General features: G+C 45.5%; 6 protein-coding genes across 6 annotated transcripts; 4 read left to right on the top strand and 2 right to left on the bottom strand.

Moving 5' to 3' along the window:
* Positions 1-15614: 15614 nt before the first annotated feature.
* LOC139836009 (zinc finger BED domain-containing protein RICESLEEPER 2-like) lies at positions 15615-19593 on the bottom strand. Its single transcript, XM_071826036.1, has 6 exons — positions 19258-19593; positions 18548-18860; positions 16624-18456; positions 16475-16550; positions 16238-16307; positions 15615-16021 (listed from the first exon to the last, which is right to left on the bottom strand). Exons 2-5 carry the CDS (start codon positions 18837-18839, stop codon positions 16274-16276), a joined length of 2235 nt encoding a protein of 744 aa, XP_071682137.1. The 5' UTR covers positions 18840-18860; positions 19258-19593; the 3' UTR covers positions 15615-16021; positions 16238-16273.
* A 507-nt stretch (positions 19594-20100) lies between these two features.
* Positions 20101-42935, top strand: LOC127332781 (uncharacterized). Its single transcript, XM_051359123.2, has 25 exons — positions 20101-20532; positions 21733-22056; positions 22441-22573; positions 23535-23710; positions 24015-24088; positions 24453-24488; positions 24565-24655; positions 24903-24962; positions 25781-25988; positions 26406-26584; positions 27229-27330; positions 27767-27877; positions 28209-28274; positions 28352-28450; positions 29685-29772; positions 29899-30002; positions 30118-30231; positions 30326-30418; positions 40038-40346; positions 40871-41055; positions 41132-41234; positions 41399-41544; positions 41823-41902; positions 41975-42117; positions 42480-42935. The coding sequence occupies exons 1-25, from the start codon at positions 20188-20190 to the stop codon at positions 42561-42563; spliced, it is 3453 nt and encodes a 1150-aa protein (XP_051215083.1). The 5' UTR covers positions 20101-20187; the 3' UTR covers positions 42564-42935.
* A 985-nt stretch (positions 42936-43920) lies between these two features.
* LOC127332780 (heparanase-like protein 2) lies at positions 43921-46202 on the bottom strand. Its single transcript, XM_051359122.2, has 5 exons — positions 45860-46202; positions 45722-45758; positions 45454-45637; positions 44966-45360; positions 43921-44873 (listed from the first exon to the last, which is right to left on the bottom strand). The coding sequence occupies exons 1-5, from the start codon at positions 46082-46084 to the stop codon at positions 44101-44103; spliced, it is 1614 nt and encodes a 537-aa protein (XP_051215082.1). The 5' UTR covers positions 46085-46202; the 3' UTR covers positions 43921-44100.
* A 12280-nt stretch (positions 46203-58482) lies between these two features.
* Positions 58483-59418, top strand: LOC127328607 (uncharacterized). Its single transcript, XM_051355196.1, has 2 exons — positions 58483-58964; positions 59286-59418. The coding sequence occupies exons 1-2, from the start codon at positions 58483-58485 to the stop codon at positions 59416-59418; spliced, it is 615 nt and encodes a 204-aa protein (XP_051211156.1).
* Positions 59419-63543: 4125 nt separating this feature from the next.
* Positions 63544-65295, top strand: LOC127332779 (uncharacterized). The gene is made up of 4 exons (XM_051359121.2): positions 63544-64047; positions 64219-64386; positions 64595-64705; positions 64807-65295. The coding sequence occupies exons 1-4, from the start codon at positions 63556-63558 to the stop codon at positions 65011-65013; spliced, it is 978 nt and encodes a 325-aa protein (XP_051215081.1). The 5' UTR covers positions 63544-63555; the 3' UTR covers positions 65014-65295.
* A 324-nt stretch (positions 65296-65619) lies between these two features.
* LOC127332778 (SNAP25 homologous protein SNAP33) lies at positions 65620-68522 on the top strand. The gene is made up of 7 exons (XM_051359119.2): positions 65620-65725; positions 65838-65971; positions 66598-66971; positions 67038-67134; positions 67213-67340; positions 67416-67513; positions 68283-68522. The coding sequence occupies exons 3-7, from the start codon at positions 66603-66605 to the stop codon at positions 68380-68382; spliced, it is 792 nt and encodes a 263-aa protein (XP_051215079.1). The 5' UTR covers positions 65620-65725; positions 65838-65971; positions 66598-66602; the 3' UTR covers positions 68383-68522.
* Positions 68523-69630: the final 1108 nt, after the last annotated feature.

Raw genomic sequence — 69630 nt, 5'->3', positions numbered from 1 at the left:
GAACAGCTGTTAAACAAAAAGATGCGTAAATATCTGTTATCACCAGAATTTGACCGAGTCAGAGGTGGGCCGCGATCAAGATGGACTTGAAGATTATATACGGAAGAAATACGTGAATCGGCCTGTTATGCAAAGTTTGGGCTAGTTTGCCCGTGTATCTGTAATATAGTAGATCACATCTTAGATTAAGAGATAGAGTTTTACCTGTGCACGGTTAGGTGCACGCCTAAATTAGAAAGTCCCCTGGACTATAAATATGTATCTAGGGTTTATGAAATAAACAACAACCAACGTTCAACCAACAAATCAATCTCGGCGCATCGCCAACTCCTTCGTCTAGAGGGTTTCTACCAGTAAGCATCATGCTGCCTAGATCGCATCTTGCGATCTAGGCAGCAGAAGCTTTATGTTGTTCATGCGTTGCTCGTACTGAAGCCTTTTTGATGGCGAGCAACGTAGTTATCATAGATGTGTTAGGGTTAGCATAGTTCTTCGTATAACATGCTATCGTAGTGCGACCCTTGCATATCTAGCCGCCCTCACACCTATCTTAGGTGTGGGGGCGGCACCCCGCTTGATCATTATTTAGTAGATCCGATCCGTTACGGTTGCTCCTTGTTCTTCAAGGATTAGTTTAATATCTGCAATAGTTAGGCCTTACAAAGGGTTGGAGGATCCAGCGGCACGTAGGGTGTCGTTTGCTAGTCCTAGATAGGATGTTCCGGGGATCAACCTCGTGTTGGTTTTTAGGCCTTGTCTAGGATCGGCTTACGATCACCGTGCGTGGCCGCGAGGCCCAATCGTGAGTAGGATGATCCGATTATGCGGTGAAAACCCTAAATCGTCGTAGATCGTTTTAGCTTTATCTTGATCAAGCAGGACCACCATATATTCGTGCACCTCGTACGAATCATGGGTGGATCGGCTCCTTGAGCCGATTCACAGGATAACCTGAGAGCCGATCGAGGCTCGTATTTAATGTTTACGTATATGCCATGCAGGAAACTAAGCGAGGCATCTCCATCACCTTCCTGACCAGGTATAGGTCAGGTGGCATGCCCTTGCATCAGCATCGGACGTGTGTACCAGAGGCTTTGCGGGCCGTCGCTCGGAGGGACCAGGGCCAGCCGCAGCCCTAAGTTGTTCCCGGCTCTACTGTGTTGCCCGTCGCTGCCCGCCGGTGGGTTTTGACCGCAACACATTCTGGCACGCCCGGTGGGACCAACGTGGCAAGGCCGATCCTTGGGATCGGCCCCAAAGATCTATGAAGGAACATTGCAAAAACCTTCATTGAGCGATTCAGTCAGCGTGGAGGCCGATTCCAGCAATCGGCCAAAATTATCCTCACCACACGTTCTGCCTGTGTTCAACGTCGATCTAATGAGCAGCGGTTTTACGTCGGCTGATGAGAGTCAACATTAGTCCTAACGGAGCCGACGTTCAAACACAATGCCTTGGCTAACTACAGAGCCGATATCCGCAGTTACCTGACAGATTCGGCTCGGGGGGCACCTAATCAGATGAACATGTGCAGTGAAGTATTGGGGGCCGATAGAAAAATCGGCCAGTAAAAAAAAATTTACTCATTAGGCCGTTGGTGTTTCGTCTGCAATATCGGCTTTCAAAGGAAGAAAAGGTGATCGGCTCCGGTGTATCTACCGTCGGCCTGGCTAAGTTGGCCACCTTCTCAGCTACGCTCGTAGGAATGGCTAGGACCTCTGCATGATGGCTGTCTCAATTGCCTGAGTTCAAGGCCCTTGGACTGAACTGTGTGTCCTCGCCACTGTTCTCACCTTAACTGAGGCTCGGGGGACAGCTGATTTGGTAGACACTCTATTTTTGGAAGCCGATTGGAGTGTCATCGGCTGACCCTGCATCATAACCTTCTTCGAAAGCGGCGAGTTGTTACAGAAGAAGACTACTAGAGCTGCGGAAAGGTGCCTGAAAGGGAAGCCGTCGTCATCTATAGGGTCTGGACCGTCCTGTTGCTGCAAGAAGATGAAGGAGACTGGATTCTCAAAACAGCCGATGAACAGCCATCGGCTATAGGATTGCAAAGTATTATGGTCAGATGTCAACATGGCAGGGTCTGTTTACCGCCATGGCAAAGACAAAGAAGAGAGCAGTCACTCTGGTGGCAAGGACAAAGAGGAGGCCGGTTCAAGCGATCGGTTTCGATATAATGATAAAAGGTACAACAATGAAGACGGTATAGAGTCTTATAATGCTTTCAATATGTCTTTTATGTGAGTTTTGCTGTACCGGTTCATACTTGTGTTTGCTTTAAACAACCTTGCTAGCCTAAACCTTGTATCGAGAGGGAATACTTCTCATGCATCCAAAATCCTTGAGCCAAACACTATGCCACTTGTGTCCACCATACCTACCTACTACATAGTATTTCTCCGCTATTCCAAAGTAAATTGCTTGAGTGCTACCTTTGAAATTTCTATTCTTTATCTTTGCAATATATAGCTCATGGGACAAATAGATTAAAACCTATTGTGGTATTAAATATGTACTTATGCATATTATTTCTTATTAAGTTGCTTGTTGGGCGATAACCATGTTCCTGGGGACGCCATCAACTATTTCTTTGTTGAATATCATGTGAGTTGCTATGCATGTTCGTCTTGTCTGAAGTAAGGGTGATTTATCATGATCAAATGGTTTGAGTATGCATATTGTTAGAGAAGAATATTGGGCCGCTAACTAAAGCCATGATCCATGGTGGAAGTTTCAATTTGGACAACAAACCTCAATCTCTTATGAGAATTTTATCTGTTGTTGAATGCTTATGCATTAAAGAGGAGTCCACTATTTGTTGTGTATGTTGTCCCGGTATGGATGTCTAAGTTGAGAATAATCAAAAGCGAGAAATCCAATGCGAGCTTTCTCCTTAGACCTTTGTACATGCGGCATAGAGGTACCCCTTTGTGACACTTGGTTAAAACGTATGCTATGCTATGATAATCCATGTAAATCCAAGCTAATTAGGACAAGGTGCGGGCACTATTGGTATACTATGCATGAGGCTTGCAACTTGTAGGATATAATTTACATAACTCATATGCTTTATTACTACCGTTGACAAAGTTGTTTCTTATTTTCAAAATAAAAGCTCTAGCACAAATATAGCAATCCATGCTTCCCTCTGCGAAGGGCCTTTCTTCTACTTTTATTGTTGAGTCAGTTTACCCATTTCCTTCTATCTAAAAAAGCAAACACTTGTGTTAACTGTGCATTGATTCCTACATACTTGCATATTGCACTTGTTATATTACTTTATATTGACAATATCCAGAATATATACACAAGACTGCATTCAGAGTACCAGGTTCAGTGGGCTTGTTTGAATATGTAGTCATGACATTTGGACTGAAGAACACCGGTGCAACGTACCAAAGAGCCATGAACTACATATTTCATGATCTGATCGGCAAACTGGTTGAGATCTACATTGACGACGTGGTGGTCAAGTCTGTCTCCGTAGAGGGACACTTGGAGGATTTACGACGCAACCGGGACCGAACTAGGAAATTCGGACTAAGGATGAATCCAAAGAAGTGTGCATTTGGAGTGACGGCTGGTCAATTCTTGGGCTTCTTGGTTCATGAACGCGGAATTAAGATCGGCCTAAAAAAGTCAGGAGGCAGTGCGCACAATGAAGCCGCCTACCATGGAAAAGGAACTACAGTGTCAAATCGTGCAGAGAAGTTGAGAAGGCAAGGCATCATGATGAAGGATACTGCGATGGTTCTGCCACGACATGACCCGACGAAGAAAAAGCAGAGTGATTTTAGAATTATCAATTCCAGAACCAGGGGGGCATGTGTTATCACCAGAATTTGACCGAGTCAGAGGTGGGCCGCGATCAAGATGGACTTGAAGATTATATACGGAAGAAATACGTGAATCGGCCTGTTATGCAAAGTTTGGGCTAGTTTGCCCGTGTATCTGTAATATAGTAGATCACATCTTAGATTAAGAGATAGAGTTTTACCTGTGCACGGTTAGGTGCACGCCTAAATTAGAAAGTCCCCTGGACTATAAATATGTATCTAGGGTTTATGAAATAAACAACAACCAATGTTCAACCAACAAATCAATCTCGGCGCATCGCCAACTCCTTCGTCTCGAGGGTTTCTACCAGTAAGCATCATGCTGCCTAGATCGCATCTTGCGATCTAGGCAGCAGAAGCTTTATGTTGTTCATGCGTTGCTCGTACTGAAGCCTTTTTGATGGCGAGCAACGTAGTTATCATAGATGTGTTAGGGTTAGCATAGTTCTTCGTATAACATGCTATCGTAGTGCGACCCTTGCATATCTAGCCGCCCTCACACCTATCTTAGGTGTGGGGGTGGCACCCCGCTTGATCATTATTTAGTAGATCCGATCCGTTACGGTTGCTCCTTGTTCTTCAAGGATTAGTTTAATATCTGCAATAGTTAGGCCTTACAAAGGGTTGGAGGATCCAGCGGCACGTAGGGTGTCGTTTGCTAGTCCTAGACAGGATGTTCCGGGGATCAACCTCGTGTTGGTTTTTAGGCCTTGTCTAGGATCGGCTTACGATCACCGTGCGTGGCCGCGAGGCCCAATCGTGAGTAGGATGATCCGATTATGCGGTGAAAACCCTAAATCGTCGTAGATCGTTTTAGCTTTATCTTGATCAAGCAGGACCACCATATATTCGTGCACCTCGTACGAATCATGGGTGGATCGGCTCCTTGAGCCGATTCACAGGATAACCTGAGAGCCGATCGAGGCTCGTATTTAATGTTTACGTGTATGCCATGCAGGAAACTAAGCGAGGCATCTCCATCACCTTCCTGACCAGGTATAGGTCAGGTGGCACGCCCTTGCATCAGCATCGGACGTGTGTACCAGAGGCTTTGCGGGCCGACGCTCGGAGGGACCAGGGCCAGCCGCAGCCCTAAGTTGTTCCCGGCTCTACTGTGTTGCCCGTCGCTGCCCGCCGGTGGGTTTTGACCGCAACAATATCAAAGAAGAAAACATTCCGGTGAAAAGATGCCGGAGGAGAAGAAAGAAAACAAACCTTGGCAGTGGCTGTGGGCCTCGGCAAGGTCCCGATGCTCCCACAGAAGCTCCTCAAAGAGCTGCTTCCGGGCATCCGCGGTACTCTGTTCAAAGGAAGATGGTTATGAGAAAGAAAGAAACAAAGATCTTAACCCGAAACTCGGGGACTGGCTATGCCGGTTTCGCGCGTTTCTAGTTAAAGTTTCGCGCTAAAAGCTACGCTCTCAACACGAAACTCGGGGACTGGGAGGATAGACAAGATCCGGAAAGAAAAGAAACCGGCATCAACAAAAATTACAAGAGGGTTGGCGAAACTTACCACCACGTTGCTGGTGACATCGTACCACGCACTGTCAAACTCCTTTACGGCGCGTTTAAGCCGCATGAAGTGTTCTTTAGTGGACCGAGGCCCAGCAGGGTCTGGCGCTGGAAGGCGGTCCTTCCCCAAGCCGTGGGTAGATGCAGAGATATCCGCATCATTCCACTTTTGGGCATAGGGGAGAAGGTGCCCCAGGTCCTTACCCGCGCGATTCAGCTCAACGATCCGGCCTAGGAGGCCGGAAGGTTTTTCCTGGACAGCAGCAGCAGCAGGGCCGACGTGCAGCACCACGGACCGCGAGCCGCCTGAGGCGTCGCCCTCCACGGCCTTGCCCCGAGAAGCCCCGGGCTTGAGGAACTTGGTGATCTTGGGGGTCTCTGGCGGCGGCATTCGCTTGGCCGCGGAAGGCCCTTGGCTTGGCGACGGTGTCGGCGTGGTCCCGGTAGGCTCGAGGATAAGAGCTTCCGGGTGAGGAGCAGAAGATACCGGCGCGGAAGTATCCGGCGCGGTGGAGGAAGAGCTGGGCTGCTTCTTCTTTTTCTTCTTCGGGGAAGGAGGAACCAGAGGTTCCGCCTGCCCGGCATCTGTCTCGTCGGCGCCGATGTCGCTGGCGCCGGTGTCTTGAATTTCAGGAGGGGGGGTGAAATCCTCCTCCGCGCGGTGATCAGGAGGTGTAGGGGCCGCGCACCCCGAACTTGTAGTACCTCCCGGAGGGGAGGCAGAGGTGTTGCCGGCACCAGATGGTGCCGAACTTGAGTGAGGAGGAGGAGTTGAGGTCCTTGCGGAGCCGGCAGAGCCCTCTGGCTTGGAACCAAGCTCAAGCGCAGGGCTGAAAGAGAGGAAAAAGAGCGAATTGGAAAAAAGCAACCGGAAAGGAACTTGGTGAAAACGGAGAGAACATAAAAAAGAAATGAAGAACTTACCCGGAAGAAACTGGCATCCGCTTTTGCTTGTAGCGCTTCGTGCTTACCTGCTTCCCTCCAAGGACTTCTGTCCGAGGGCGTTTGGCAGGAGGAGCATGGCTAGGGCCGGCGCCAGCAGCTGGAGCATTATTCTTCTGGCCTTCGGCCATAAGTTTGTCCAGGAACTCATCCCCAACCTCGGCCTGCAGGGGAGCCACGTGCTCATGAACCTGTGGGTTGACGTTGGCTGAGGGAATGTCTACAGAACAACAATAACAAAAGAATATGAGAGATCAAACAGAAAAGCTACCTCAAGCAAGGTCAGGTCGTCAGACGAACCAGCTGGTTCCGGCGGAGACTTGCCGAGGCGTGAGGCTGGAGTCCGGCCCATCCTCAGATCCAGCCAGTGAATGAAAGGGTCCGGGTCGTACTTGTCCAAAGGTCGCTTCCGGCAAGGGCCTCGCGGATCTGAGTCAATACGGGGGAAGCGGTCCCTGGCCTGAAAACAAAGGAAAAAAGGGGATTAGTCGCAAGTATGAAAGTTACCGGTAAAACGACCCGAGCCGCATGAATTCTTACTTCTTGGGACGGAGGATTTCTGGAGCTGAGAGGGCAAAGGCCCCACTCCCAGTCATCCGGCATGTCCGTTTGGCATATTTGGTTAGCCTTCAGGACCACGTCCGCTTTGCTCAAGGGCAGGTCGGTGATCTTGGTGGGATCACCGGGGCCGTACATCTCGCTAATCTTGTGAGCGCGGTGCTTAAGGGGGAGCACCCGGCGGCAGATGAAGGTGCGGATGATATCATCGGAGCAAATGTTGGTGTTCTTCATCAGCTTCAACATGAAGCGTACTACCCGGTTCATCTCTATGTGATCCGTACCAGGGTTGTAGTTCCAGTTGATCTTGGCGGGCGGCGTCGGATTGAACGCCGGCAAGTTAATGAGGTTGGTGGCGCTCTTGTTCTTCACGTAGAAGAACGTTGTCTGCCATAACCGGCAAGACTCGAGGCCGTTGAACTTAAAAAAGGGGCTCCCTTGGCGGGAGCCGATGATACAAGACCCGCATTGTACGGGGGGTTTGGGCTTGGGAATGTCCTTGCCCTGGACCGAATTGATCCGGAGAGAGAAGAAGCGGGCAAACGTCTCGCGAGCGGGACGGATGCCGATGTAGCCCTCCATGAAGGCCACAAAACAAGAAAGGTAAAAAAAGGCATTGCCGGGGAGGTGGTGAGGTTGGAGTCGGTAGAAATCGAGGAATTGGCGGAAGAAATCGGAGGCAGGAAGGCCGAAGCCACGCTCAAAATGAGCAAGGAAAACAACGACCTCACCGGGTTTGAGCACCGGTTCGATCTCGTCACCTGGAAGCCGGCAGATGACTCCTTCCGGAATTCTCCTGGACCGGTAAAGCCAGTCGATCTCATACTGAGTCACGTCGGAACCCCTCCAGGCTCCGCGTGTTTTACCGGAAAGATCCTTTCCGGAGGCCCGGCTGGATGTGCCGGCCTCTTGATCTTGGCGAGACGCCAAATCCATCCGGGCGAGATCTTCAGTTAGCCCGTCGGAAGTACTACTGCCTTGATTACTAGAGGTGGCGGCGGGGAGAGACTCTTCGCTAGACATATAGATCTGAGCGACACCGGAATCTACCGAAAAACAGTTTTCCCCAGAAAGACCCTCGCGCGAAGATCTACGAGTAAGAGAAAAAGCAAAATAAAGAGGGGATAAATACTCTACCGCCCCAAGATCTGGAAAGCAAGAAGAAAAGAGGTAAAGGCGCGTCGGGCCTAACCTGAGGCGGTGAAGCTGCAGAAGAAGGGGTTTGCTGGAGAAATGGTGAGCCTGCGGCCGACGAAGAGGTCCGTCGATGGCGAGGTGAGGAAGAACTCGAGGAAGCGCTAATGCAGCAACTACGACAGGAGTGCTGCAGAGGTCCTTCACGCGGCGAAGTTCGGCAGCGTCCGGCGGAATAGCAGCGGAAGTCCGTCGGGCGGGGGAGCTTGAACGGCGAACGGAGAGGCGGAGGCGCAGAGGGCAAAGGCACTAAGCGCGAAGAAGTGGAGAATGCGAGGAGAGGAAGGAGAAGGAGCGGTTTCGCTTTATAAAGGAAGAGGGTGATCTGGGCCAGAAAACCGCTGGGCCTTGGTGGTTCAGATCGTGGGCCGCGACGGTTCACCCCACGGGCTACCACATGGCGCGCAAACACGCATGCGGAAAACAGTTTGTCACAAGAAGGCCACACGGATCTGGAACGGCCACGAGGATCCGGTGTGCCGCCATAAATGCTGGCGCAGAAGCCGAAGGGAAGTGACCCCTGACACTGGCACGTCAGTCACAGTGCGCATGTCTCTGTCAGGCGCGGGGCCCAAGATATTCTCGACTTCGCCGAGGAGGTGTTTAATGGCTAAGATGCCGGAGGATAAGATACCGGAGAATGATTTGCAAAGAAAGATAATGAAAATCCGGGCAAAGATGCCGGATCCGAGCCCAACGCCGGATGGATTAAACCGGTATCCAAAGACGTGAGAACCTGGCATGGTCTGTTGGATAGGATCCGCCAGACTATACCAGCTTCGGGGACTAATGTTGGGGGGATGACCCCCGGTATGCCAAAGGCATGCCAAACCGGATGGTTTGAGCCATCAGGATACCGGTTAAATGTTCATACCGGAGCATAAGATAGGCGTTTGGCTGAGCAGGGCTAAGCCGGTATCCTCAGGAGAGGAATACCGGAACCGGATAGAAAAGGTACCGGGCCACCGGAAGGAAGAGCATGTCGGCAAGACTGGTCAAAGATCCTCTCCGGAGCTAGAAGACAAAAATGAGCTAAGCGGAGTAGCTTTAAACGAAGGGCTGACGATAAAGAAGAGGATGACGGAGAAAGAAGCCGGAGGACGTCAGCCTCCCTGACTAAAGAAGACCCCGGTGTCATCTATGATTAAAGTAGCTTTGTAAAGTAGCTTTGTAAAGTAGTTTGTCCAGTCAAAGATACCATTAGGGTTTCTTGCATTGTAAGCCATCCTCTCCCCTATATAAGGAGAGGGGGCAGCCCTCCTCACGGGCACGCACGGAAGTAGCGAGGCACGAAGCACAAACCTGTAACCTGTGAGAATCAATGAAGAAAGTGATCTAGAGCGAGTTCTTCCTTGTGTCTTTCTTCTTCAACCTCTGGCCTTGGCCAAGTTCTTGAGGAAACCATCCGGAAGTTCATCCCATCTGATCACAAACCCTCCCCCGAATCCTCTAGCGTCCATTCGGCCCCAATCTAAGCCATCCTATGGCATATGTCTGTTCACCACGACGACACATAGAGGGTGTCATCGCATATTGGATTATCGGAAAGACACAATAAACCTGATGGGATGGGGTGATGGAGGATATTGGGTTGACAAGCTTTGTGAAAATGAAAAGTTTTGTCTAGAAGCCATTAAGAAGGACCGAAGAAGTGCCGGAAGCGAGACTTGAGTTGATCCATCCGATGAAGCGATCACAAACTCATAATGTTTCAGCATACATAGGAGCATGTCATGTTCAATCATGTATAAGGCTCTAGTGAAGTCAAGTTTAAGAACAATGATCACTCTTTTGGATTGGTGACATTGACGGAGGAATTCAAAACTCCAAGCAAGACAATCTTGAATAGTCTTGCTTTTGATGATGACATATTGGTTTTGGTGGACAATTTTGAGGATCACCTTTTGAAGACGGTCGGCGAGAAGCTTGGTGAGTAATCTAAGGCGTGATTTAAGAAGTGAAATGGGCATGTAGTCTCCAAGATGTTTAGGATTGGGAACTTTTGAGATTAGCGTCATGTCATCATGTGTGAGTTATTTATGCATTGGAGATTGACAGTGCCGTAAAAAAAAAAGCAAGGCAAGGTGAATGGAAACCATCCTTAATAATATGCCAACACCTGTTGAGAAACATGTCGTTGAAGCCATCCTTTCCCAGGGCACAGCCAGTAGGTAAATTTTACTTTTTCCTCGTAAGTGAAGGGATGGAAAGAGAATCCAGACCATCCGTTTCAATGACAAGGTTTCCAATCGAAAAATGCAGAGGGGCCCAAATGCTTTGAGAAAGTATTCCAAATTATAGCAGCTTTGGGTTCATGATCATTGTAATAAACGTCATCATCTTATGTAGGACTGGGTGGCAGCAACATGGAAGAATTTTGTATTTTCCTCACCAAGTTTGACCCATCTTATGGTGTATTTATTCATCCAGTAGATGCTAGTGGCAATTCTCATTTTCCATGGTTTGTTGATTCTTAATCTTGTCCACCTTTAAGTTTTAGCAGTGTTTTATTGTTGTTGAAAGAACTTGTAGTTAGTGATTCTACAAGTTGCACGATTGTATGCCGTGATATGCCATTTGGTGGATATTCGACTGGTGATATGTCCACAGTTTTGTATTATGCAACTGTGTGGAGTTCATTTTAGGAAGCATCGTGTCTATCTGGTGGTAGACCCACGTGCTCTCGGGGGCATGACCAATGTGAGTGTTGCAGTCGGCTGTCAGCTGCGTCCCAAGGCCCACTGACGCCGTTCGTATCCACCACTACACCAGCATAACCGTTGGGCCGAACTGACTGCGGGCAGGTCGCCGCCCGTCCTGCCATGACTCCGCTTCTTTCATTGGTCCGCCGTCTGGGAATCCCTCTAATTAATCCCTCACTTTATATGATCATCTTTGCCGCCGTCTAGCATCTCCCATCCCCACACGCGCACCCCTAAGAATGACCGGGGACCTTGCTGGCTATGCGCTCATTTTTTTTTTTTTTTTTTTTTTTGAACAGGGGCGGTCCCAGAGGGACCTAGAAGCTTTCATTAAACAGTGGCACAATTACAAAGAGGACCAAAAAGAAAAAAGAGATTACAAACAGGCCCAGACTCTTTGCACTACGGACCTTGAAAGTTACAGAGCAAACGCCATCGGGTCCAGCTCCAACGCCACCGCTTCTACAAGACTCGATGCAGTCAAGCACAACGCCGCCGGGGACATGGCCACTTGGGGCGAGGTGCCGGGAGCCAACTACATCGGAGCTGAGGGGCCTCCAAATCGGCATAATGCCTGGAGGTTTGATTTCACCTGCAAACGTCGGCCGGGAAGAACCGATGCCGACGACGAGGGTGGGAGCAGTCGCCGTACGACCATCTTGGATGGCAGCCGATGTAGAGCCGCCATGATTCCATTCCCGGGAGCAGCCTCCGCACTCCCCTGCTGCGGATGGCACTGGGGGATCAGTTCCAGTACCTTCGAAGAGCGAGCGTCCGAGTCGTCCAGCTTCAACACAATCTTCAGTTGCCAATCTCTCTGCAAATTTCTTGCTGCTATCACCACGATAGCACTGCAGCGGAAATCGGAAGAGGGGAAAAACCGTTGATTGGTCCACTGCCTGCAGAGATCGGAGCACCACTCCGCCGAACTAGGAAACTGAATCCCTCCGACAAACTCCTTCCTAACCACCATGGTTAAGAACAGAGGGGGAGGGAGAGAAGAACAGCCCACCAGCTCGAAATTATTAGAGCAAGAAGAGGAAGGGAACAAAGGAGCAAGGATAGCCGAAGCAAATCCTTGCCATGGAACCGGCTGAGAGGTGCCGGCATAAGATCCATCTTCACCCTCTCTCCAACCACCTGCCAGGCTGCAGAGACGAGCAAGAGAGTGCAAAAGGAGGGCATCAATGGATCTAGATCCGACCCCCATTTTATTCGCCGGGGAGGAGATAACGAGAAGAAAATCTACCACTACTGAAAACCAGACCTCCCTCCCCCAAATCGCCGGCCACCATGGCCGCCGGCGGCGGAGGGAGAGAGGCCGGCCGTGAGATTTAGGGGAGAAAGGCTCAAGGAGAGCAAACGCCACAGGGGCACACGGGAAAGTCTGTACTAGGTGGGAGTTGGCTATGCGCTCATCACTGCTCGCCTCCATCATAGACACGGCGACCGACTTGTCGTTGCAGCGTATAAGTGTCCTCATCTTGGTGCAAGATGAAGGCACTAGTGTCTCCGGAGGGGTAGTAGAGTTTGTCAAGGGCCTTCGAAAAAGGATAAGGGAGAGAGTATTGCATTACAAAGAGAGGAACCTGATATGACTTGGAAAACTTATAGGAAAGATAAGCCGTCTATGCAGTGTGCATTGAACTGCGGCTTGTCACTCTTCATATGGATGAGAGCTAAGAACATGGCGGGAAAGGAACTCTATGAATTTCTAGTAAACCCGCGAAGACCGATGAAAATAACTTTAGTAATAAAACTTGAATTTCGAAGAAATAATTATGTAAGCTTGCATTAAGCCAATGACCTATGGCTAAGTGTTGTAGCTAGAGCATTTCAATCACTTAATATCCCTTATGATTTTCCCAAGACCCTTTATAAATCCACATCGCCTTTTCCCCCTTTCTGAGGCGATGCCTGCAATAAGAGCAACTACATTGTAGAATTCCTCACCATTGAATCTAGTTCACAACCTTTGAACAAAGCTTGCCATCAAAGGTCGTGTGATAACTCTGGCTTTTCGTTCCATAAGAACCATTGGATGGGAGAGAATCCGACATAAAATACAAGAAGCTTTTTGCAGGGCAGCCTGAGTTATTTTTCTTGAGAATTTCACCCATTTTTTTTTAGGGAAGGCCGCGTTTTTTCTGGATGGAGGGCAAGAGGCAGAAGGTCAAGTGGACGGGCCCGGTCGAATGAGCAACATGGTGTAAGATCATCTCCACTCGGCCCTTCGATATGGGCTCCAGCGCAGCCGTTTTAGGGCCTATATGGGGCGCCGACGGTAAAACTAAAATAGGAGCTGGGCGGTTGCCAGTCGCGGCCCCTATACAAAAAAAATTAAAATTTTAAAATATACAAAATTCGAAGAAAAAGTAAATTCATTGATAGTTCGGCCATATTTGGCCGATATTTGTACAAATTTTAAAACATAGATTTAAAAAAAATTAGCAACTGCCGCCGCCGCGCCCTAGCCCTAGGCGGCGGTACATCACCGCCGCGTAGTCCTCGTCGTTGGGCTCCTCCTCCTTCGGCTGCGGGAGGTAGCTGCTGCAGCCTGTCGGTAGCGCCTGCTCTCTCTTGGTCTTCGTGGTCCATGACTAGGGGTGCTGGAGGACGATGCGGTGGAGGTTTGGAGGAGGAGAGGGGAGGTGGAATGCGCGGCGAGGGAGGCGCACGACGGTTTATATACCGTTGAGGAAGCTCGTTAGCGGGCATTAACGCCGCCGATGAAGACAAGCAGGCGGCGCTGAAGATGAGTAGGCGCATTAACGCGACACGACTCGACACATAAGGCTGCAGACGAGCAACCTTTGACCGCCGCTGAAAACGAGCAGGCGGCGCTGAAGACGAGCATGCGCATTAACGCCGACGTGACTCGACGCGGAAGACGAGTAGGCTATGACGAGCGCGGAAGGCGATGAGTAAGACGACTCCGCTGACGCTGACAGGGCAGGTTGATAACGCGTGAAGCACACGTCCGTTGGGAACCCCAAGAGGAAGGTGTGATGCGTACAGCAGCAAGTTTTCCCTCAGTAAGAAACCAAGGTTTATCGAATCAGTAGGAGTCAAGGGCCACGTTAAGGTCGTTGGTGACGGAGTGTAGTGCGGCGCAACACCAGGGATTCCGGCGCCAACGTGGAACCTGCACAACACAATCAAAATACTTTACCCCAACGTAATAGTGAGGTTGTCAATCTTACCGGCTTGCTGTAAACAAAGGATTAAATGTATAGTGTGGAAGATGATGTTTGTTTGCGAAGAACAGTAGAGAACAATGATTGCAGTAGATTGTATTCAGATGTAAAAGAATGGACCGGGGTCCACAGTTTACTAGTGGTGTCTCTCCCATAAGATAAATAGCATGTTGGGTGAACAAATTACAGTTGGGCAATTGACAAATAGAGATGCATACATATCATGATGATTACTATGAGATTTAATCAGGGCATTACGACAAAGTACATAGACCGCTATCCAGCATGCATCTATGCCTAAAAAGTTCACCTTCGGGTTAGCATCCGCACCCCTTCCAGTATTAAGTTGCAAACAACAGACAATTGCATTAAGTATGGTGCGTAATATAATCAACACAAATATCCTTAGACAAAGCATTGATGTTTTATCCCTAGTGGCAATAGCACATCCACAACCTTAGAACTTTCATCCTTTGTCCCGCATTCAATGGAGGCATGAACCCACTATCGAGCATAAATACTCCCTCTTGGAGTCACAAGTATCAACTTGGCCAGAGCCTCTACTAGCAACGGAGAGCATGCAAGAACATAAACAACACATATATGATAGATTGATAATCAACTTGACATAGTATTCAATATTCATCGGATCCCAACAAACACAACATGTAGCATTACAAATAGATGATCTTGATCATGATAGGCAGCTCACAAGATCTAACATGATAGCACAATGAGGAGAAGACAACCATCTAGCTACTGATATGGACCCATAGTCCAAGGATGAACTACTCACACATCAATCCGGAGGCGGACATGGTGATGTAGAGCCCTCCGGTGATGATTCCCCTCTCCGGCAGGGTGCCGGAGGCGATCTCCTGAATTCCCCGAGATGGGATTGGCGGCGGCGGCGTCTCTGGAACTTTTTCCGTATCGTGGCTCTCGGTAATAGGGTTTTCGCGACGGAGAGTTTAAGTAGGCGGAAGGGCAGAGTTGGAGGCGGCGCAGGGGCCCCACACCATAGGGCGGCGCGGCCTGCATGGGGCCCGCGCTGGCCTATGGTTACGGCCCCTCGTGGCCCCACTTCGTATGCTCTTCGGTCTTCTGGAAGCTCCGTGGAAAAATAAGACCCTGTGCGTTGATTTCGTCCAATTCCGAAAATATTTCCTTTGTAGGATTTCTGAAACCAAAAACAGCATAAAACAGCAACTGGCGCTTCGGCATCTCGTTAATAGGTTAGTGCCGGAAAATGCATAATAATGATGTAAAGTATGTATAAAACATGTGAGTATTGTCATAAAAGTAGCATGGAACATAAGAAATTATAGATACATTTGAGAACGTATCACAGGTCCACATAACGTTTCAGGTGGGATGGGATCGGGACGTCCGCCTCCCGCCAGGCTAATCATTCATTTATCCCACCGTCCCTATCCCTATTATCCCACCAACAGGAGAAGTTAAGTGACCTCCTGTGGGATGTCCCACCTGTCACACAGATATCCCACCTTTAGGTGCGTACGGTGTATGCACATATGCTTTCCGTGTTGTCTTTGCGTTCTCACCAGCTGTTTTTGCATTCGCCTCATGTGCTTTCCGTGCACATATGCTTCTCGTTGAGAGCCCATATGCCATCATGGAAATTACAAATAAAAAAATTATAAATTGAAAATTTGCAAACACAAAATTTGACACTAGCCGAAGAATTAATACAAGACACCACATGCACAGTTTCTCAAGATCCACATAAACAGATAGTGGCATGTGCAACATAATATACTACTAGTACTAGAATTAAAAAAAACAACAAGAAACAGAGGATTAAAAAGCAGAGTACTACAGAGTACAGAATCGAGTCATCTAAGTTCATTGAAATAGAATACTGCATAAGCTACAGCTAGCCGCTTAAATCAATTTGAGGAAAATGTTGTGGTATGCTTCAAGCAGGAAGCGCTGGAATTATGTTCTGCGCCAGGAAATCTTGTCAAAACATCTGCCAGGAAAGGCCACTCTTGAGTAGAATCTTGGTTCCCTGGTTTAACACTTCCTGAGACAGTAGTCACGACAGTAACCTGAGACATTAATCAAGACATGGTTAGCAACAATCAACTGAACTTGAAAAAAACAGGCAACAAAACCATATATTTCACATGATGGAATTCTGCAGTAGTAAGCTAGTACAGATAAAATCAAAGCCAACAGAATCAGGCTCAGTTTCTGGAGGATACTTGGTTCATTCAGTTACTACTACAGGGAACAATGGTTAATACTAAGGATGTAAAGCATACCTTAACAGCACAACAAATTGTAAATGAACAGGTTCATCAAGAGTCCACCTGTGTCTCGTTTCTCTCCACTCTGAAATTAGAAAATCATGTGAGCATCCTTAAATCCTACATGGAACCCTTGATATTAGGAAAGCCTACAAGTTCAGCTGCAAAGTGTCCAGTTCTGGATATATACTTTGCAACCTTTTCCCCAACACCTAGCCACAAAGAGCAACACATGTTAAGGTATGCTCGTACCTGAAATTAGTACTAGCCCTGAGAATTTCATCTTCATTATCCAGATCTTCTACAATTGTGGTTGAATCAATTACACCTGAAAACATAACAAGAATTTGTAAATTTAGTAAACATAACATTATTGAGTAGCCAAGAGGACAATAGTTTACCTGATGGGCGCATCCAATCTTGCAGGCATATCAATGCCGTGATGGTTTCGCTAGCCAAACGACTACGGTAGTCGCTAATCACCCTACTTCCAGTGGAGAATGCTGACTCTGAAGCCACAGTAGATGCAGGAACAGCCAATACATCACGTGCCATACGTGCAATTGTAGGATACTTATGTCCATTGGTCATCCACCATTCCAGAACATCAATTTCAACATCTGGAGGTACAAGGTCATCTTTCAAGTACATATCATACTCACTTTGCTTAGTTCGCTGCTTGCGTTGACCCACATGCTGACTCCACCTAGCCCACGGATCACTTGAAGATGATGCTTGATTTTCTTGTTCATTTCGAATTCCCGAGTCACCAATCTGCTCTGATGAATACGCGCTTAGCATTTCTTTGAATTTCCTCTTCACGATTGCTAAATACTTTGGCCCCTCAACCTCTGTATCATCCTTCAAGCTGTAGTTCAAGAACTCAACCTTGCACCGAGGATCGAGTATTATAGGTATGCACATAGTTAAGTATGAGAGCTTCCAGTACTTCAAGAACTTCTTCTTCATATGCAGCACCATTGATCTGATTGTGGCATTCGCATTTGATGCTTCCTTTTCCAACGTCCATTTGACCCTCCAAAGCATTTTGAAATATGCATTGCTTGTAGGATATAGTGAACCAGAAACTACCACCGTAGCATCATAGAAAACAACTAACAACTTGCAAATTTCCTCCGCGATTGTCCATTGAGAAGCTGATGGTGCACATTTGAATGAAAGGTCTTGCACAGCCAATTGATCAAAGGCTGCAATGTACTCACTTGCTGTCTTCATCATCAAATATGTTGAGTTCCAGCGAGTGCTGACATCCAATGCGACCTGTTTCTCACAAGTTATTCCAAGCTGTGTAACGATTTTGTCAAAGTTTTCTTTCCGCTGAGCCGAGCTCCTCACAAACTTGACACTCTCCCTGATGGCATCAATAGCCCCACAGCTGACCTTCAGGCCATCTTGCACGATCAGATTTAGAACATGTGCCGCACAGCGATGATGAAATATGTCACCATTTCCAGCTAGCAGTCTTCTCCCAATCAGGTTTGATTTGATATAGCTGACCATCAAATCATTAACTGAAGCATTGTCTAGAGAGATGCTGCAGATTTTATCATCTATACCCCAATCTTCCATTGTTTTTAACATAACATTTAACAGATTAGTGGCATTGTGAGGAGTTTCAACGTGAGCAAAGTTGATAATTCTCTTATGGAGTTTCCATTTGTTATCCACAAAATGGCATGTAACACAAATATAACCTAGCTCTTGATTCGATGTCCAAAGATCTGCTGTTAGTGAAACTCTAGAGTTCAAATTTTTCAACACCTCTAGTAGCTGTGTCTTTTGCCTATTGAACTCTGCAATACATTCATCTCTTATAGTAGTTCTAGACATAAGCTTGAAGGCTGGGTTCAGACTAGCCACGAATCTTCTAAAACCAACATACTCAACTATACGGAAAGGAAGCTCATGGAGTACGATCATCCTGACAAGCTCATCAAGAGCTTTATCTCTATCATACTTAAACCGCTTAATAGCAGGAATTCTTGCATCGCCGGGCTGAATGGTACCAATCAGTTCATCTAACTTGGCTTTTTCAGTGCAGGTCAACCTATGCCGACGGCATTGACTAGATCCAGACTTTTTAGAAGTCGGAAAGATGGTTTCACAATGGATACACTGACCTTCCACAAGTTTGCCATTGTCATCATAGATAGCAGTGAAATCATCCCATATGTCCGACGTGAGTTTTCTTTTTCTTGATCTAGTTGGTGGGCCTGCATTATCAACAAGGAGGCATGTATTACAAACCAGGAAAGCTACTGCTAGCACAATTTTCATAGACATAAAAGACAGAAAGGAACTTACCGGTAGCATCAGCTGAAGTATGCACACCTGCTGTAGACGCTACGACATTTGGAGGCCGCCTGGTCGCTGAAGTGTGCGCATTCGCGAGAGACAATGGAGAGTTCCTAACAGATGGAGAGTTCCTCCGCCTTGCAAATGATGGGCTCAAATACAATCTGAGACCAGGAGAGCTGACAACAGGCACGATTGGAGACCTTCGCTGTGAATGCTCTGCTTGGGATGATGGGGGAAAATACATTTCGAGTATAGGTTCTTCAGAAACATCATATTCCTCATCCTGAGAGGTTGACATGGTTTACCAACTAATACTGGCCTGCAACATTATCATAACAGAAGAACAATAAAACTTGAAATATTATATGGAAAGGTAATTGTTATAGTTTACTTTTTCTTTTAAAATTTACTACATGGTTTGGTTAAGTTATTCAGAAGAACAATAAAACTTGAAATAATGTTGCTTTGCTGTTTATGAAACAATTTAGTTGGTGGAACACCCCTGAATATCTATAAAATTTTATGTAGGTTCCATTTTTAAGCTAAACTAACAATTTTTGATGATGAGCTAATTATTAGCTTTAATTTGCAAGCAAGAACTCTGCATCACTTAGCTTTAATTTCCAAATGCCCTAGCTGACCATAGTGAATGCCTAAATTAGTACAACCGACAGTTGCAGGAAGAAGAGTAAAAACAGCAAGAACTCGTGGGGTACCTTGGGGACGAACCAGTCGTTGGCGAGCTTGGTGCTTCAGCAATGGAGGAGAGGTGGCGTCCTCAAGGGCAAGTACAAGCAAATCAGTCGGGAGGCCGGGCTTGGGGAAGAACTCGCCTCTATCGGAGAGGCCACGAGTCGAGGACGAGCACGGGGGGAGCTTGGGGATGGCGCAGAGGTCATACCGCGGGCGGACGAGGTGCGACGGCGGCGGCTGCGTCGGCGATGTGACGGAACTCTCGGGCTAGGGTTTCAGGCGGCTGGTTGGGGCCCTTCTCTACATGCCTACGGGCCTAGCTTCGCCGGAGAACAAGGGAGGCTTCGGCGGCAGCGCGCCGAGACTGGGAGACGGCGGCGGCGGTATGGCGGGAGACGGCGGCGGCGGTCGGTGAGAGCCTGAAGGGTTCGCTCCAAATCTCCAATCGCTCGACGAGTCACGAGAGAGGAAGTAGGGATGTACGGGGTCGCTGGGATAGATGGGCTCGTCCCACTCGGCCCACACGGGATTAGTAGAGTCAATTAGAGGGATGGGCGGGATTAGTGGGATGGGATGGGACACGGGATTGCTGGAAAATCCCATCCCACTTGAAATTTTAGGTCCACAGCATGCTGCAGTTTCTCGCGCCTTCTGTTTCGCATCGTTCTCGCTAGCCTCCCTTTCTAGTGGGTTCGGCGTGGGCCGCCGGATGCAACCGGCTAAAAAGCCCTTTCTACTGAGTGGAGATGCTCTAACAACCGCCCATGTGCTGCGTAGAAGAAATATGGGCCTGGTCCAATACAACCTTCGTCTCGCCGTCACCTCTTCTCTTTCTCTCTCCTATATATCGCCCTCTCCGAAAAAAAAGAGAGCTCTCCTCCCCCAACGGCAAGAAACGCCGGCAGTTCCCTTTCAAACCCCACGGCTCCACAACCCTAGTGCAGGCGTGATCCATGGACACCGCGGCGGTGCCCGTGAAGCTCACGGAGGAGCAGCGCCGCCGCATCGAGGCCAATCGAATCGCCGCCCTCGAGAGGCTCAAGCGCTCCTCCGCCGCCGCCGGCAATACCCTCGACGCCGCCTCGTTCAGGCTTGCCAAATGCCCAAGAATCGTCCCCCCTCTGCCCCCGCGCACGCCGCCGCGGCCGCTTCCGCCGCCTAGGCCTCCGACGGGGTTCCAGGCGGTGCTGGAGATTTGCAGCCCCGACGAGTTCCAGGTGACGGTGGGCCCAGCGGAGGGCAAGGCTTTCCCCGGGGAGGCCGACTGCCTCCGCGCCGTCGAGGACTGCGTCGCTTCGGTACGATCCTCGCATTCTTGAATCTCATTTCTTGCCGATTCGGTCTCTGATTGGGGATTCGTCTATTTCTTGACGACGCGCGACGAATTCGGCGCTTTCTTGGATCTCATCTAGAGTTTCTTCACAACGTTCTCTTCTTTTGGCATTCTTTGCAAACGGTTGTAGTATTTGCGATTGTTTTCTTGATCAAATTTTGTTCTTCGGCTTCGGCATGCCTGAACCGGTTCAAGAATGTGCTGGTTCTTTGTCCATTCATCTGTGAGATAAATGGCCGTTCTTTGATTTGGGTTCTTGGTCAGTTACTCGTTCATGGGCGTTTCATTGCTTAATTAATTGAGGTTCGCCTCCGATGTCTTCCGGTGCTTCTCTGGATTCTTGATATGGGTCAGAAGATTCGGTTTCATTCATAGCTTATTATTATTAATCTGATTCCTTATGCCATCTCCAAATTCAGACTTCACCTTCCTCCAAATTTACTTTGCCCAATGTTCTGTCTGTCTAATGCAATACAATGCTAAACACAACATAGGAAGATCGTTGAAAATTGGTGGTCTAACTGCTGACTGCTGAAAATTTTAGTTGGCCTTCTAATTATCAAATTTTATGGACAAATTGTTGGTATCTAGGAATGCTGCAACTAATATTTCAATGTTACATTTTGAACCAATACATGATAATGTTCACAATATACTCCTCTGGTCCTGTAAAAGCTGTCGTTTTCTACAAGGATAGAGTAAACTATTGGGATTTTGAGTACTAATATATTTACTAAAATTTAGGATTAGATGCTTGAAAGAAAGACGTGTGAATTTGCCTTGAACAGTACATTCAGTCATTCACAATATACATTTTTTTATTTTATAAATTATTAAAGAGAAATTAACGGTCAAAGTTGTATTTTCAATGTCCAAAACAGTAGCTTTTTGTAGGACAGGGGGAGTACATGGTGAAGATCTAAGTTTTCAGAGAGCCTTGACACACTTCATGACTAAGCATAAAACGGCAGAAAACATTTATGCTGTGGATGATATACAATTCTGACTAACCCTTTTAAGGAATGGATAATCTGTGAATGCAAAGCATAGAAAAAGTAAACCTCTGCTATAATAATATGAATTTTATCTGTTCTTAGTCCCTTTTCTGGGTCGAATAACCTTTTGGTCTAGAATCTAAACTTACCTTCCCTCTTATTGTTGGTAGGCCGTACCGTTCTCTACAACACAAAGTCAAAGCGGTCATGTTTCTTCTGTCTTTAAGCTCATGCACTATGAGCTGGTGTTACAATGCTTGAAGAAGTTGCCTGGAATTGTTGTGCAAGGAATAGCTTATAAAACAAGACGCACTGTTCAAAATTATGCTACAGAGTGTGCTTCTGATAAAGAAGTGGACGAGCTTCTCACAAAGCTGCCACAACACTTACGAGATGCGCTACTACCCTTTCAACTTGAAGGTGTGAAATTTGGGCTTCGAAGGCGTGGGCGCTGCCTTATTGCAGATGAGATGGGGCTTGGCAAAACTCTCCAGGTGAGCATATCGTGTTTTGTGTATTAACTATCTTGTGGTTAGTTTATATGCCAAAAATTGTTGTTTCATGGTTTCACAACTTACAAAAATCTCTACATTGGCACATAAATAAACACTGATATTTTGAGCATGCATCAATACATTTCGAGTAGTAATGAATTGGAATTTTATGAATATTTTTGCTGAAGTTTGGTTATTGCTTCCATCATCAAGTAAGTGCAGTAACACACTAACACTTACTTTTTAAGATCATTAGATCATATGAATAAATCTTCATATTTTCTTTTGAGTATAATATCTTTCCTTGTCATTTGTCAAAGCACAATATATTTTTTTAACAGAAAGGGGTAGCACTGTATTATGTTCTCATTCATTTGAATGCAGGCAATTGCAATAGCTTGTTGCTTCAAGGATGAGGGCTCTATATTAATAGTCTGTCCAGCTGTTCTGCGTTATACCTGGGCAGAGGAACTGGAACGCTGGGATCCTTCGTTTCTGCCAAAAGATATTCACCTTGGTACTAATTCAGAGTTCAATTATGCGAGTGTTATTTTTTCCTGATGTCAAACCTGGTATTACCACTATTGCATAGTTGCAGTGTATCTCATTTTGACCATGAATAACCATGAAGTAATAACAATCGCCATATACGAATTGCATATTTTGTACTTTATCTATAAAAATTCTAAACAGCAGGAACTTTTGCCCCGGTATCAGTCATTTGGTGCATGAGTTCAGAATGAAACATTGCAGTTAAAAACAGTTGCAGGACAAAATTGCATGTACACAAAGTAACATTGCATATGAAAAAAAGATCACCTTATATCTAGTTTCAGTTGATCTTCAGTCCAATATTGTTCTCCATAATTTGACTTATGTTGGGATCTCACTGAACTTAAAATTCCATAGATTTGCTTGTATTGTGATGGTGTTCTAGCAAAGGTTCATTTTTTCCAATTAAATGTCACACTGAATGCAGATAATAAATTATGATCCCTGAACCTCATTGCCGCACTCTTTTTCTGGCCACGCCATAAGCATGTTTATATAGTAAAAAACATGAGTCTTTGACAGGTCGGTTCATGTGTAAGACATTGTGCCAAATAACCAAACACCTAAAGTGGAATGTCGAACTTGCCTAACTAAAGTTGGGCGAACTATGGCAGTGAACCAATTATGCCCCTAATCTTAGTTCATTGCTAGGATTGTGGCCACAACTTTCCTCACCGTATTTTTGTCAATTTGACTTCACGAAGCTTGTGCTTGGTTATTTGCCAAACTTGAGATTCCGGAGTTACTGAACGTTCTGAATTACATATTTGTACACTTGGTCCTTGTTCCTTGTATAAATAATTCTTCATTTTTGGATACTACTCTATTGCCTTGTCTTTCAGCCTTTTCAGTATTAATTTTGTATAAATAGCACCAAATTTGTCTGTTCAACTTATATCTGTATTTTTCCTCACTCTGTTTTTCAGTGTTTGGCCGTCAAGACAGTCTTGATTATTTAGATGCTTGTCCGAAGGTTGTTATTATTTCATACAAGATGTTAAGCCACCTTCGGAAAAGTATGATTACCAGGAGATGGGCACTGATGATCATTGATGAATCCCACAACATACGCTGCACAAAGATGAAACAAGAAAATAACCAGGTGATGATACTATCAGGCAACAATCGAGCGTATTAAACCCCAATCCGGGAGGGAGATTTAGTTCTTTGTGTATTTGGCACATCCTATTTTGCTACTCTTGTAATCATAACATTATTTTGTTTGGTTATTACTCCGTTTGATGAAAAAAAAGGTGCTTTTCAACCCGCTTCTCGTTTTCATCGTTTCACTGTGCTTAATTTAAAATGCTGCAAGCATGAAAAACCACTGAAATACTGTTGAACAATCTTTTCCTTATTGCTTCAGCTTTCAGGCACCTTATTTTAATTTAACTCTCTTGTGACAGACAAACGCTATACTGGAACTAGCTCACAGTATCAACCACATCGTGTTGCTTTCTGGGACGCCCTCTTTGTCAAGGTTGTAACTTCTAAATATACCCATTGAATTTCTCTCGGGGATCATTGTGCTGTTGTGCTATTTTACTCATGGATATATAAAACTTTGAACATGCAAATAGATTTATAGTTTTACCATTTTCCTGAAGATGTTGTTCGTAGTTGTACTGTTTTCTTGTTACCAGTTGTTACATGTGATATTTATATATTCTATGTGTAAGCTCAGTATCTGTATTGTGATGTTAAAAGTGCCATGTGTGGCTTTCCATTCTTATACTTTTTACCCTGCGCATAATATATCTGACTGCTTGTCTGAGGTTGACTCTCCATATTTGTTAGTTTTTTTCGGGATTTAACTTACAGTGTTTTCTCCTAGGTGACAACAGACCTTTTGACATCTATCACCAGATAAATATGTTACGGTAAGGGATGCAGAATGACATCTTATTGTGTTGGTCATATCGATCTTTCGTGATCACACTCTCCCTTGTTTTTCAGTCCCAATTTGCTTGGACATGATAAATTTGAGTTTGCAAGGACATACTGTTCACTTCATGTTGCTCAAAGATCTCACGGTAAAACCTATCAGGTATTTATATCTTGTGATTGTCCTTATTGTCAAGGAGATTGGCAGGTTGCTATTACTAAGCTCTATTAGATTATCATTTGTTATGTTAGGCACCGTCAGTGTTGCAGCCTTGCAGGCATAAATAAGTTTCAGTAAACATGAATTAATGGTTCATGCAGAATTGCATTTGCAATTAAGTTCAGGAAGTAGTATTTGACAATCTGTACGTAAAGGGCTTGATATTTTTTACACGTCGTTTTATATGCAGGACTTTTCAAAGGGTGCTCGGTTGACGGAGTTAAATGTTTTGCTCAGTCAGACTCTCATGGTTGGCTCTCTCTCTTTCAGCTATTGAAGCCTCTTTTTATAACTTTTTTGTGTTTATTGTTTTCATGATATTGTATGTATCTTGTTCCTGATATCCAAACTATTCATGGACTTATTTATGGTCAGGGCATAGTAGTTCTTGATGATGTTCATGGATTTTGATCTGCTTGGCGGTATACAGTTTTTATGTGTGTATATATTCACCTGATTACGTATACAGTCTGTATTACAGTATGTTGTAGAATGCCGTAGTCTATGCAGAAACATGTTTAAGAATAACTGAATGAGACTAACTTCAGTGTCTAATACTCTTTACATTCTCTTTTAGTTATTATTTAGAATGCGTGCAATCGAACTTCTACAAGTGTGACCACAAATAGGCGTAAAAGTATTTTGGGTTGTCACATGAAATCAATATCACTAGATTATCAATGGAAGTGCTTCTATATGATCCAATATCCTTAAATATAACATTAGTACGATATAGTTACAAAATTTAATGGTAACATGTGTGTATTGGATGTATCAAAAGTCAAAGCTTACTAAGTTTGACCAAATATAGTGAAGAAAATATCAACATCCACAACATTAAACAAATGTATTATGAAACATATTTCATGGTGAATCTATTGACATTGATTTGGTAGCATCGATGTTGATATTTTCTGTCCATTGACATTGGTCAAACTTGGAAGATGTTGATTTCTGACTAAATTTTTACGCCTTATTAATTGGAGAGGAGAGAGTAATGTTTTAGGATGATACTTAATGGTTTATCAGTTTCAGATCTAACGACTGGAATTTGCTTCTGTCGTGCAGATCAGGCGCTTGAAGGAGCATTTGTTGAATGAACTGCCCCCCAAGCGCCGACAGATTATTAGGTTGAAGTTGAAGGCATTGGATACCAGGACAGCTAAGTCTTCTTGTATCCAAGGGGTGGACAGTGATGTATATGGTAGTTCTGATACTCTTACAGTTGCCTCGCCTGAGAAAGGCAATGACTATGAAGAAGCGAGAGTGGGAAAAGGTAACATTTGTGCTGCTAATAGCTGATATCAATTACATATGTCAACCTTACTAACACAATCACCTTTTATCAATTTGCAATGAACTGATGTGATTCGAATAAAAAGAAGTTGCTGGAACTACAGCTTTCTGCTTTAATATCAATCATTTTCCAGTCGAAGAATTCAAATTATGCATGTTCTAATGTATTTAACATGGATTGTCATTATCATAGTTCCAAAAACATGCTTTATATTCCATAATTTAGCATTTTAATATTATTTAGCCTGTTCCTCAACATGTAAATAATTATGAGATCGTCAAATGTGTCAAAACTGGTAGTGGGAGATCAATCAAATGTTTTCCGTCATTTTAGCATTCAAGATGATGATTGTAGATGGTATGTTCCTTTCTGTTGATTTTTTTTTAATTTCCTCAGATGATAGTTGCAAGAAATCTCCAAGGCATTTCTCCCCCCAGGAAATTGGCATTGCAAAAATACCTGGATTTAGTAAGTGGTTCTCAAATCATTTGATACATGATGATCTGGACTCCCAGTCAAGTTGCCAGAAAACGATAATTTTCGCCCACCACTTGAAGGTTCTAGATGGAGTGCAGGTAATATTTACAATAACAACTATGATGGTTCTATATGTAATTTGAGTACAAAAGTGGTGGTTCGACCAAGTATTATTCAGTAAGATTCAGATTGTGCCCAAATGTGGCACATGCAATGCAGGCAATTTGCAGTGGGAGTCATTGTTTATTCTAAAAAAGGGTCAAACATATCCGTATTTCTGGAATGAATGTCCATATCCATCCGATACTGATACACTGTACACGTTTATGTATCTGTGCCCATACCATTAGCCTCCAACATACTTACTGGTATCTATCATACTTGCTGTGATAGCATTGATGTTCCCATGCTTGCTGGTAACAGTGATATACTTGTATGGGAGGTCTACCACCAAGATAATTCAGTTATCAGTTATATATTATATACTTGGACAAGGGTCATGATTACATCCTTCAGTGCCGAATTGGCTGCATGCTTTAAATTGATGTGTTAGTTAGATGCCATAAATCATAAATAAACTATATTGTCTAATTACTCCCTCCGATCCATATTAGTTGCCACTAATATAGATGTATCTAGACATACCTTAGTTCTATGTACATCCATACTAGTGGCAAGTAATATGAATCAGAGGAAGTATATGATTTCTAGAAAAGATATTGATACCTTGCTTTCCATGTAGGTTTTTCTCTTTGAAAAGGGGATCAAGTTTGTTCGCATTGATGGCAGCACATCATCTAGAGAAAGGAAAGAAGCTGTTGATTCTTTCCGTCTAAATCCAGAGGTTGCCATTCCCCTCATTTTGATTCGTAACTTGCCTAGTGATATATCAGGATTCAGGATACGCGTAGTTTCATGAAAATGGTGCAATTTCCATTGAGTTATTTGAATAACCTTTAAAGTTTCAGCTATAGGTCTCTCTGTCCATGAAAATGAAAATTTTCAGTAACAAACTGAATCTGTTTGTAGATACCAAAAGGAAATTATTACGTGCAACTGTGTGAACTAAATAGCGGATCTGCCATTTTTGTATCTTGCAAACAAGATTGTGTCTATTCTTGAAATTATGGATTGATATAGAGCATGCCGACCATACCTACACGTGAGAACTTCTAAAAACTCCTATGTGTGTTTTATGCGGAATTTGAAGAAAATTCATCTACCTACTCTATATGATGTTTAGTTTGTCCATCATTGAGTTATTTTACTCTGCTAAATAGGTAAAGGTTGCAATAATAGGAATTACTGCTGGTGGTGTTGGTTTAGACTTCTCATCTGCTCAAAATGTTGTTTTCGTGGAGCTCCCAAGATCATCTTCAGACTTGCTTCAGGTACTTGGTTTTTCGAACCTTGCTCATACATTTTCTTTTCAACCCATATGAAGTGCAAATTTAACCAGGAGGAATTTTCTCAATATCTTGGTAGTTTTGGTTGTAAAAGAAGTACAAAATTAACCAGTCCAGCTGTTGGTGCGAACCTACCTGTGTAATGAAGTGTCGCTGCAAAGTCTTTGAATTTGTGCCTGTGCCTGTGCATGTTCACTTCACACTTTGACGAACTGTATTTAATGTGTGCAATCTTGAACCTATGTATGGTTCACCCTTCTTTTACTGTTGTGTCGAATGTCGATGCTTCATTTAATTGTTGATAATTTCTTGATAGGCTGAGGACAGAGCTCATAGGCGTGGTCAAACCAATGCTGTCAATATATATATATTCTGTGCAAAGGTTAGTTCCTTTTCTTATTCCTGTAGTGTATTTTGTAAATTTAGTAACTAGAGCATTAAATTACTTTGTTCTCACAGAACACATCAGATGAGCCGCATTGGCTTCACTTGAACCAGAGCCTGTTCCGTGTCTCATCTGTGGTGAATGGGAAAAAAGATGCTATAAGAGAAATTGAGGTAGGTAAAGGTCAAAGGTGAAGTAATTATTAAAGCATGTGTGGATTGCCGACCTTCTCTTCACCAGTTTGAACTTTTGGTTCTATTGCTTGGTGCATGAGATTTATTATGGTATCAGTGTAGAGGTCTTGGGTTCAAGTCGGCTTTCACATTTTTTTTTAAAATTTCTCTTGCCCTCTTTCCATCACGTGTACGCCTTATCGAGTCACGTGGGAGTGGGGTGTTAAAGTGTATGTGGGCTGCTCACCTTCTCTACATTAAATCGGATATTTGTATCTACTGGTTGGTGCATGGAACTTAATAGTACCTGAAAGTTTTGAAATTCCACCATTTGTTTATGGTCTATCATATGCAATACTATTTCTTTGAGAGGTTTGGAGGGACTGTGCTAAGTCCATATTTTTTTGGATCGAGGTGATTTAGGGGTTTGCAACTGGCTACATCCCATCAGCTAACTAATTCCACAAAGGCAAGCTGAACTGCCAATCTTTTAAAACTGCATGAAGTGCACTTGTGGAACATTTGAGACTTAATATGGTATCAGGGTAGAGGTCTTGGGAATAAAAAAAAAAAGAGTAGATGTCTTGGGTTCAAGTCAGCTTTCACTTTTTTTAATTGCTCTTGCCCTCTTTCTATCACGTGTAGGTCTTATCGAGTCACGCGGGAGTGGGCGTGTGTTAAAGTATATGTGGGCTGCCCACCTTCTCTACATTAATTCGGACATGCATGGAACTTAATAGTAATTAGTTACCTCAAAGTTTCGAAATTTCACCATTCATTTATGGTCTATCATATGCAATACTATTTCTTTGAGAGGTTTGGAGGGACTGTGCTAAGTGCATTTTTTTAATTGAGGTGATTTAGGGGTTTGCAACTTGCCACGTCCTATCAGCTAACTAATTCCACAAAGGCAAGCTAAACTGCTAATCTTTTAAAACTGCATGAAGCACATTTGTGGAACATTTGCAGCTGCCCCTATCATTTCAATACCATGCTTTGAGGAGTTAACTTTGAAGCATAATTTACTAACCGAGAAAATATTTTACACATATGGAGAAGTCTGGATCGCATTACACTTCTCGAAAGTGTCAGAACTCAGATGAGATCTGGTTTATTGTATCGCTACTCGAATGAGTTGTTTTACTAGGATCTTGAACAAGATTCTAGGACCAATGTACGGAACTCTTATTCTATTTAGCATTTATTCATTTATCTGACCATGTTTCTTTGTAAGGTTGATCAAGTTCACAACTTTGGGGAAATCAGCAACAGTAAGGAGAGACCACAGCATGAGTTTCTTCCTTTGGAGAATCATGATGCAGGTAAAACATTAGGAAAATCAATATCAAATTACTAATGAATGATATCAATATTTAGTACTAGCTGATTAACGTAAAGAAACTTTGAGATATGTGAGCCTTTAACATGTTCTGCTGGTGAATGAAAAGGTCTTCTGGAAAGTGGCACCATGTCCGTCGACTGTCTTCCTAGCATCAGCGATATGGAGTTTGAGTCAGATTTCACTATTAGGACTATTCCTCTACAATTTGAGGTTCAAACAAGATACTCCTTCTAATTTTTCACCATTGTTCACTGTAATATCTTATCATTCAGCATTCCTATGATTGACTTCCAGCTGATTCTGCTTGTGCACCTTACCCTCTTAGGATGAAGGGCTTCATTTCGGCATGCAATATAGTCCAGCTCCAGCAGCTTGCAGTAATTTTTCTATTTCACCAGCCTCCTTTGGCTCTTCAGTTACAAGAAGTAAATCCAGAAAGGTAATTCAAAAGTCCTTGCTTGTATTTTATTGTATTTTGTACAATGTATATTAAAGGTTTATACACTGTATCTTACGCTGCTCAAATATAACAGGCTCGTAGGCGCTTTTTTGAAAATTCTGAGATTTTAGGTCTTCCAGGAACCGTTTCAGATGGCCATATTCAAGTGGAATATATGCGTTTCGAGGTTAAAAATTCCTCCACCTACTGTCTCAAACTATCATTTTTTGCCTTCATGTTTACATGTATTACTGCTTGTCCCAACTTCTCAAGTTATTTTCGTATCAGTTTGCTGCTTACTTTTGTTAGCTCCTACCCATACTAAATGTTGGGTGCAGCCTTCTCTCAATCTCTCAGCTCATTCTTAGTGGACACACACATGAGCAAGGAGAACAGGGGAGAAACTTGCTTGAGCAACAAATGCTCTTTCACTATTATATAGCAACATATGCTACATCTTGGCTTACAAGTTACTCTCCATATGGGGTGCCTCTCCTTATATAGAGGCTTTAAGTCGGTGCTACGATGGCAGACCTAGACAACTAATGTCTAGTTGGCTTCTACTAGTCTAATCCAACTTGGAGACTGCTAGTCAAAGCCAACTTGAAGACAGCTGCACACAACTCATGTGCCATGTTCTCACACACAGCAAGCACACAACCTATGTGTGCTATTCACACTATAGCATGCACTCAACCTACGTATGCGGGTCACACCATGACAAGATTATATTTAGGCTAACAATCACCCCCCTAATCTTGTCATCTTCTTCCTCGTCTCCAGGATCTCCTTGTTCAACGGCGACCAACGCCGCAACTTCTTCCTGCCACTTCATCTTGAGACGCGCACTTGGCTGCTTGATCCGCAAATACCGGCCGCACGCACAACGCGCTCCAACGCGCACAACGCCACAGGCCTTCAAAAGATCACCAACGCGCTCAGACGCACGACGTGGACCGGATACATACAAGCTAGGCACACCCGCCACGGGCACACCTAGCCACCCTGGCTTCCCACAAAAGCTAAGAAGCTCAAGTCGGCCTATGCCAAACAGATGGCTCTTCGAGCAGAGACCGGCAGCTCCGATTCTGAAGACGAGCCTCGGAGAGGGGATGCGCAAGACAAGTGCCGAAAAAGGCCTTCACCGGACCGCCCCTCGAAGGTCATCGTACACCGCCCGAGGCGGCCGACTTCGCAGCAAGAGGAGACCACCACGAAGACATTCGGGCACGCCGGAACGGAGCCGACTAACATGACCTTGCCGCAACCAAACCTTGGTCACCACCATCGTCGTTGCCTCTCAAGTCTCCACCCTGAACTCCCGCCATGGCCACGCACAACCTAGACGCGGAGCAGTGCCGCCAAGGCCTGCTTGTCCTCTCGCCGAGAGACTGCGGCGTCCTCGATCGCGTCCCAGAGCGATGCCGCTTGCAGGTTCACCTCCATCACCATGGCCCGATTGATGTAGTCTCGCGCTTGAGCATCGGGAAGACGAGGCTCGTACCGCCGCCTCCGCCGCTAGTCATCTCGCGGATCACCTCCCGCTGTACCACGACCTCGCCCCCGCCGTGTCGCACCCTGCTCCGTCCCCGACTTGGCGATCGCCGTCGCTCGTTTGCCGGAGGAGGGGTTGCGGACGCACGCCGCTGCTGGAGAGGTGGTGGTGCTGACATCTCCCAACCTGGTGCTCTAGTGCTGGTATGAGGCCGCTGCGCCACGGCCGCCGCAGCCTCCATACTGCTGTGCAGCGCCTCCATGCCGCCGTGCGCACGATGTCACAGCGCGCCGCCTCCACGTCCGCCGGGCTCACCGCGGACTCACTGCTCGCCATGGCCCCGAACCATGAGGCTCTGATACCAATTGTTAGCTCCTACCCATACTAAATGTTGGGTGCAGCCTTCTCTCAATCTCTCAGCTCATTCTTAGTGGACACACACATGAGCAAGGAGAACAGGGGAGAAACTTGCTTGAGCAACAAATGCTCTTTCACTATTATATAGCAACATATGCTACATCTTGGCTTACAAGTTACTCTCCATATGGGGTGCCTCTCCTTATATAGAGGCTTTAAGTCGGTGCTACAGTAACCGACCTAGACAACTAATGTCTAGTTGGCTTCTACTAGTCTAATCCAACTTGGAGACTGCTAGTCAAAGCCAACTTGAAGACAGCTGCACACAACTCATGTGCCATGTTCTCACACACAGCAAGCACACAACCTATGTGTGCTATTCACACTATAGCATGCACTCAACCTACGTATGCGGGTCACACCATGACAAGATTATATTTAGGCTAACAACTTTTGCCATGTCGTTTATACTATCTTTTTGAGAAAAAAGCCTTTTGTGTCGATGCATTGATAGAAAAGGTATATATACAACACTACCCGGCTAAGCTAAACTCCTGCAAGAAGCACCGAGCGAAGACACATCGCTCCTGCTTTTGTCCACGACTGAGCCTCAAACCGATTCGTGTCAAGCAAGCGGGCTATGCTAGGATGTGTGTTGTCGAAGACAGCTATGTTGCAATGCTTCTAGATCCACCATGCCATGAGCATGATCACCGAAGAAGGCCCTTGAGTTAAAGTGTACGGGAAGGGATTGCAGGGCCTGCGACCACCACTCCATGAAGTAATTTCAACAATGGGCAACCTGTTGTGCATCAGACCCATGAGTGCACCTCGTGTCACATTCCGTTAGAATGAGCATCCATTGAGGAGATGGAACATAGTTTTGTCAGGCTGCTCACACATTAGACACCTTGATTGGTGTTCTAGGCCCTGTCTCGCAAGCCTCTCGCTCGTAGAGTAACTATCCTAACAACCAGGCCAAATGAATAACTTGACCCGGGAAGACCCCTGGAGCGCCAGTTGAGCTTCCAAGACCTTTGACATGATAGCCCCATGGAAGAGGGTATTGTAGCAGGAGTATTGTCCGTCCAGTGTTAGACCAACATGTCTGGGCAGCCATGAGCTGCAGAGCTCGAGCACTCACCTAAAGTTGAACGTACTGCCAACGGGCCACCAGGCTGAGTTCACCCCTGATGTCAATAGTCCAATGATCCCAAGCTGTAGCGACCTCAACCTCAGCTTGAAAAGTGAGAGTCCCTATGCAATAGTGCTAGTTGGATCGAAGTATAAGATGAAATACCAAGTAGCAAAGGTCATCATTACAACCTATTGCATATCTCTCAGGCTAAGGTCATCACTATAATGTATTGCATAGCTCTCAGGCTAGCACTAACCTGGAGTTCATAGCAGCAAAGTAAATCTTCAAGCATGGAGCCCTTTTTTCTTCATGAAGCCAAAGACAGACATATTAAGCAAAGACCGGTGATTCTAATCCATTATTCTTCAACTAGAGTAGTAACTCGCAACATAAGCGTTGCACCTCAAGATCAATACATTTTGGAATTGTATTGACAAGATGATACTTTGGTGGACAGAAGTGGCAACAGGCAACCTAACACATACGTGATCATTTGGCTGGTAGAGCTTAGATATAATTTGCATAAAGCTAGTTTTCTCCTTCTCCCGCCGTTCCCATGCTCAAGTTAATTTTATGGCGCGGTGATTAAGGTGGCGTCAACGGCGAAAATATCTTCCACTCTTGCCCCTGCATGTACGCGCCAAACCTCTCCTTAATTCTCCCATTAATTGCCAAGACTCCTTCGTTTCTTGCTGCTGCCTTCTCTCTAGTCTATTCAACCCTGGATGGTGCGCTCCACCTCAATGGAGAGGCAAATCCATTTTTCCCAATCGCGGAGGGCTTCTTGTTTAGCACCACTCAGGCCATCGTGCTCATCCAGTAGAACGGGAAACCCTCCACACTCGCCCAACACTAGCAGGTCGGCGCCCACGGCAGGAAGGACACCTAGCTGGTCCAGAAGCACGTGAACATAGTCGAGGCGTCGAACTCGTCTAGTAGTACGGGAAGTACGTCTCGCTCGCCCACCAGCGCGGGAACACGGCCGCCGCGCTCGGCAAGCACGGGAAGGCCGGCACCAACACCAGTCTGGCGTCCGCGCTTGTCCAAAAGCACCCGAACGCCGTCGTGCTCGCCCATCTCGGGATGGCCGGAGCGCACGCCATGCTAGACACCACGTGAAGGTCGCCGTGGTCGTCCACCAGCGCGGGAAGGCCGCCACGCTCGTCCACCATCGCTGGAACGTGGCTGCCCTCGCCCTGCAAACCTACAACATCTTCCGGTCGATGCATGCTCCCACGCGCGCACGCCATGGGCGGCCAGCGACATGGAGATTGCTGGCAAGGTGCTAACACCATGAACGCCACTACCCATACCATGGAGGCTCTCGCACCTTCCTCCTCGCTCGGTGCAACTCACCCTTCGGCGCCGTGGACAAAGTTCCAATCTTCTCAGCCATGGATTGCTCACGAGGGTGGAAAATGCTCAGGGAAGACAACTGGTTGAGGCTGCAGTTGCTGTAACTGCTGGGCAAGGTGCACGCACTGCCCTGGAGTGCCATAATCAGTGCACCCTGGTCCAGCATCTTGTCCTTTAGCTTCTACTTGTCGCTCTTCAGTTAGGTATTGTCCGCATAGAGTTGATCTCTTTTGTTACCAAGCCAACCAACTAGTTTTTTAAGCTGATGGTACTTCTCATTGTTCTGCTGGAGAATCTTCTTGGACCAGTCCAGATTATACATCTCAGTGCGAAGCATCTTCTCCATGTTGGAGGCGTGAGTCTCCATGTCCTGAAACTGAATCTCAATCCAAGGCAGGTTCGCACAACTTCCCGGGGTCCTCATAGGTATCCCATTCAGGTTGCGCCTTCCGAAGAACTGATAGCTAGATTCCTCATCAACACTCTCACCGTGCATGTTGATAACGCAGGCTAATGTCTCCTGCATTGCCATTGCAATACCATCCTCCTAGCTCAGATACTTACTTGTGGACCACGGTATCAGTCCTAGGGTCTTTCCTAGTCTAACCAGTCCTAGGGTCACGAACCTAAGGGCAACTGGAGTGCCATAATCAGTGCACCCTGGTCCAGCATCTTGTCCTTTAGCTTCTCCTTGTCGCTCTTCAGCTAGGTATTGTCTGCATAGTGTTGATCTCTTTTGTCACCAAGCCAATCAACTAGTTTTTTAAGCTGATGGTACTTCTCATTGTTCTGCTGGAGAATCTTCTTGGACCAGTCCAGATTATACATCTCATGTCCTGAAACTGAATCTCAATCCAAGGCAGGTTCGCACGACTTCCCGGGGTCCTCATAGGTATCCCATTCAGGTTGCGCCTTCCGAAGAACTGATAGCTAGATTCCTCATCAGCACTCTCACCGTGCATGTTGATGACGCGGGCTAATGTCTCCTGCATTGCCATTACAATACCATCCTCCCAGCTCAGATACTTTCCTGTAGACCACGGTATCAGTCCTAGGGTCTTTCCTAGTCTAACCAGTCCTAGGGTCACGAACCTAAGGGCAACACAGTGCTCTGATACCATGGCCTAGAAGAAGAAGTATCCGAGCTGGGAGGATGGTATTGCGATGGCAATGCAAGAGGCATTAGCCCGCGCCATCAACATGCACGGTGAGAGCGTTGACGAGGAATTTGGCTGCCAGTTCTTCGGAAGGCGCAACCTGGATGGGATACCTATGAGGACCTCGGGAAGTCATGCGAACCTCAGTTTCAGGACATGGAGACGCCTCCAACATGGAGAAGATGCTTCGCACTGAGATGTGTAATCTGGACTGGTCCAACAAGATGCTGGACCAGGGTGCACTGATTAACTCCAGGGGCACTGCACACACCCTGCCCAACAGTTGCAGCCTTAGCCAGTAGTCCAGGAGGCACCAGTTGTCGGTTATCGTCCAGGAGGTGGCCAGTATTCCAAGAGGATCAAGATATGGAGGAAGAAGAGGAAGACCCTGAGGAGGTCATGTTCATCTTGCCTGATGGGGAACACTGGCTGATTGTTTCCATGGTTCATTGATTAGGGCAACTGGAGTGCCAATTGGCACCCCATAACTGCCGCCACTTCAAGGGTCACCTCCTCGAAGCAGCTGATAGAAGATACCGATCACTTTGCCAAGTTAGTGTACAACCTAGACATATGGCAAAACTTGAGAATGTTGTAGACCGCAAGAAATTATGTCTTTTCCGGATGGCAAAAGATGGCAAAAATGTCTCCATCATCACCAACTCCCTGGTCGCAATGCCTCGTGGGGAGGGGGCAGCTCACCACATGCTCGACACTGGAAGGAAATGGTGATCCACTCTCGGAATCGTGGCTGAACACAAACAACAGAGACTTGTTGCAATCCTCTATGGTCCCACACCGGGGGGGGGGGGGGGCACCTCACCATTGAGCATAGCTCATGCTTGACACGGGGAGGAAATGGTGATCCACTCAATCGTGGCCCAACACAAACAACGGAGACTTTTTGCAAGCCTTTGTGGTCCCACACGCGGGGCCAGCTCACCATTGAGCCATTGGGCATCGGTCATGCTCGACATGGAGAGGAAAATGGTGATCCACTCGCGGAATTATGGACCCAAACCTATGTTCTGGAGGACCTAAAAAAGGAGTCACCATTGAGAATAGCTAATGCTTGACACGGGGAGGAAATGGTGGTCCACTCAATCGTGGCCCAACACAAACAATGGAGACTTGTTCCAAGCCTCTGTGGTCCCACACGCGGGGCCAGCTCACCATTGAGCCATTGGGCATCGGTCATGCTCGACATGGAGAGGAAAATGGTGATCCACTCGCGGAATTATGGACCCAAACCTATGTTCTGGAGGACCTAAAAAAGGAGTCACCATTGAGAATAGCTAATGCTTGACACGGGGAGGAAATGGTGGTCCACTCAATCGTGGCCCAACACAAACAACGGAGACTTGTTCCAAGCCTCTGTGGTCCCACACGCGGGGCCAGCTCACCATTGAGCCATTGGGCATCGCTCATGCTCGACATGGAGAGGAAAATGGTGATCCACTCGTGGAATTATGGACCCAAACCTATGTTCTGGAGGACCTAAAAAAGGAGTCACTAGGAGACACTCAAAAGCATGTGCAATATCCAACTTGATCAACACGGGGAGGAAATGGTGATCCACTCTCGGAATCGTGCCTCTGTGGTCCCACACCGGGGGAGGGGCAGCTCACCATTGAGCATAGCTCATGCTCGACACGGCTTGGAATCGTGGCCCAACACAAACAATAGAGACTTGTTGCAAGCCGGGCTAGCTCACCATTGAGCATCGCTCATACTCGACTTGTTGCAAGCCTCTGTGGTCCCACACGGGGGGGGGGGGGGGGCAGCTCACCATTGAGCATAGCTCATACTCGACATGGGGAGGAAATGGTGATCCACTCTCGGAATCGTGGCCCAACACAAACAACAGACTTGTTGATCCCACACCTGCGTCCAGCTCACCACTGAGCCATTGAGCATCGCTCAAGCTCGACATGGAGAGGAAAATGGTGATCCACTCGTGGAATTATGGACCCAAACCTATGTTTTTGAGGACCTAAAAAAGGAGTCCCTAGGAGACACTCAAAAGCATGTGCAATATCCAACTTGATTGACATGGGGAGGAAATTGTGATCCACTCTCGGAACCGTGGCCCAACACAAACAACAGAGACTTGTTGCAAGCCTCTTTGGTCCCACACCTAGGGGCAGCTCACCATTGAGCCATTGAGCATCGCTCATGGTCGACATGGAGAGGAAAATGGTGATCCACTCGCAGAATCTTGGACCCAAACCTATGTTCCGGAGGATCTAAAAAAGGAGTCCCTAGGAGACACTCAAAAGCATGTGCAATATCCAACTTGACAATGGAGGAGGCGCATAGTCTGCTAAAACAACATTAAATTATCATGAACACGACAGTTCCTAATGAAGGCACATTGGTTTCTCGTCCATCCAGAATCCTGGCCTTTAAGCCAACCTTATAGCCAAGGTCTTGGATACCTACTGGACGAAGATGTGTATCGCCTTATGGGTCGATAGTCCCCTAAAGCATACACATCTCTTCGGCAGCAGGATCAACAACCTTGTTGCCAAACTTGAGGAGTTCTCGGTCCTGGTGCCTTACGATGAGGCATGCGCCTCACCACCTCCCAAACCTCCTAAGAGAAAAGGGAATCTAGGTTCACCAAGTGCTTGACGCGAGAGTCTACGAAGTCCAGGTTAAAGCGAGAATTGGCGTTCCTCAGCCGTGCCTAGGAGCGTGTTAAAGTGACTTGAAGATGCCTCCGGGCCTGCATGGTCCACGAGGCTATGGATCACATTCTTTAGCTTGTGATACGAAGCATGCTGGTCGAACAATGTTTTGTTGGCACCCTTTTGGCTTAGCTAGGCAACCTTGGCCCATTAAAAACATTGTGTTGGCCCATTAACGTGCAGGCCAACCCAATTTAAGCGTGATTGAGCCGAGTGTACATCCTACACTTGGCTGCCTTGCCTCCATTTCAGCGATAGATGAATCTGAAATGACCTCCAACGCTATCATAAGTTGTAGTTTCACACTATCCATTTGGCACTCTAGCTCATCAGCGTAGTGCGCTTTAGCTTGAAGAACAAGCGCTGTAAAGGATCGGGGTCTCAACCATGCACCTCAACCAAAACCCCAAAGCCATTGAGCTTCACTCATACTGGAAATGCCATCGGCCGACCTGCAGCGTGGCGCAGTCGAGTAGGGACAACGGTGACCATGCAAATCCATCTACCGAGCTTGATGAGCATGGGGGCCCCCCCGCTCTTTAGACCACATCTACCATGAAGGCAGCTCTTCAAATTGCAGTCATTTAGGAATTTCTTGAACCTGCCCACTGTGCAATGAGGAAGGACCTAGATCATGTTGAAGTCCCTGCAAAGGACCTAGAGTCTAGGGGGGGACCCGCAGCTTGCTCAGCTTGGTGAGAAAGGCAGTCTTATCGACATCCTCTTTCAGTCCGTAGACTCTAGGTCCTCTTTCAGTCAACCACTAGTAATCCTTTGTAAGTGGGGTCACTTGAGCCATCACACTACTGACATAGACGTGCATAGATCGTATTGAGCTGCACAACACAGCTGATCGACGCAACAACGAGAGCATCTCTAGCTGACAAGCAGAAATAATCACCAAAAGTTCGCACCTAGAGCTTTCATTACCACAATGTGCGATACAATCGAAAGCTTAATCTCCCGCATACGTACAATGGACATGGACCTCCCCGTCATAGTGACAAGGTACGTACAATGGACATGGACCTCCCTGTCACAGTGACAAGGCTCCGGACAACCGCACAACATGATCTTTTTTTTATGGTTATGCCGGCGATGATAGGTGGATTTGGCAAAATTTTTTTTCAATTCTTCAAGCCTCTTATGCATTCCTGTTTGTTCGTGCATTTTTTTTAAGGCCACAAACGTCACACACCAACATCCTAGGTTCCTAAGGCATGGCAATGTGGAGGCCCTGGAAAGGAATAAATTGGGTCAGACCTCAACGAGGCGACCACCTGATGGGCTGGCTGAGGTGCCGAGCAACCTCGGGTTATCTAAAGAGACCACCCATAGGGTCCCCAATCGCCTCGATCATGTCATCGCTCAAAGGTTTCTAGAACAACTTAAGCTTCCATGGCTCTTCGCCCCTACCCTCGACCAACCCCAACTTGCATATGAGGTTGCGGTGTTATCGCTGTCCGCTGTTGAGGCCACCCAGTTAATCTGCGATCCAAGAGCTGTGACACAGTTGGAAGTCCATGGCCCACAAATAGTTTATTTCGTATCAGTTTGCTTAATTTTGCCATCTCATTCTTCAAATTCCTCTGATTTATCATCATCTTTCACAGGTTAGCCATCACACAGGTCGAATCCACTTGTACATCTGTGTTCCAGGACATGATTCAAGACCCAGACCACTTTTTCAGAATTTTCTGCCTGAAGAAGTAGAATCACCTTTAGGCTTTAGTAGTGGCAAGAAAGCAAGTGGGCAGCTCTTGAAGAGTAATCCAGCATTTTGCAGTATGTTCAAGGCATTTGTAAAGGAATGGTTAGCACTAAGACCATTTGATCAGAGGCAACTGCTGGGAAAGCCATTACAGCTTCCATTGAGTCTTGAGCTGTGCTATCTGAAAAATAGCATCAACCACAATACACAAGTATGCACATCTTGACCTCTTTTCTTTGCAAACTCAACTTTTTTTAATTATGAAGATTGCGAAATGCCTGGTGTCCATCAGGTTACGCATATATATCTATATCATACAAACATATGCCGTAGAAGTTGTTGATGGTAAATAAATGATCCAGTTCTATCAGGATTTACTAAGGATGTTGCAGCGTTCTCATTCCTACCATTGGAGGCCTTATCATGTCACCTCATTTAATACAAGGCTCATACAAAATAACTCCTATACTCAATAGTATATTTCATGTAAAGCAAAGTTCTTAGAGGTGCCATGGTGGTCGTAACATTTCAAGTATCCCAGTTTCTGCTGAAGTTCTTAAGAAAATGAGTCTGAATTGCGAAAGATCATGTGTGAGTGTATGTAGCATAAGTTAACTCAGGTAAGGCTGGATTGCGAAACTAAGAACATATGACATGAATCACAGAATAGGTACTTGGCTTGTTCCTTGGTTTTATGGTGTTTCATTTTGTGTCTGTTGTGATGAACTTTCTTAGGGATTGATTAAAGGGGGGAGTAATAGGCGTATAACTCCATTGAGTGTTGTTAGTGATCCATTGCCCGAAAATGCTGAATGGAGAAAGGTGGTTCTACATAATGGCACTACTAAAGAGAGAGAGTACACTCAAGGCTGGACTACTGATGATGAGCCTCTCTGCAAATTATGTCAAAAACCTTGCAAGTAATACTACTCACTGATGTACTTGCTCTAGGAGCCAATCATTTTCTGTCGTAACAATTTGTTTTCTTGTGTTCAGCGGGAATCTTGCAAAATCACCTGAATATTTTGAAGATCTATTCTGTGGTCTTGCTTGCTTCCAGCTATATAGATCCAGAACTAGCAGCGGTTACCTGCGGCAGGTATGACTTTTTTATCTTTTGCTGTTACCGCGAAAATTAATGTTGCCTGTTTCAAATAAAAAATATAATGTTGCACAAATAAAGCTATTTCGCCATTTTGACACACATAAATTGTGAATTATACGAAATGAAGCTTCTGCTTGTTAAATACTTCTACTTTGCAGGCACTGTTTCAAATAGAACATGGCATATGTTCCCAGTGCAAGCTTGACTGTTGCAAACTTGTCAAATATATTAAACCCTTGTGCAAGCGAGACAGAGAAGCACACATCAGGAATGTTGCTCCAAAAATTGCAAGTAGAAGGAAACTGTACGTGCCGCACTCTGATACCATGCTTTTCTAATCTTTGTAGCTTTTCCTGGCCTCTCTTTTGCATATCTAGCAGGTTACAGAATACTCTTGTTTGAACATCATTATTAATTTGTTAATAATACATCCTTATTACAGAATGTCTAATCTTTATATAATACATATATAATAAGTTAATAAAAAGACTTGCTGAATATCAATGAGAATGGGAATAATTATCATTATTAATTTGTCTGTTTCATGTGGATTATCTTCTTTAATACTGTGCTGAACCACAGGCTAGAAAAGCTTGCCCGAGAGCCAAAAGATGGAAATGCTTGGCATGCAGACCATATAGTACCTGTATATAAAGGAGGAGGTAGTACATGCATATTTTCTATGTTTTTTTTGGCTCATCGCTGCATGTCCTAATTCATCTGTTTTCTGGCAGGAGAATGTACGCTTGAGAATGTGAGGACGCTTTGTGTGGCTTGTCATGCTGAGGTCACCAAAGCTCAGCAAAAGGAGCTAAAAGAACTAAGAAAGAAGGCAAAAGAGCTGCTGAGAAATGCCATTAATCAGCAGAAGGATGATGTTAGTAGTTCTCTGGATTTCAAGTTATCTTTCAACCTGCTATCTCTCGAGTTTTTTTTTCCCAAAATTTAAGCTCTCTGCAGTATCATCTGTCTATTCTTTATTGCAATATCATTGTAAGGGATGCTAAAATCTAGGATTTTCTCCTATGTTTACTTCTGCAAATTTCCAACAATCCAAGTCTTGGCGCATTACACTGAGTTATTTTTCCGCAGATAACACTTTTAGAAATCATTTCATTGTGTTATAAATAGCTCGATTTGTACAGTTCTTATATATTTTTGTAGCATGCATAATTATATTTCACTGCTATTCTCGATGTTGACAGCTTTTTGACTGTTGTTTCCATTTTTTAAATCCAGGCAAAGGCAAGTGAAGTGACAGAAGATGACGACCAATTTCTGCTGGTTGCAGTCCCTGGCAGTGCCTACTCGTTAGTACCCTAGGCTCCTGATACGGCCAGCAAATAGGTTGTTACGCCAATAGATCCTACACCTGGAACCTGGTCCAGTTTAACTTCACAAAATGACAGCCGACAGATTTTTTTGCATATATGTTGAATGCGATACTATTGTATGCATCTGTGTCCGCTCGGCCACGTTGTATCGGTTTTCGCCTGGTTTTCCGGTAATTAACTGGGCAATTCTCTCCTTGATGGAATAGGCAAAGCTTTTGCCTTGTTTCAAAAAAGATACTTCTGTATTTATTTTCATTTGGTTGCAATCTGATAACCATCTTCAGTCAAACTTTTGTTGTCAACTGAAGAAGGTTGACCGAATTATGTGAAGAGTCAGGAAGCGACTGTTTTTTCCCTTGTCCCCGAATGTGATCAACGTGTTGCTTTGTTAGTGATTTGGAGGCAATAGTGTTATATGCTTCTGTAACATCTGTTATTCATTAAAAAATCTGGATGCAATTTGCTATGCTGAAATTATTGCTTTGCAGTTTGCTATTTCACCTCTGTTTTCATGTGCCTGACTATTTCACCTCTGTTTGTGTGAAGCTCCATCACGGAAGAAAACCCCACATGTTACTTGTTAAAGATTCAATCTTGCAAAAGATAATTCTCGTTTTGGGTGCTTGTGAGACTCTCTTTGAATTTTGACTAACAGTGTTTCTTAGCTGTTTAAGTCCAATGCTTGAAATCATCATAGGGTAAATGTCCCAAAAGATAATTTTACTGGGTTTTGACTTTGATGGATGTGTTTCTCTTGCAAGCCATTGCGAACCAGGTTGCGCTCGCTCCCTGGGGACTAGAAACTAATCACTCATATTTTCCACCTTTGCTTTGACTAAACTTTTGGCCAAATTTAATTTTATGTCACATGAAATGTACATCACGGTATTCCTATTTGGAAGTACTTTATTTTGATTATAATTTCTGTGGCACATGTTAAATGGGTAATTCTTGGTCAATGCGCTGGTCAAAGAAAACGAAATACTGTCCTATGAATAAACTACTCCATACCGTTATAATTTTTATGCCATATATCTCATATTTTGTTGACTAATTTTTTCCACAAATAAGGCATTTTGCCCTGTTCCATTTCATAGAAATGAAAAAATGTCACACAAATTGTAACCCAGATTATTGCAGTCTCTAAAGAGACCACAAAATCTCCTGAAACCTGATCGCAAAGTTCATGTATTACAACTCGGGATTTTTAACAGTTCCATCAACCTTTTTGCTACTCCTGGCTTATCATTTTTGCTGACTAAATTAAAGATTAAAATTTTATCTCAAAATGCATACTCCCTAACAAACGATATGGAGGGAGTATGCCCATCAAGCTGGAGGAAGAACAAAGTGAGCAACAACCACTTATTTCTCAAAAGTACATGCGATAGATTGACTGCTATATCCGTATGGATAGCTACTCGACTAACTCTAAATAACAGAGTGACCTGTCACGTGTGCTATTGCTAAGTGGTAACTAGTAGTACAGATGGCATCTCTTGCCAATTCATGCTCACATGCATGCATTACGCGCAAGCGGGAGCCTTGAAGCCGGTGAACCTGACGAAGGCGATGGAGTGGGGCTCGACGCGCAGCGGGGAGGCACACCCGTCGGCGACGACGGCCGGACGCAGCTCGGGTATCTGTCCGCACGGGCCGAGCGCGAGCGGCTCCCCGTTGAGCAGCACCACGGAGCTCTGGATGTCGCCGCCCTCGGGCCGCAGGTGGTACTCCTCCCTCTGTCCGCCGCACACCGCCCCGGCGTCCGCCTCCAGCAACTTGCGCGGCGGCGGGTGCAGGTCCATGTCGCCGGCCACCGTGACGTTGAACGCCGTGGAGTTGGAGAGGTTGATGAGGAGCACCGTGACGCCGGGCTTCTGCTTGGAGCAGTGCGCGTAGGAGCGGAGGTACGGAGAGGTGGCGCCGCCGGTGGTGGCTGTCTGGAGGACCCCCGGGCCCATGAGGCGGTCCCAGAGCAGCGCGCTGTAGTAGTCCGGGTTGGGCGCGAGCGTGGTGGTGTTGAGGAGGCAGTAGTTGCCGCCGACGAGGGCCTGCCGGCAGTACACCTTGGTGCCGAAGACGGAGGACATGCCGAGCTGGTCCAGGTACCAGAAGCTGTCGGCGAACCTGTCGGACACGTCCTTCCCGCCGCTGTTGTACGCGCCGCCGGACTCGCCCACCCACGGCGAGCTCCACGGCCCGGACTCCCGCACCGTGGCCTCCATGTCGCTGAACGTCTGGGCCACCTTGTCCAGGTAGAACGGGTCCTGCATCTTGTTGATCAGGTCCTTATCCTTCCCTGCATGCACGCGCGCGTCTACAGGTCATGCACCAAACAAGAACGCCACGGAAACTAGCATGACGGGTGTGGCGGCAACTCAGAATCAGTACCGGAGCCGAGGTTGTAGATGTGGTGCGTGACACCGTCGACGACGCCGGGGCCGGAGACGCGGAGCATCTCGGAGAACCAGGGCCCGTCGTAGAATCCTCCCGGCGCGAGGACCTTGGGGAGGCGGCCGCCGGTGCCGTTGTACACCCTCTCCACGATCCTCCTGAGCCGGAGCACGTCCTTGCCGTACTGCGCCGCCTTCACCTTGGCCTCCACGCCGCCGGCGCACAGCTCGTTGCCCAGCTCCCACGACTCCACGCGGTAGCCCTTGCCCACGGTGTAGCGCATCAGGTCGCGCGCGTTGCGGCCGTCCCAGCCGCCGACGTGGAGGGTGCTGCCGTTGCCGGGGGCCTTGCGCCGGCCTCTCAGCGCGTTCAGCCCGAAAGTCACCGTCGTGCTGACATGCAGGCCATGTCAACTTCAGTTTCTTGTAGCCATGAAATGAAACGATTTGCAGGCTGAAATGCGTGTTGCCTGTATGATCGCTTACTTGGTTCGGCGGAAGAAGATGTTGAGCTCGTCCCAGCGGTTCATGGGGAGGCAGCCGTCGGTGAAGCCGAAGAGGCGGCCGTCCTCTCGCCGGAAGTTGTGGCAATCGTCGTAGTGCTTGCCCACCTTGTACGTCACCTGGTCCTGCATCGACCCTCCAAGCCTAATCCGCAACGATTTGAAGGCTGCCATGCAGCAAGGAATTTCATCAAGTCGATCAATCAAATCAGTGATCCCATCTCAAAATGGATTATGTTTTTGTGTTATACCTTTGACTGCATTGACCAAAATAGGATTGTAGAGATCCTGCATATGTAATTACCATGCAATTAAGATCAATGGGACTGAAGGTGTGTGCACACATGAACATCAGAACATGTTGGCATAACAAAGTTGGGCATGCATACCAGGTTGAGGATGGAGGAGTCGTGCCAGGGGCACATGCCATAATTGCACTTGTCCTTGGGCCACCAGTCGAGCGTCGCGCAGATGAAGTTGTCGTCTGTGTGGGAGATGGCCGTCACCGCCCTCACCGATACGGTCGCCTTCTCGCCGGCGGCGGCGCTTGGGCCGGGGAAGAGGAGAATGATAGCGAGGGCACACAGGAAAATGGCCCCAGCTGGAGCGGCCATTAGCAGAGACGGGACTTCGAGCTCGGCAGTAATCAGGACGGCGCCTTCGATGGATCTGCTGCATGGAGCTATATACGAGACTTTGAAGTAAAGTCAACTGAGGAAATAGTAAGATAGGAATATCTGCGTCGCACAAGGAAGATGGATAGGATAAGTGTTAAGTAGCACACGAACAGGACGGTTAGTTTCGGGACAGAGTCTCCGGCGAGCTCTTGAACGGTATGAATAAGTCCTCTTGTCGACGAAATATCTCCAAGTACTCCTACTACATTCTGTATTGACGATTTTTTTTTTAAAAAAAAATCTGTGAATCGAAGAATTGGGGTTGGTATAGTAATCCAAAGAAATTGGAATGAATACAACTAACAAATACCCCTCATAGGTAAAGTTGCATCAATGTTCATGATTCTAGGGCGCATTTGGTAGAGTGCATGGATTTTGAGGATCCCGGGGTAGGTGGCTGCGTGGATGTTAGACCATCTCTAGCAGATACCCCATCCGGGCCAAATCCGGACAATAACCACCTGCGGTACGGGGCCAAAAAATAACCCGTGCAGATGCGGCAAGATAATTTGGGCCCGAATTTTTTTTCAAGCAAACCCCCATCGCAGCTCGAATCGGATATACTCAGCTCCACGAATGAAATTTGGTGTTTTCCCCGTCACGTCGAAATTCACCTGCACCTGAACATTCAACTCGGTTATGTGCGAAACCCTCGCGCTGCCGCCGCCTCTAGCCCTAGACCTCGCACGCTTCGGCCACGCTGTGCCACTGAGAAGCATACCCACCGGCAACACCTTTGTTCCCTTCTAGCGGGAGTCGAGGCGCACTTCCTATTTCACCCGCTAACGCCTCTGGCCGCTCCCACCAAGGATTTCTTTGGAAGCGGCTTGGGAGGCCGCGATATGCACTACTAGGGAAAGGGTTACTGCCGGCGCACCTTTTTTGGCTATTGCCGGCGCATGTAAGCCCGCCTGTGCGAACGGGCCGGTGATAACTGCCTACTGCCGGCGCACCGGCCTGTGCGCCGGCGGTAGCTCAGCTACTGCCGGCGCGCCTTGCTTGCTTCGCCAGCAGTTGGTGCATACCGCCGGTGCACGTCCTGCTACGCTGGCAGTAGATCTTCCAGCAGTGACGAATGTCTAGTGCGCCGGCAGTAGGCCCTGGAGGTGCGGCGGTGGTAATATTCCAAAATGCAATTTTTACAGATTTTTCCAGCGTATTACAATGCATATTTATACAGCAGTATATAATTACAAAGCAGTTCATATTTATACAGCAGTACATGCAATATGAGAAGCACATAGAGAGCCAAGTCTCATTTCGGTAGCAATACACAAATACGCAAGTCTCGTTTCGAAATGTTGATTCATACAAGACATGTGCATATGCAACACCGAACGACGAAGTTTCACAAAGTTAGAAGTCTCGATACATAGTCGTCACCATTGTTGTCATACACCTCACAATGTAGCTACTAACCTAAACTACAATCACATAGAACATGACCATGGTCACGATGAGCATCATCACGAAGGCCATGGTCTTCATCTGGTTCCTCCTCATGTCCCTCATCTCTCCCGCTAGATAACGCGCGTATCTTCCTTCCGCCTCCACCCTAGTGGGGTATCCCTTGTAGCTATTGCCGCTGAAGCGGTGCACCTATCTCCGACAGACCTCCCAGTCGTCGTAGACTCCAGGAACCCTCCCCTTTTACACGACATATGTCGTCGGCATCTCTATGCACAAGACAAATAAAACGTTAGTACCAATGCAATTAACAAGTGCCAACTCAAATAAGAGACAAGTTGTGTGAACTAAATAGCATGTGCCTCATACTTTGTTGGTCAAAATAAATATTAACATTCAGGGATGGGGTCAGCGAGGCTAGGTAGGATGCACAATAGATTGATATTTGTGGCCATCACACCAAGGCTCACTAGCCCCACCCTAGAGTGTACAAGTGACCAAACATTCTAATCATCGGCCAATGCAATTAAGAAGTGCCAACTCAAATAAAAGACAAGTAGTATGAATTAAATAGCATGCCTCATATTTTGTCGGTCGAAACAAATATTAACATCCATGGATGGAGTCAGTGAGGCTAGGTAGGATGCACAATAGATTGATATTTGTGGCCATCACAGCAAGACTCACTGGCTCGACCCCCGAGTGTAAGAGTGACCGAACATTCTAATCATCGGTGAACTCCAAATACGAGGCAAGTAAGGGGTCAAGTAAATGCAAATAATGATTAAGGTAAACACGCCATCATCTAGAAATATATAGCAAAGTAAATGTAATTATAGACGCAGGTTCACATGCACATCCATACAACTAAATAAAAGCGACAAGTCGATCGGTCCGGAATATATATCAATTACACTACGGAAGTTCATGGACATATCGTTCAAGCTTAAGAAAAAGAGTTTCCGTCGTAGGATCAGGTCATAGGCTTCTTAGGGGGAAATGGACGGCATCCCTTCAGCGTGTTGAATGCCCTCTCATCACGCGACATCTCCAAACGGAGTTCTATCTCGTCATTAGGTGGTAGACCGTAGCCGTAGAAGAACGCGCCAGACCTATTGTTGACATCGTGCAGGATTATCATGCAAATCAACTGCTGGATGCGACCCCAGTTGCTTCTCAGCTCTCTATCGTTGACATCCGCCATGTTTTCAAACCTGTTTCTGAGACTCTCTGACAGCAACATGTCATCTGCGTACTTTATGTACTCCTGCATCTGAAGGATGGTGTACCACGCGTCCATCCCATTTTCTTACGCCGACTGCTTGAGGCAGGGGAAGTTGGTGGTGTGGGTTCAGGCGAAGCCTCCTAGTACTTTCCTCTGTACTTTGAGGGGGCATGTCTTGGAGGCGAAGCCTGTGAGAGCATCATTGAGAACGAACTTGATGTGGCTGTAGTCTTTCTTGTTGTCCCTACCCGAGTCGAGATAGATTGCATGCGAGTGTTGCGGGTGCACGACGATGAGGGTGCATAACTTGTCTCTGAGGAAAACACACGGATTAACCTTTGCAAATGCAAATGAAGATATAGGATAGAACGGTGATGGGGACTAGCGAGTGATTACTTACTCGGGGAAGTAAGGGATGAGAATGCCACTCTTTTTAATGTTCGCCAGCATGAAATCCTCGACCTTCTTGATGGCAATCGCCCGATCCCCAGCATTGCAGATGATGCTCTCCCGCATATAGAAGGGGTCCATTATCGTGATGCCCGGCATCCCCTCCTTAACGATCTGGGAAGACAGGCTAAGAGCAACTAGCCGAACCACTGTAAAGTGGAGAATTCTCATGCGAAAGACGTCGAAGATGTCATTGAACCTGATGAAGCACAAGTCCGCTAGGTACTTTTCGACGAAGTTCATGCCAGTTGGCACCCTCGCCACGAACAAAGGGTAACCAGGTTCTTTTGCATTGAGAAGCTGCTTCTCCACATACTGGACAGAGTTATGCAAGCTCCTCATATCCGGGGTGAGTACCTTGAGGACATGCTCCGGCAGCATCGGTTCACCAATCCAATGCTCAGGCCGCCAATTGTTTGGCAACTTGTCAAGGTGTCGGACCGTGTCCTTGGATTTGGCCGCCTCCTTGGCTTTGGCATCCTTCTTCGCTGGCCTCTTCCGCTTATTGGGATGTGTTGTACCACCATCCATCGCCGTAGTGGCCGTAGCACAGAGTGTGTTTGGGCTCAGCATGTTTTTGGAGGCGGCGATGGCGGCCTCCTCAGGCGTTTCCTCCTCAGCTGTTTCTTGAGAGTCGAACAACTTCTTGGAGCACAGATATTTCGTGGTCGCCACGTTCGGATCCACCAGGGTAACTTGTGAAGACGTAGTAATGTCCCATTTGAAGTCGTCACATTCGTACGCCTCGACATCTGGCATCGCTAGCTGTTGCGGTGGGGCGGTGACCTCTGGCACCGCTGGCTGTTGTCGTGGGGCGCTGACCACCGACGCCGCTGGCTATTGTGATGGGGGGCTGACCACTGGCACCGCTGGCTATTGTGGAGGGACGCTGACCTGTGACGCCGCAAGGTGCTTTCCTTTGCTTGCCGTCGACCCCGAGTAGGTGTTGATCCTAATTAGGGTCTTCAGCCATCCAGAGGGCGAAGGATGGACCCCTTCCACCCGGTAACGCCTGGTCCACTTCAACCCGGTAAACGTCATCCTCCATATCTCGTGTGTGCCACTTCTTATCCAGAGGGCGAAGGATGGACCCCTCGCGACGTCTTTGAGTTCGTCGTTCACTTTCATCAGAAGGGTGCATGGCGTTGAGAGCACCTGCGATAACATGTGTACGACGTTAGAGAGAGGGCAAGGATGACGAAACTAATATATTAACTTGATGTACACTAGCTTGATTACTGTGAGGGCGTTGAGCTGGGCTAATGTCGACGGGCCGACACATGTGGCGGCGGGCGTGCAAGTGACGGAGGGGCTGCTACCCGGCATGACCGGTGAATCCCGAGCACCTGCGACATTGCCGGCGGCCGGAGGAGTCTCCATTATAACATCAGTATTGCCGGCGGCCGGCGGCGCCATCGAGTTGCTGCCGCCAAAGCTAACCACTTGCATTTGCGGGGGGGGGGGGGAGGGGGGGGCTTGTTTGCCACCCTCATACCACGCGACGACAGCGTTGAAATCAGCTTGGACTGAAGCGGTGACTTCAGCTGTGATATCATGTACGAGTGAAGCTTTGAGTTGCGGTACCAGTTGTGGTACCAAACCAGCTTGGACTTGGGCTAGGATTGAGTCCCTCATTTCCTCCGCCTCTCGCTGCTTCCTCTCATTGCGCGCATTTTTATCGGCCGCAGACGACAAGCCGTAGTGACCATGCTTGTAGCATGTACCAGCGCCAGCCACACGGCCTCTATGCGGCCTTCTCGTAGGTGAATGCTCATTAACGATATTTAGTGCCCGTACGAGAGGCTTGTCCCAGGCTACCCTGCCTGTCGACGCCTGGGACGAGGAGCCTCCGTCACATTGAGAAAGTCTTTGTCTTTCTTCTTCCTACGGAAGAAACGTGAACCATTTAGAAATGTTGCTACTATTATATGAACGATACTTGATCTAATTAAACCGGTAAATTGCTTACCAGTTTTTTCTCCAACGCCAGGACCTTCTTGTCGTTCGTGAACCAAATTATGTCAGTTACCACATTGGGGTCCGTGACAAGTTCCCCGGTTAGTTTCTTCTTATGGTAGCGGGACCTGATGAATCTTCTTTCAAGCGGGTCCTTGTACTTGAGCCAGGGGTTCTCAATGCCGGCATTTATATACGCCTCATCCTCCTTCGCTCAATAGGCCTCCTTTCCCTCGTACCCACAACTCCCAAGGTTGTGGTTGCCGATGTTAAGCTCCCGCATTTCCTTCCCCCACACCTTGCGACTCTTGGTCGCTTGTAGCTCTTCATTGGCCACAAAAGCATCAAAGTTCGCCTAGGAGACATGCGGAAAGGCGGAGTGGACCTCTTCGAAACCTTTGCCGTCAGCAATCAGCTTCCGCACCATGTACTTATAGCTGCTGAGGTGTTTGGTGAACTTCAGGAGGGCTTGTGAGTTCACAATGTTTTTGGTTTCATGAGTGGAGGCGTAGTCGCCTAGGAACTTGTATCGTGAGTGCAACCTCGCAATGAGCTGGACTCGCAAATGCGCTTTGTTCTCAGCTCGGAGGTCCGTATCGTTGAGATTGATGACCTCTCGGAGGATACATGCCAGTTGGTTGCCGTACCCCTTGGCAACATCCTTAGGCTCCACCGGCAAACCACTGGCGGGGTCCACCTCTAAGATTGTCTCTGCCGGTGGCGACCGTGTTTTGGCGCCTTGCCTTCCGCGGCCTCTTGGAGCCACTTGTCCCGGTGCCACTACTCCTGGCGGCACCGCTAGGATCGTCGCCGCTTGTCTCGCCGCCACCCCCGGCGGCGCCGCTTGCCTCGCCGCCACTTGTTTCGCCGCCACCCTGGTGGCGGCACTTGGCTCGTCGGCACTACCCCTTTCGCCGCCACCCCCAGAGGCATCCTCCATCTCATGGTCCTCGTCGCCGCCACCCCCAGCGGCATCGGCATCCTCCTCAGTCCTAAAGAAGTACTTATTGTAGTGCGCCTCTAACTGTTCTTGAGACGCCATGGTTGCTTGCACTAATAGAAGATGAAAAAGAGTTAGAATTCACGGAAAAATTCGGCATGACCTTTGCTAAAAATTGGTCATGCGGAGTGCTAGAATTGCCGGAACGGAAATGAATCAACATTCCGACACTCAATAGCAACTCAATCCCTGTAACAGAAATGCAAACATATACATTTTCACCGGAGCTCAACCATAACCATAACCATCTCCATAACCATGCCATCACCATAACCATCACCATATAAATTACAGTAGCATTTCAGGATATACATTACAGTGGCATTTTACATCAGCATAAAAATAACAGTGTACAACACATACCACAACTATCTTTAACTGGTGCACATAAGCGGAACACAACCTTGTTTCTTTGTTCTCTCTGCCAAAACAGCAAAAAAATTAATACATCGACTCTAAGGGAAAGGCTAACAGTCCATTGTACATGCCCTTACTACACCTTTTGAGTTTCTTTTCACAGAAACACAACACTCCTGTGCTAATTAAGTAAGTATTCACACACCACCCTAATGCAAGCAAAAAAGAAAAAAATGGCATATAAGGCTTGAAGAGTATTTTCTCATCCTTCGTCAAGTAAAAGCCTCCACGGCAGAGCATCATACATGATGGGGAAACTCAACCTGGAGCCATTCACAAAAAATCTAGCTACTCCTCATACAACCTACAACTCTCTTGTTTCTTTCCTATTGTACACCAATTAATCGTCACAAATGGTGGCACACTTTATTCTTGTATTATTACCATTCTGTAATCTACTTAGTGTAAATCAAGTTGCTCTTATCCATGTAAGATGATGATTAAGCAAACTTTACCTATTTCAAGGATTAAATAATTAATATAGAAAATCTAATAGTAGAAGCTGATGCTGCTTTTGATGAATGCAAAACCAAGCTGCATATAGTGTTATGCATAGTAATTGTGCACTATTAATGAGAAAGGTGGTTTCCAAATTTCAAATTAATGAGAAAGGTGGTTTCCAAATTTCAAATTTTAGACCTAACAAAAACTTTTATTTACATATAGTGCTATGCATAGTAATTGTGCATTATTGTGTGAATTTTCCATGAGGAGTGTTTGTGTGCTTATACATCCTACTAAAACCCTACCTTTGATCCTTTGAAGATCACAAAGAAGAACAAAGAAGAAGAAAAGAAAGAAAATAGAAAATTGCAAAAACCCTCACCTATGGCTATGGCCATTTTTGAAAATCTTTAACCTAGGCCAATTTGGCTTGTGCCATTAGTTGGAGAATGTTTATAAACACCTAATAACACTTTTGGAATCAAAGAAACTCAAAACAAATCAAATTTGAATTCAAAATGAGCTCACATATGATAATGGTCAAATCTGCCATTTATAACCTGATACCTACTTTGAGCCTCTGTTTTAAGAGATTTTTAAACCAAACAATTCCAACTCTTTGCACCTCATCCAAGACCTCATCAAGGTGAACAACTTTGGTCAAAACCACCCCTGCAAATTCTTGCTAGATTCAAAGTTATGCTCAAGAAAAGTAGAGACATTGAAACAGATTCTAGATTGGGCCATTTTTGAAATTTCACAAACCAACTCCATTTTGCACCCTACCACCACCATTGTGTCTCTTTTATTATATGAATCAACTCCACAAAAATTCATTTCAAAATTTGAAAATTTTCTTCTTGCGGCCATTTGACCGAACACATGGTGAGCACTGAGCTGCCAACTCCATACATGCCTTTGTCCAGTGGTTTGTTGCCTAACCCATCGACCATAGGTCATCTTAAGTCCTCTCCTGTACTCCCTCCTTCATGACAAGCACCAGAGACAAGCTGCAGTGCATGCCATCGTCACCATTCAACCATGCCGAGCATGGCATGGCACACACACATGCCACCCCTCTCTCCTTGCTTCTCCATCGTGCACGACCGTGTCAAACGCATCCCTCTCACTCTCCTGGACTTGCTGGTACACACCATCGTCAGCAGAGAGCACCGCACTGGCCAGCCCATGTGCGCCCAGTGACGCACCGCGCACGCCAGGACGTGCACGGACACGCACCGGAGCGTGCCAGAACGCGACGTCGCCCCGCTGACCTACACCACCACTCGCCCTCTCCATTCGCCAGCAGGAGCGCCACGCCACCAGGAGATGCACATACATGCTCATTGGCCCGCAGGAACCCTGTAGACGACGACATCGTCGACGACCTCCGCCGGTACCCGTGACAGCGACGACCCTCGCCTGCCCTCGTCACTGCATCATTTTCCCCGCAATCAATCGCTACGTGACCGCCCTGACGTCGCCTACTCGCCTGCGTCATCGCCAGCCACTCCGCGCCCCTGTAGATGCATCGCCATGGCTGACCTCACCGCAGCACCACGGCCTCGCCTCGCCGCTATAAAAGGGGCACTCCCCTCTCTCAATTCTTCACACCGCCAGCCTCTCCTCCTCTCACTCGACCTCCTCCACCCTCTCCACCTCGACATTGCCCACCAGAGCCACCCAATTGCACCGTCGGAGCACGTGGCGCCACCACAGAAGGAGGAGACGATTGGCGCCACCTCCAGCGACGCCGCTTGTACCTAGAGCCTCACCATCGACCACAACATCGCCGCGCATCTCGCCGACGACCGCCGGAGCGCCGGTGAGCTCCCCGACCCCCTGCTCACGCCGCCAGTAAGCCCTCCTCTCGCCCCGTCGACGACGAGTGTGAGCCGTCCGATCGTTTTCTAATCGTGCGTCCCAGACAGAACGTACCGCTTCGCTGTTTTAAGTGGCGCTGACAGTGGAGGGTGGCCCACTCGTGTGAGACGCGTAGCTGGGCCGTCTCATTCCTTTTCTCTCTGTTTGGCACAACTGCGTTTCCCGCCTAAGCCCACGGTTTCAAATTCAAATATTTCGATTTATTCAAATTGCTCACAGATGCTTTGTTCAAATTTGAATAGAATCAAATCTGCTAAACCAAATTTGATGAAATTTATATATTTGGAAAGCATATGAAATTATCTAAATAACTACACTGGTCTCAACCCTAAACTCGTTGTAGAAATAATGTGGTAAAAATAACAAGGCAGAGACTTTTGCAACTTCAAACAATTATTAAAAATCAACCATAAGTGATTTTGAGTTGATTACAACTCTCATAAATCACATTTGGTATTGTATAATTGTTTATGTAAAAATATAGCATGGTTACTTCATGTGATCATGAGCTAGAGCAAAATAGTGGCTATATGGCCATTTCTAGCCATTTTAAATTATCCAAATTTATTTTTAAATGGTATGAGAGGTCCCCCCTCATTTAAATCATGGTCCTGAGAAATTCAAGATGAGGTGTTGATTTGATCTATAGCAACTCATAGTGGATTACTTAGAGACATTAAATTGTTGCAATAATAGTATTAAAAGGCATGAGGTTAGTACCTCATTTAAATCATTCTCTCAAATAATAGAGATGAAGTGTTGACCTTGGTCAACATAGGTTCATACATTATTATTTGAGGAGATTAAATTTTAACAAGATTCAATGAGAGGAAATTATTTCTCCAAAGAACTAAATAGAAACCCTAATCAATATTAGTAATGAGAGGAAATTATTTTCTTAAGAATAAAACAAAGTCAACCAACATGTTAATGATGTGGTGACGCTAGCATAGCTTGTGTGAACCATGTGTGTGCTTAGTCTAGCTCTTAAGCTTTGTTTGGTGATTGTTACCTCGTATTCGTTTTTAGACGCTAGTACCGAGGAGTACTAGGAGGAGCAGGTCTACTTCCAGGAAGAAGAAGACCACTTTGATCAGTACACCAACCAAGGCAAGCTAATATTCTTGTAAGCTACCTTAGTCAAAGCTCTCCTAGAGCAAGGCACTCTTACATAATACTTTATGCTTGATGATCCCAATCCAAGTTTTTACCTTACAAGCTTTTGACTTTGGTTTATCAAAGTTTACTTTTGATTCATGATTCACTTGGTCTAGATATGGAGTAGTACAAAAGTATCAAAGTTAGCCTAGAGAGCTACAAGCTAGTTAGCACCCCTCATGCCTAGTTGCTAGTGCTAAATTAAAAGTGACTACTCTAGCTGGGAACTTGTGAAACTTTTGAATTTTGAAAACCTTGGAATGATGAGTCATTCTATTGAAATATTTTGAAGTTGAATGTGACTTGGATGACATGATGAATTTGATAAAAACTGATGATTGGGTTGGATGCGATACCATTCCAATTCTTGAGTACCCCCACAATACCTGATTATGGGTAAGGCATTAGCTGATTAGAAAAATAGGGTTGCGTTGACAATGAAATCGATCCCCTCTTCGTCCCTTGACTCCCCCTTATATAGGAGGCGGAGCCGAGGGTTTCGTGACACACAAGTTACAGAGTTCGGGAGACAATCTGAGTCTGCCCCGTAGTAATTACAAGTCAATATTCCTAATACAATTCTATCTTTCCAAACTCTCTCCTAATTAGGCTTCCGGGCTTCATAATCTTCGGGTCGTGGGCCTTCAGTAAAAACCCCGGGTACCATCTTCGGCAGGCCCATTGGGGATGCCTATGTCTGCCAGTTCCATGTTTTTTGTTGTTTTTGTATTTCAGAAAAGTTGTACAGGAAATATTCTCGGAATTGGACGAAACAAAACCCGAAGTCAATATTTTACCGAAATGAAGACGAAGTCCGAAGGAGGGTTGAAGAGGCGTAGCAGGTCGGCCAGACCTACCCTAGGCGCGGCCTAGGCCTAGCCCGTTCCTAGGGGGGTCTGGGCCCACCAGGCGCCCCACCAACCTAATTCCTCCACCTATTTATACATCTTCTCGGAAAAACCCTGGATATCCGAGCCTCCATCGACGAAAAGTTCCGTCGCGGCCACCATCGTCGAACCCATCTCGGGGGGGGGGGGGTTCTGAAGCTCTTCCTGGCACCCTGCCGGAGGGGGAAATCATCGCCGGAGGCATCTACATCGCCATGCCCGCCTTCGAAGTGATAGGTGAGTAGTTCATCCCTGGACTATGGGTCCATAACAGTAGCTAGATGGTTGTCTTCTCCACTTTGTGCTTCATGTATCGATCTTGTGAGCTGCCCTACATGATATAGATCACCTTTATATAATCATATATGTTTGGTTTGCTGGGATCCGAGGAATATTGAATAGTATGTTTGGATTGATTATATATTCATGTCATATGTTATTTGTGATCTTGCATGCTCTCCGTTGCTAGTAGAAACTCTGGCCAGGTGGACACTTGTGACTCCAAGAGGGGGTATTTATGCTCGATAGTAGGTTCATGCCTCTAGTTTTCAGGGAGAGTGACTTTATAACTTCTAAGATTGTAGATGTGATGTTGCTACTAGGGAGAAAACAACAATGTTTTATCCAAGGGTAATTCTATTATTTACTTTATACGCATTGCTTAATGTGATAGTCTGTTGCTTGCAACTTTATACTGGAAGGGGTGCGGACGCTAACCTGAAGGTGGATTATTAGTCATAGACGTAGTTGGATTACGGTCTATGTATTATGTTGTAATGCCCAATACCAAATATCATAGTAATCATCTTGTCATGTATGATCGATATTCTGTCAATTGCCCAGCTGTTATTTGTTCACCCAACATGCTATTTCTTTATGGAGAGACACATCTAGTGAACTATGGACCCCGGTCCTATTTCCTTTACTGATAAATTCAATTGCAATCCTGTTCTGTTTACTTTCTGTAAACATCTCCTTCCATTTGATACGTCTAATCCTTTATGTTTAGCAAACCGATGAGATTGACAACCTCACTGTAAGTTGGGGCAAAGTACTTTGGTTGTGTTGTGTGCAGGTTCCACGTTGTTGCTGACACCGGTAGTGCGCCCTGCCACTAGTCAGCCAGCAACACCTTCCGAAGTCACGCGTTTCTCCTACTGGTCTATTAAACCTTGGTTTCCCATTGAAGGAAAACTTGTTGTTGTGCTCATCACACCTTCCTCTTGGGGTTTCCCTATAGCGTGTCTGCATACGACGAGCACACGCCATCACCGCCTCGCCGCAGTACATGCCGTCTGCTCGGTCCTTGCCGCGCCAGTGAACAGGATCTCAGTCGGGGTAGGTTCTGGCGCCCACCTGTTGCCTGTTTGGGGGCAAAACATCTGCCGGTTGAGCCGCCCGGCCTCGCCGCCCACGACCTGTTTGGTCAATTGTGCTAGTAGGTTTCTTACTCGTATTTTGGGCGCTATTGTGTGCGGCTATTGATCCGCAGTTGCTACCCACGCAGATGGACATGTGGAAGATGTTGAATAAGTTTCGCGCGGAGGTCATTGACCCCTCTTCCGACGAAGAGTCCGATCAGACGACGCAGACAATGGCCATTGTTGCAGCCTCCATCCTCCACGAGTGCAATACCAGCCAAATGTCGGTGCACCGGGGCTCTGTGAAGGGCCGCTCAAAAAATATGCCGTGCAACGGAGTGGAAGGGCACCTCCGGCTCCACAAGGACTACTTCGACCGCACCAATCCGGTGTTCCCGGAAAAAATGTTCCGGCACCGGTACAGGATGTCAAGGGACATGTTCATGATCATTCTACATGGCGTTAGAGACTACGATCCCTACTTCCAATGCAGGCCCGATGCAACAGGTGCGCTAGGTTTCACCTCTTACCAAAAATATTCCACAGCTATTCGCATGCTATCCTATGGAATGGCTGCTGATATATTCGACGAGTATCTTCGATTGGGTGAGAGCACCTGCCTCGAAATGTACCGGTTTTGCCGAGCTGTGATTGCCATGTTCGGAGAACATTACTGTAGGGAGCCAAAAATTGAGGATACAAGGCGGCTGTTGTCTATCAACGAGTCCAGAGGGTTCCCAGACATGATTGACATCATAGATTGCATGCACTGGGAGTGGAAGAACTGTCCATTTGGATGACAGGATCAGTACAATGGCCATGCAGAGGAATGCACTGTAATTCTTGAAGTAGTGATATCTCAAGATTTATGGATTTGGCATTCATTCTTTGGCATGGCCGGTTCCAACAATGACATCAGTGTGTTGCACCGATCACCGGTTTTCAACAGGCTTATGCAAGGCCAAGCTCCCCCTGTGAGTTATGAGATCAATGAAAATGAATATGGGAAGCCATATTATCTTGCTGATGACATCTACCCTAACTGGGCCACACTGGTGAAGACTGTCCATAATCCAAGATGAAGAGGTTTGACAAGATGCAAGAGGCTTGCAGGAAAGATGTGGAGCGGTGATTTGGTGTGCTCCAAGCTCGGTGGGAAATTGTCCGTCACCCGGCAAGAACATGGTCACCAAAGATCATGCATGAGGTGATGACATGTTGCGTGATCATGCACAACATGATCGTTGAGAACGTGTTTCCTGATGGCCGCAATGAGCACCAATGGGATTTCCAAGATGATCTGGTTGCGCCAATCCCTGGGGCATCATCCTGGCAGTACTATCTACATATGAATGTAGAAGTCACTACGAGAACGTGTCCAAACACCTACAGATGGATCTGATTGATCATCAGTGGGTATTGGCTGGCCATGAAGATAATGCGTAGATGAATACTATCTTATTTTCATGTAGCCACTTTGAACCTGTTTATTTTGTTGTTTAAAACATCCAAACATCCAAATTAATATGTGTCGCCACACTGGAAACACCCCAGACGTAAATGGACACGCGGTAAAAAACAACCAATTTGGTGTCCGCTGCCCTCGACGCAAACGGACGCGCGCGACCATTTTACGCCGTTCTGGAAAAGAAAAAAACTCAGTTCGGATGGCCAATGCAGGGGCATGTTGGTCAGGTCATATCTGGCGAAATAGGTCGCACACACGCATTAGGGCATCTCCAACGGGGCGACGCAAACGGATGTTGTGCGACCGTTTGCGTCCGCGCGGACCTTAAATGCGTCCGCACCCTGCTCCAGCGGGGCGACGCATCGTGTCCGGGGTGTCCACAGCGACGCAAACGTGGCGCAAATATGCGGCATGTTTGCGTCTCCGTGGACGCTGCGTGGTCGCGCCGAGCGTCCGCTCGCTTCCCCCACAAGCCCGCCTAGGAGAGACCCTAGCTCGATCGGCCTCGAATTAAAGCACAGTAAGCTCGCCGATGTCAACCGCCGGAGTGGCAACCGCGCCGATCAACCCGCCAACCGTCGGAATGGAGCGCCGAACCGTCGTGGAAGAGCAACCGCAGGCCTCTTCGTTATACGCACCGCCATTAATCTTCTTCTTCTTCTTCTTCTTCTTCTTCTTCTTCTTCTTCTTCTTCTTCTTCTTCTTCTTCTTCTTCTTCTTCTTCTTCTTCTTCTTCTTCTTCTTCTTCTTCTTCTTCTTCTTCTTCTTCTTCTTCTTCTTCTTCTTCTTCTTCTTCTTCTTCTTCTTCTTCTTCTTCTTCTTCTTCTTCTTCTTCTTCTTCTTCTTCTTCTTCTTCTTCTTCTTCTTCTTCTTCTTCTTCTTCTTCTTCTTCTTCTTCTTCTTCTTCTTCTTCTTCTTCTTCTTCTTCTTCTTCTTCTTCTTCTTCTTCTTCTTCTTCTTCTTCTTCTTCTTCTTCTTCTTCTTCTTCTTCTTCTTCTTCTTCTTCTTCTTCTTCTTCTTCTTCTTCTTCTTCTTCTTCTTCTTCTTCTTCTTCTTCTTCTTCTTCTTCTTCTTCTTCTTCTTCTTCTTCTTCTTCTTCTTCTTCTTCTTCTTCTTCTTCTTCTTCTTCTTCTTCTTCTTCTTCTTCTTCTTCTTCTTCTTCTTCTTCTTCTTCTTCTTCTTCTTCTTCTTCTTCTTCTTCTTCTTCTTCTTCTTCTTCTTCTTCTTCTTCTTCTTCTTCTTCTTCTTCTTCTTCTTCTTCTTCTTCTTCTTCTTCTTCTTCTTCTTCTTCTTCTTCTTCTTCTTCTTCTTCTTCTTCTTCTTCTTCTTCTTCTTCTTCTTCTTCTTCTTCTTCTTCTTCTTCTTCTTCTTCTTCTTCTTCTTCTTCTTCTTCTTCTTCTTCTTCTTCTTCTTCTTCTTCTTCTTCTTCTTCTTCTTCTTCTTCTTCTTCTTCTTCTTCTTCTTCTTCTTCTTCTTCTTCTTCTTCTTCTTCTTCTTCTTCTTCTTCTTCTTCTTCTTCTTCTTCTTCTTCTTCTTCTTCTTCTTCTTCTTCTTCTTCTTCTTCTTCTTCTTCTTCTTCTTCTTCTTCTTCTTCTTCTTCTTCTTCTTCTTCTTCTTCTTCTTCTTCTTCTTCTTCTTCTTCTTCTTCTTCTTCTTCTTCTTCTTCTTCTTCTTCTTCTTCTTCTTCTTCTTCTTCTTCTTCTTCTTCTTCTTCTTCTTCTTCTTCTTCTTCTTCTTCTTCTTCTTCTTCTTCTTCTTCTTCTTCTTCTTCTTCTTCTTCTTCTTCTTCTTCTTCTTCTTCTTCTTCTTCTTCTTCTTCTTCTTCTTCTTCTTCTTCTTCTTCTTCTTCTTCTTCTTCTTCTTCTTCTTCTTCTTCTTCTTCTTCTTCTTCTTCTTCTTCTTCTTCTTCTTCTTCTTCTTCTTCTTCTTCTTCTTCTTCTTCTTCTTCTTCTTCTTCTTCTTCTTCTTCTTCTTCTTCTTCTTCTTCTTCTTCTTCTTCTTCTTCTTCTTCTTCTTCTTCTTCTTCTTCTTCTTCTTCTTCTTCTTCTTCTTCTTCTTCTTCTTCTTCTTCTTCTTCTTCTTCTTCTTCTTCTTCTTCTTCTTCTTCTTCTTCTTCTTCTTCTTCTTCTTCTTCTTCTTCTTCTTCTTCTTCTTCTTCTTCTTCTTCTTCTTCTTCTTCTTCTTCTTCTTCTTCTTCTTCTTCTTCTTCTTCTTCTTCTTCTTCTTCTTCTTCTTCTTCTTCTTCTTCTTCTTCTTCTTCTTCTTCTTCTTCTTCTTCTTCTTCTTCTTCTTCTTCTTCTTCTTCTTCTTCTTCTTCTTCTTCTTCTTCTTCTTCTTCTTCTTCTTCTTCTTCTTCTTCTTCTTCTTCTTCTTCTTCTTCTTCTTCTTCTTCTTCTTCTTCTTCTTCTTCTTCTTCTTCTTCTTCTTCTTCTTCTTCTTCTTCTTCTTCTTCTTCTTCTTCTTCTTCTTCTTCTTCTTCTTCTTCTTCTTCTTCTTCTTCTTCTTCTTCTTCTTCTTCTTCTTCTTCTTCTTCTTCTTCTTCTTCTTCTTCTTCTTCTTCTTCTTCTTCTTCTTCTTCTTCTTCTTCTTCTTCTTCTTCTTCTTCTTCTTCTTCTTCTTCTTCTTCTTCTTCTTCTTCTTCTTCTTCTTCTTCTTCTTCTTCTTCTTCTTCTTCTTCTTCTTCTTCTTCTTCTTCTTCTTCTTCTTCTTCTTCTTCTTCTTCTTCTTCTTCTTCTTCTTCTTCTTCTTCTTCTTCTTCTTCTTCTTCTTCTTCTTCTTCTTCTTCTTCTTCTTCTTCTTCTTCTTCTTCTTCTTCTTCTTCTTCTTCTTCTTCTTCTTCTTCTTCTTCTTCTTCTTCTTCTTCTTCTTCTTCTTCTTCTTCTTCTTCTTCTTCTTCTTCTTCTTCTTCTTCTTCTTCTTCTTCTTCTTCTTCTTCTTCTTCTTCTTCTTCTTCTTCTTCTTCTTCTTCTTCTTCTTCTTCTTCTTCTTCTTCTTCTTCTTCTTCTTCTTCTTCTTCTTCTTCTTCTTCTTCTTCTTCTTCTTCTTCTTCTTCTTCTTCTTCTTCTTCTTCTTCTTCTTCTTCTTCTTCTTCTTCTTCTTCTTCTTCTTCTTCTTCTTCTTCTTCTTCTTCTTCTTCTTCTTCTTCTTCTTCTTCTTCTTCTTCTTCTTCTTCTTCTTCTTCTTCTTCTTCTTCTTCTTCTTCTTCTTCTTCTTCTTCTTCTTCTTCTTCTTCTTCTTCTTCTTCTTCTTCTTCTTCTTCTTCTTCTTCTTCTTCTTCTTCTTCTTCTTCTTCTTCTTCTTCTTCTTCTTCTTCTTCTTCTTCTTCTTCTTCTTCTTCTTCTTCTTCTTCTTCTTCTTCTTCTTCTTCTTCTTCTTCTTCTTCTTCTTCTTCTTCTTCTTCTTCTTCTTCTTCTTCTTCTTCTTCTTCTTCTTCTTCTTCTTCTTCTTCTTCTTCTTCTTCTTCTTCTTCTTCTTCTTCTTCTTCTTCTTCTTCTTCTTCTTCTTCTTCTTCTTCTTCTTCTTCTTCTTCTTCTTCTTCTTCTTCTTCTTCTTCTTCTTCTTCTTCTTCTTCTTCTTCTTCTTCTTCTTCTTCTTCTTCTTCTTCTTCTTCTTCTTCTTCTTCTTCTTCTTCTTCTTCTTCTTCTTCTTCTTCTTCTTCTTCTTCTTCTTCTTCTTCTTCTTCTTCTTCTTCTTCTTAATGCAGACTATTTGCAGGATCAGTTAAATATCAGGACCTGAAAGAGTGAGAGTTATGGACAATGATCTGATGCGGTCTGATTCTCAGTGCTGGCTTCTGATGGAAGAAGTCCAACGTAAAGAAGAGGAGCTGCAAAAGGCAGCCTTACAAATAGAGAAGCTTGAAAGTGTAACTTTAGATTCACAATGTGAAATTGAGAGTTTAAAACTTGATTTGACTACACTTGAGCAAAGACTATTTGATGCTGAGAGGTTTGGCCAGCATGCTGCTGAGTACAAAGCTAAAATTGAGAAGCAACTGAGAGAGTATGAGCTCCAGCTGCAAGAGGCACGAAAGACAATTGATCATCTTGAAGTTGAGAATACACAACTGAAAAAGGAATTCTTGCCTAGAAGGGTTCCTAAACAATCCTCTTCTACATCTGTGGAGCAACTTGACAAAACATTGGAGAATGATGGTCATGCAAACTATGAAAGAGATCATGGAGTTCTTGAAAAGATAGGGAGGCAAAATGAAGAACCTGAACTTCTAATTGAGCAGCTTAAGGTCAGAGTTCGTTTACCACATCTACTTCTGCATTTTGGCACCATCCTACCAAACTAGTTCAAAAATAAATTATTTCAAACATTTTGCTATTGCTTGCACTGCTAGTTGGATAAATTCATGAACCTATCTGTTTTATTGATTCGGAATTTCTGATGTTGCTCTACCTGTTAGGTAGAACTTCGAGAACAGAAACTGAAAGCAAAGGAGGATGCGGAAGACCTCACTCAAGAAATGGCTGAACTGAGGTACCAGATAACGGGCATGCTTGAGGAAGAATACAAGCGCCGGTCTTGCATTGAGCAAGCGGCTATTCAACAAATTCAGCAGCTGGAGGTTCAGGTAGTGAAATGGACTTTTCTTTTCCAAACTGTAACTGCTTCGCCATTAATAAACACATATGGCTGAATTTGTTGCTCCACGAGACCATAGTCTGAATTTTGAATCTAATCGTATGATTAAAAATGACAGGCACCGTCTTAGTCTTGCTATATTTATAATTCTTGTGTGGTTTAATTTACATATCCTGTTCTATGATATTCAAAACCAGGTCTCCAAAGAGCAAACAGAATTGAGCGGAGCTCTAAGGCGACTGCAGGAATCCCATGAACTAGCTGACACACAGGCTATGGAGATTAAGAAACTGAAGAACGCTTTAGGGGTATGTGCATGCAGGTCATATGAATTACTGTTCTGAGTAATCTCCTACTTGAGATTAGTCATTTTATGGTACTGATACACTGTGCATACGTTTCATTGTAGAGGCTGGACTCCGCACTGAATCACGGGAGAGTTTGCAGATCTTGTTCTTGCGGGTTCTGTTCAATGTTGGTAGAATTGTCTAAGTGCTCGATTGAAGGGTCACTCGATCTGAGACCTTCCAACTCTAGCAAAATTGATGAAACTTGGCAGAACCAAGGGCTGCTAGAGTGGCGTCCTGATGAAGCTTCAGCCAGTGACACAGTATAGAATGTAGATATGCTAGATGCACTCATGTTTGTGCAGCTGCTGTATAGAAGAATTCTTTGTGCTACTGCTGTATGTAAATGCATATGCATTTGTAACCTTAGTGAGCTGTTTTATTTGCGGATTAGTTTCCCAGCGTCCGCTTGGAGTTAAGCTCCAACGATGATGCCAATGTAACTTGTAACACTTCATTCATCATGTCAAATTCAACCTCACAAGGATGTTACTCATATAATATGATGGTAGCTGACACAGATCTGCAAAATGAGAATGGTGTGAGTGGCATGCGTTTGTAGTGTACATGTGTCTTGTATGAGACTCATTTGTGCAATAAGAGCATATTTGCAGAATCCTAAATAAATAAATGCACATTATTTATCTGTCTTTATTATCCAGACTAATCTTATTATAGGTTGCCTTTCAAATGCAAAATTGGAAATATGTAATTAGGGGCATACATACATGCACTCTAGCGGTTTGCTTAGCAACAAAGTAAGCACTAAACTCCAAACTTTCCAATAACCGATTAGTTTCAGTTATTACATGCGCCAGGTAATAATCATCAGAGTATAAAAATACGATCTGCGAGGCAAGAACCATGTCATCTGCAAACTGTCCAAAAGAAAAGGACATCTCCGTCGCCTCCTCTCCTGCCGGCCAAGAAGCACGAGGCGGCCGGCAACCGCAGCAAACCTTGTCGCGCCCTTCTTCTCAGGTTCGATCGATTCCTTCTCCGCTCTCGACTCATCTGAACTCTTCCTCTCCAGGATTTGTTCTTCTTGCTGGGTTTTTTTTCCGGTGACTCATGGTGGTTCCCGTTTCTTCAGAATTCCCTTCCACGTTCCGTTTTAAGTTTGAAGCGGAACGACGCGACAATGGGATCTTAACTGCGATGAGCATATTAGTGTCGTTCTTGTGGGCGTTCAGGATAATCGTGAATTTCGGTGTGAGGTGTCGGAAGGTATGGTCGATTTAGGCTTTTTGCAGGGACGTTGTGCAAGTCAAGTCGCTCTTCTGCAATGTTACGTGCTTTTTTCCCCCTCCAGAATACGCATATCATGTGTATCACACACGTTTCTTCGTTTATTATAAGTAAATTGATCAAAATCATTAATACATACCAGTTTCATATTTAGCGTCTATTCGATGCCCTGATTTAGGACGTGAACCTTAACACAATTGTTTTTTGATTTAGAAACATCTCAGATATATAGATCAGATCAACTCACACCCAGTACTATTTTTGCTCCACTAAAACATTTTGAAAAAAACTTCCTGAAAATTGGTTTTTTCACATGATTCCGTAGGCATAAATGTCCGTATTTTTTTACGTACTCCCTCCGTTCCACGAAGGTTGTCTGAGATTTTTCAAAATTTCGATAACATCTCAAACGATCTTCATGGGACGGAGGGAGTACCATATATTTCAATCATTGATGTTTCAGTTTTTTAGCTTTTTACTGCTCCCATTTTGAATCAGATTAGGGTTCACCACTTAGTCTCCAGTAAATACAGTCCTGATTACCTTACTCTAGTCTTCCTAGTACATTATACTCAGTAACTAATTCAAATTGTGACCACGAACAGGAAAGATGCCTGTGTCAGCTGTCGCAAAGCAACCGTCTTCTAAACCAAATCCATTCGATTCTGAATCAGATTCTGAATTTACCTCGAGACCTGCAAAAGCATCATCTTCCTATTCAGTTGATCCTGGCGCCAAGAGCCGGTACAAGAATGGCTTCCATGATTCATGCGGATTCGAAAACCAATCTGTGCAAGAACTGGAGGGCTACGCTGCGCACAAGGCCGAGGAGACCACTCAGAGAGTGAATGACTGCCTTCGGCTTGCTGAAAACATCAAGGAGAATGTTACCACCACTCTTATCACTTTGCATAGGCAGGGTGAACAGATCAACAGAACCCATGAAACAGCTGCAAACATTGATCAGGACCTTAGCAGGGTAAGCTCGAAGCCCGTAGTTCCGTTTGTTTTTATTGGTGTTTGAACTCCTGGTTTAACTTCTCAGAGCGAGACACTTCTAGGAAGCCTTGGAGGCTTCTTCTCAAAATCCTGGAAGCCAAAGAAAACTAGGCAAATAAAGGGACCAGTAATTATCACAAGAGGTTTGTACTTTCACTGGGCTCAGACCATGTTGAATTTCGGTGTTTTCTGCTCACTGACATTGTTACTTGGTGAAATAGAGGATTCCTTCAGAAGAAGGGCTAACCATTTAGAACAGAGAGAAAAATTAGGATTGTCTTCAAACCCTGGAGGGAATCTGAATCCTCAAAAATATCCTGATCCTACCAACGCCATGGAGAAGGTTCAGGTTTGTATTGACGTTAGGATTAATGCATCTTAAATTGGACCCTAGTGACTAATCAGGAACCATTCTATTTTGCAGGTGGAGAAAGATAAGCAAGACAGTGCCCTCTCTGATCTTAGTGATGTCTTGGGACAGCTCAAGGGCATGGCTCTCGATATGGGCTCAGAAATCGATAGGTATGTGTTTTATCGACTTTAGTTCACCATAACTTGCTTCATTAGTAAACAGAGATGAGGATACAGCCTGAAAATCTCAATCAAGTGAAATAAAACATCAATTATGAAACTCTATATTACTCTCTTAGTTGTCCATGAGTTGGCCATGGACGTGTACAATTCTTTCCTTGTTTGTGTATCAAAGGATTTATATGGATGTTTTGCATTCAACACTTGTCTTGTTGCCTTTTAAGCGCTTAAAAGGCACAACTGTAGATTGCTGTCATCAAATGAGAACCGAATTGGTGTTTTTTATAAAGCAGTAAATAATGAATGCACTTGATTGTATGGTGTGTTTTGAGCTTACCTATATCCAATAAGTCAACAATCAATAGTGACAATATTTTGCTCATAGAATCCATGGACACGAAACTCTGGAATTAAGTTACAATAATGCAGTGGCTCAACCAAAACCTGAGAGCCTATATAATTTTGGATTTTTTATGAAAGCAAGCATGCCATGATATTTCAACTAAATGGAAATATCATTTTTTTTTGTTTATCACTCGTACTGTCCATAGGGACAAATAAAAAAGGAAAACATTTCACCATAACTCTGTATTCCTACTTTCCTTTTACTAAGAAATCAACTAGTCCTCTTTTCATAGATAAAAGGAATATTTCAATCCGCAATGCACAACATAACAATCCATTTCAACCGTTTTTCTTTTCTTTTTTGTGCCTGTGCATCCTGCTGAATGGTGTTGTACTCTTCATATTGGAATTACAGGCAAAACAAAGCGATGGATGGTCTACAAGATGATGTGGAGGAACTCAACTACAGGGTAAAAGGAGCCAACCAGCGTACACGCCGGTTGCTAGGGAAATAATATTGCCTTGAAAATGTGGGGGTGCATTCTTGGCACGTGACGTTGCTGGATCAAACATAGCTGCTGCAGCCTTTTTCTTTTGATGAATTACAGAAAACAAATATTTACAGACCTTTTACAAGACTACCATGATGAGGCCATGGCTCCCTTTAGTATATTTTTAGACTGTCAAACCTGCAACAGAAGATTTTATTTTCTATCATGATATTAAACGTGATATGAAAATATGCAACAAAATGAATGTAAATTCAGAACCACTTGTGTACTAACTCACGCATCGTTGCTATTCACGGAGGAAAACATATCAGGAGCATATATGGAGAAAATATGTTAGCACTTGGAGGAAATATGTTAGCACTTGGGCATATATACGCTTGGAGAGCCAATGTCTTATTCAGTGGCTAAGATTTCAGAATTGAGAATTGCAGTAGAAAATCAACACATAGGGACATCAATCATGTTTACGTGGAAAACCTCTTAACTTGAGAAAAAAAAACAATGGGCTGAAGCCATCCAAATCATTTTTCACTACTATCAAATGGGGATACAACTTGTTCTTCTCTAAAGAGCACTACAAATCTCATGCATCAAGATACACGCAGATCTTGGATGCAATGACAAAATTTAGGGGAATAGTTCCCACAACTCTTATGTTGTAAGTTCTTTGTTTCGGTGAACGGCAGACATATAAATAAATTAGTCGCTAGTATACTGTAATTTCTGCACATGTGAGAGTTTATTTGGGCGTACCGTACCGTAACATGTTGCTTGACGTCTCACCTGCCCTCTTGATCATCTTCATTGGTTCACCGTTTCATGTGGTAGGGCTTGTGCCCAGCTTGTGCACATGTGGTAGCCACCCTCGTTGTCGTCAGCGGCATGGTGGTATTTCCGCGCGTCATGGTAGGCATTGTGCATGATTTCGTGGACGACGACGTGGTCATGGTAGGTGAGAGGTGGTAATCCATGGTGGTAGACACCCTCGTCGTTTGGCGGCTTTATGGTGGTATTTCCGTGCGTCGTCGTGGAAGGCCTCGTGCTTGGCTTGATGGACGGTGCGGTGGCGATGGTAGGTGAGAGGGTATTCCATGGTGGTAGACACCCTCGTAGGCGGCAGCATTATGGTGGTATTTACACACGACATTGTGGAGGGCCTTGTGCCCGCTTTCATGGATAGCGAGGTGGTGATGGTAGGTGAGAGGTGGTAAACACCCCCGTCGTGGGCGACATTATGGTGGTATTTCTGCA

Source organism: Lolium perenne, chromosome 2, assembly GCF_019359855.2.
Source record: "Lolium perenne isolate Kyuss_39 chromosome 2, Kyuss_2.0, whole genome shotgun sequence".
Classification (NCBI taxonomy): Eukaryota; Viridiplantae; Streptophyta; class Magnoliopsida; order Poales; family Poaceae; genus Lolium; species Lolium perenne.
The sequence above is the reverse complement of the archived record's forward strand: the minus strand, read 5'-3'. Positions and strand labels throughout refer to the sequence as shown.

Coding starts and splice junctions, on each gene's coding strand:
- LOC139836009 (XM_071826036.1), bottom strand. CDS start 18,839: ATGTCAACCTCTCAGGATGAGGAATATGATGTTTCTGAAGAACCTATA. Junction 18,457..18,547: donor TACTTCAGCTGATGCTACCG/GTAAGTTCCTTT, acceptor TTGATAATGCAG/GCCCACCAACTAGATCAAGA. Junction 16,308..16,474: donor AGGGCTAGTACTAATTTCAG/GTACGAGCATAC, acceptor TTCTAATTTCAG/AGTGGAGAGAAACGAGACAC.
- LOC127332781 (XM_051359123.2), top strand. CDS start 20,188: ATGGACACCGCGGCGGTGCCCGTGAAGCTCACGGAGGAGCAGCGCCGC. Junction 22,057..22,440: donor GGCTTGGCAAAACTCTCCAG/GTGAGCATATCG, acceptor ATTTGAATGCAG/GCAATTGCAATAGCTTGTTG. Junction 28,451..29,684: donor ATGCTATAAGAGAAATTGAG/GTAGGTAAAGGT, acceptor TTTCTTTGTAAG/GTTGATCAAGTTCACAACTT.
- LOC127332780 (XM_051359122.2), bottom strand. CDS start 46,084: ATGGCCGCTCCAGCTGGGGCCATTTTCCTGTGTGCCCTCGCTATCATT. Junction 45,759..45,859: donor ACTCCTCCATCCTCAACCTG/GTATGCATGCCC, acceptor TTACATATGCAG/GATCTCTACAATCCTATTTT. Junction 45,638..45,721: donor TTTGGTCAATGCAGTCAAAG/GTATAACACAAA, acceptor GCTGCATGGCAG/CCTTCAAATCGTTGCGGATT.
- LOC127328607 (XM_051355196.1), top strand. CDS start 58,483: ATGGACATGTGGAAGATGTTGAATAAGTTTCGCGCGGAGGTCATTGAC. Junction 58,965..59,285: donor GAGAGCACCTGCCTCGAAAT/GTACCGGTTTTG, acceptor GGTTTTCAACAG/GCTTATGCAAGGCCAAGCTC.
- LOC127332779 (XM_051359121.2), top strand. CDS start 63,556: ATGGACAATGATCTGATGCGGTCTGATTCTCAGTGCTGGCTTCTGATG. Junction 64,048..64,218: donor TTCTAATTGAGCAGCTTAAG/GTCAGAGTTCGT, acceptor TCTACCTGTTAG/GTAGAACTTCGAGAACAGAA. Junction 64,706..64,806: donor AACTGAAGAACGCTTTAGGG/GTATGTGCATGC, acceptor GTTTCATTGTAG/AGGCTGGACTCCGCACTGAA.
- LOC127332778 (XM_051359119.2), top strand. CDS start 66,603: ATGCCTGTGTCAGCTGTCGCAAAGCAACCGTCTTCTAAACCAAATCCA. Junction 67,135..67,212: donor ACCAGTAATTATCACAAGAG/GTTTGTACTTTC, acceptor TTGGTGAAATAG/AGGATTCCTTCAGAAGAAGG. Junction 67,341..67,415: donor ACGCCATGGAGAAGGTTCAG/GTTTGTATTGAC, acceptor TCTATTTTGCAG/GTGGAGAAAGATAAGCAAGA.